The 62765-nt window shown below is 44.8% G+C and overlaps 1 protein-coding gene across 1 annotated transcript; it reads left to right on the top strand.

The window, feature by feature from the left end:
- The first annotated feature begins 17115 nt into the window (after positions 1-17115).
- LOC130359365 (uncharacterized) lies at positions 17116-24094 on the top strand. Its single transcript, XM_056562850.1, has 2 exons — positions 17116-17546; positions 23057-24094. Exons 1-2 carry the CDS (start codon positions 17116-17118, stop codon positions 24027-24029), a joined length of 1404 nt encoding a protein of 467 aa, XP_056418825.1. The 3' UTR covers positions 24030-24094.
- The last annotated feature ends 38671 nt before the right edge of the window (positions 24095-62765 follow it).

Below are 62765 nucleotides of genomic sequence, written 5' to 3'. Positions count from 1 at the left end.
GGAATGCTTTTAGTTATCATTCTGATTCCGAGATTGATTTTTCGTGACATATTCTACTTTAACATAGTGGTAAAATTTTGTGGTATCTTGCATCCTTTCTTGGTGAAAAATCCCCAAATTTTATGAAAAATTTGAAAATTTTGCATTTTTCCAACTTTGAAGCTCTCTGCTTGTAAGGAAAATGGATATTCCAAATATTTTTTTTTAATTCACATATACAATATGTCTACTTTATGTTTGCATCATAAAATTGACGTGTTTTTACTTTTGGAAGACACCAGAGGGCTTCAAAGTTCAGCAGCAATTTTCCAAATTTTCACAACATTTTGAAACTCGCTTTTTTTCAGGGACCAGTTCAGGTTTGATGTGGATTTGAAGGGTCTTCATATTAGAAATACCCCATAAATTACCCCATTATAAAAACTGCACCCCCCCCCCCCAAAGTATTCAGTCAGCGTTTTAACCCTTTAGGTGTTTCACAGGAATAGCAGCAAAGTGAAGGAGAAAATTCACAATCTTCATTTTTTACACTCGCATGTTCTTGTAGACCGAATTTTTGAATTTTTGCAAGGGGTAAAAAGGAGAAAATTTTTACTTGTATTTGAAACCCAATTTTTCTCGAGTAAGCGCATACCTCATATGTCTATGTTAATTGTTCGGCTGGCGCAGTAGAGGGCTCAGAAGGGAAGGAGCGGCAAGTGGTTTATGGGGGGCATGTCACCTTTAGGAAGCCCCTATGGTGCCAGAACAGCAAAAAAAAAAAAAAAACACATGGCATATCATTTTGGAAACTAGACCCCTTGGGGAACATAACAAGGGGTAAAGTGAACCTTAATACCCCACAGGTGATTCACGACTTTTGCATATGTAAAAAAAAAAAAAAAAATCCCTAAAATGCTTGGTTTTTAAAAAGGGTAATAACAGAAAATACCCCCCCAAATTTGAAGCCCAATTTCTCCCGATTCAGAAAACACCCCATATGAGGGTGAAAAGTGCTCTGCTGGCGCACTACAGGTCTCAGAAGAGAAGGAGTCACATTTGGCTTTTTGAAAGCAAATTTTACTCTGGGGGCATGCCGCATTTAGGAAGCCCCTATGGTGCCAGGACAGCAAAAAAAAAAGCCCACATGGCATACTATTTTGGAAACTAGACCCCTCGGGGAATGTAACAAGGGGTTAAGTGAACCTTAATACCCCACAGGTGTTTCACGACTTTTGCAAAAAATTTTTTTACCTAAAATGCTTCTTTTCCCAAAAAGTTTAAATTTTTAAAAAGGGTAAAAGCAGAAAATACCCCCCAAAATTTGTAACATAATTTCTCCCGAGTACGGCGATACCCCATATGTGGCCCTAAACTGTTGCCTTGAAATACGACAGGGCTCCAAAGTGAGAGAGCGCCATGCGCATTTGAGGCCTAAATTAGGGACTTGCATAGGGGTGGACATAGGGGTATTCTACGCCAGTGATTCCCAAACAGGGTGCCTCCAGCTGTTGTAAAACTCCCAGCATGCCTGGACAGTTAGTGGCTGTCTGGTAATACTGGGAGTAGTTGTTTTGCAACAGCTGGAGGCTCCGTTTTGGAAACCGTGGCGTACCAGACGTTTTTCATTTTTATTGGGGAGGGGGGCTGTGTGGGGGTATGTGTATATGTAGTGTTTTTTACTTTTTATTTTATTGTGTGTTAGTGTAGTGTAGTGTTTTTAGGGTACAGTCGCACGGACGGGGGTTCACAGTAGTTTCTCGCTGACAGTTTGAGCTGCGGCAGAAAATTTGCTGCAGCTCAAACTTGCAGCCGGATACTTACTGTAAACCTCCGCCCATGTGAGTGTACCCTGTACATTCACGTTGGGGGGGGGGGGGGACATCCAGCTGTTGCAAAACTACAACTCCCAGCATTTACGGTCTATCAGTGCATGCTGGGAGTTGTAGTTTTGCAACAGTTGGAGGCACACTGGTTGTGAAACACCGAGTTTGGTAACAAACTCAGTGTTTTGCAACCAGTGTGCCTTCAGCTGTTGCAAAAGCTACAACCCCCAGCATGTACGGACAGCGGAAGGGCATGCTGGGTCTTGTAGTTATGCAACAGCTGGAGGCATACTACTTTGGCTGGGGATGCTGGGAATTGTAGTTATGCAACAGCTGGAGACACACTGGTTTGCTACTTAACTCAGTGTGCCTTCAGCTGTTGCAAAACTACAACTCTCAGCAGTCACCGACAGCCAACGGGCATGCTGGGAGTTGTAGTTATGCAACCAGCAGATGCACCACTACAACTCCCAGCATGCACTTTAGCTGTTTGTACAAGCTGGGAGTTGTAGTTATACAACAGCTGAAGGTACACTTTTCCATAGAAAAAATGTGCCTCCAGCTGTTGCAAAACTATAAGTCCCAACATGCCCATAAGGGCATGCTGGGAGTTGTGGTGGTCTGCCTCCTGCTGTTGCATAACTACAGCTCCCAGCATGCCCTTTTTGCATGCTGGGAGCTGTTGTTAAGCAACAGCAGGAGGCTGTCACTCATCTCCTGCTGCTGCTCCGGGCAAAGGTCAGTCCCGCCGCCGACGCCGCTGCTCCTGGGGCCCCGATCCCAACATTGACGCCGGGGATCGGGGTCCCCAGCTCCTGGGGTCTTCTTCCCACACCCGCTCACATCCTCCGGAAGAGGGGCGGAGCGGGTTGCGGGAGTGACACCCGCAGCATGCGCCCTGATTGGTCGGCCGGGAAACCGGCCGACGAATCAGGGCGATCGTGAGGTGGCACCAGTGCCACCTCACCCCTGCTGGCTATGGCTGTTCGGGGCCGTCCGAGACGGCCCCGAACAGCCTGTAATTCCAGGTCACCGGGTCACTGGAGACCCGATTGACCCGGAATCTGCCGCAGATCGCTGGACTGAATTGTCCAGCGATCTGCGGCCATCGCCGACGTGGGGGGTCATCATGACCCCCCTGGGCCATATGCCGCGATGCCTGCTGAACAATTTCAGCAGGCATCGGGCAGAGGCTCCCCTCCAGCTAGCGGCAGGGGGCCGGGATTTGACAGGACGTAGTCAAACGTCCTGAGTCCTTAAGGACTCGGAAAAGGGGCCGTTTGAGTATGTCCTGCATCGTTAAGGGGTTAATGGCATTGTGTGCATTGGAGTCCAATCTGGAGAGTCGATGGCGGCAAGCTGCCACAACATTATAAACAATGGCATTTACAATGGTTACAACAGTTTCTATTCTCTGGGCTAAAAAATGTTGTACCATCAGGGATAGAAGTAAACCGAATGTGAGTTTTGGCTAGTTGAACTTTCATTTGGTGCACCAATAAAGAGCCAGATAGTGGTTGTATTTAAAAAAAAAATATTTTCATGAGTTTTACAAATATAACAACAGAAAATATTACAGGATGACCATGTCAGGCTGAAGGAAATACAAATAACATACAAACAAAAGTACAATACATAGAAAAACTTGGCTGACAGCTTCATCGGATTTTGAGGCTGGAACCACAGATCTAAGTCCCAATACCCTATCTTACACCTGACATCAACCCCATTTCCCCCTTTCATGTATCATATTGCATCATCTGTAATACAGTCACTTTAACTGCAGAGCAAGAAAGGTCTTCTCAGATTCTTAGTGTCTTTAGCCTGTCACCTCCTGCATAACCAGCTGTCACAAGCCACCCTCATTAAGCACTGCAACTTACCCTCCCTGTGATAACCCCCAAAGAAGTAAGACAGAGAATACAAGATACTGTCATTAAGAAGCAAGTTGTAAAACTCCCAGGGATTTATGGAGAACCCCTAAACAGTATAATTCTGTAAGTTGTAATGGGCTGACTTTGTCCACTATTTTCCTTTATGAATAAAGGGTTTCAATAAAAGTCTGTGGGTAGAGTCTGCAGTTATTTATGTACTGGAGCTCTTTACCAAATTGGGACAATTTTGAGAATGTACTGTATAATAAAAAATTGGAATATGATCTACTCAATGCAAATCTCGTGTTATCCTCTACTATGCTTTCTGGGTTGAATGGAGGGAATCAAGGGGGATGAATGAGCACTATTAGCTGTTCAGCGTATTCTAGGTCAAGCACAGAAATTATTTGGATTCAGTGGCGTAGGTAAAGCCCCATGGGTTCTGGTGCAAAAAAAAAAAAAAGCAAAGCTTGCCCCCCCCCCCAACCTTGTGCAACTTCACAGCCATTGGTTCTACCAATGGTGTGCCTGCTCTCTGTAGTTCAGTGTAGTCAGGAGCTTCTGATTGTCAGCTTTCTGCCTATAATGACTGGGCAGTTGCATCTTAGGCTAGGTCCATACTAGGTTAATCTGCTGCCTCTATCTACTGTGGGGGAACTCTGCTGCCTATACCTACTGTGGGTGAACTCTGCTGCCTTTACCTACTGTGGGGAAACTCTGCTCCCTATACCTACTGTGGGGGAACTTTGCAGCCTATACCTAATGTGGGGGAACTCGGCTGCCTATATCTAATGTGGGGGAACTCTGCTGCTTATACTTACTGTGGGGGACCTCTGCTGCCTATACCTAATGTGGGGGAACTCTGCTGCCTATACTTAATTGGGGGGGGGACTCTGCTGCATATAACTAATGTGGCGGGAACTCTACTGTCTATACCTAGTGTGGGGGACTATTTACTATGTTCCTGACTAGCTAATATGGGGAAAAACTACCAAACTGATAGGGGGGGCTACCTACTACCTACATAGGGGGTTTTCATACAGGGGGCAGCTATCTGGGGGATTTACAGGGGGCATGACTACCTACCTGGGGGACATTAACTACCTGTGAGCATGACCTACTAGGGAACACTACCTCCTGGGAACACTACCTACCTGGGGGCATTTCCTACCTGTAACTTCAATTGTAACAGAAAATACTCTGATAGTGCCCCTCCTGAGACTAGACTCTGCATTCGCCACTGGGTGGAGGGGGCGGGGGTGCTGGCTACCTAAATTTATAGCTGGATGCCTAACTACTTACCTACATACCTGGCTATCTAACTACCTAAATACCTGGCTGCCTAAATACCTACCTACATATCTTTAAACAGGAGAATACAGCAGCAAACTGCTAGCACAAAGATACAGATAAAACATGAAATGCTATATTGCTACAATGCAAAATATGAAAAAAATGGAGGTACTTAGCTCACCATTTGGCCAAATAGTTTGGACCATCCCACCATGATAAGGTGACCTCATTGGGACGGACCCTATACTGTGAATGTGCCTCTGTGCAATCAGTTACCAGGCTTGTAAGGTCTAGAACATCCAGCACCTTATAAGATGGGTGGGGTGCTGGATGTTCCAGACCATACAAGACTGGTAACTGATTGCACAGAGGCACATTCACAGTATAGGGTCCATCCCAATGAGGTCACCTTATCGTGGTGGGATGGTCAGAACTATTTTGCCAAATGGTGAGCTAAGTATCTCCATTTTTTTCATATTTTGCATTGTGGCAATATAGCATTTAATGTTTTATCTGGATCTTTGTGCTAGCAGTGTGCTGCTGTATTCTCCTGTTTATGTATATTTAGCCTAGCAGCGTGTACCTGTTATGCCAGGTCCATGCAGTAGTTTGGTATCAGCATGTGCTGGCCAACTTATCCTTTTTTGTGTACCTACATATCTTGCTACCTACTGACATACCTGGCTACCTTATTACCTAACTATGTACATACCTGGCCTTCATACATGGCTGCCTAGCTACATAGCTAGCCACCTACCTAAGTGGCTGGCTACTTACCTGGTTACTCACCTATTTGTGGCTTCCTGATCTACCTATCTAGTTACCTACCTACCTGGCTACTTACCTCCTTGCCTTTTTACTGTCCAGGACTCCAAGGAGGGCATTATTACAGTTTGTGGGCTTATAGATGGGAAGATTGTGCACTGAAAAAATGGGGAGTGCACTGAAAAAATGCAGAGTCTAACATGTTTGTTCTGCAGATGTTAACCTGTTAAGGACCAAGGGCGTACAGGTACACCATTGCTCCCTGGTACTTAAGGACTAAGGGCGTACCTATACCTGTACGCCGGGCGGGGACCGGACCAGGGTGACTAGTGATATCGATCAGCAGGCACCCCCCCGCAAATGCCCAGGGGGCTCATCAGACTCCCCCATGTCGGCGATCGGCGCAAATCGCAAGTGAAATCACACTTGCGATTTGCGGTTATTCTGGGTCATACGGGTCTATGGTGACCCGGAAAATAAGGGGGATCGCGGTTGTCCAAGACACCCACAATCCCCCTGAAGGGATAGGAGTGAGGTGGCAGGGGTACCACCCCTCCTATCCCTGCTATTGGTCGTCAAGACTTTCCGTTTCCCAGTCCTGCCCACCCACAATAGGCGGGGCAGAACGGGGAAACCGAAGCGGACCGGTGCTGATGTCCACTTACCCTGCGGGCGAGGCTGCGAGCGAAGATCGGTGTCGGAGATCGGCGGGAGGCTATGTCGTGCGGCTTGCTCCCTGGATCCTACGGAAGCCGGTGGGTTGCCTAGCAACATGGTGGGCTACAGTTTGAGACCACTATACAGTGGTCTCTACACTGTAGCCCTCCAGATGTTGCAAAACTACAACTCCCAGCATGCCCAGACAGCTGTTTGGGCATGCTGGGGTTTCTAGTTTTGCAACATCTGGAGGGCCACAGTTTGGAGATCACTGTGCAGTGGTCTCTAAACTATAGCCCTCCAGATGTTGCAAAACTGCAAATCCCAGCATGCCCAGACAGCAAACAGCTGTCTAGGCATGCTGGGAGTTGTAGTTGTGTACCTCCAGCTGTTGCATAACTACTTCTCCCAGCATGCCCTTTGGCGATCAGTACATGCTGGGAGTTGTAGTTTTGCAACAGCTGGAGGCACACTGGTTGGAAAATACTGAGTTAGGTAACAGAACCTATCTGAAGGTTTTCCAACCAGTGTGCCTCCAGCTGTTGCAAAAGTAAAACTCCCAGCATGTACGGTCTGTTAGTACATGCTGGGAGTTGTAGTTTTGAAACAGCTGGAGGTTTGCCCCCCCCCCATGTGAATGTACAGGGTACATTCACACGGGCAGGTTTACTGTGAGTTTCCTGCTTCAAGTATGAGCTGCGGCAAATTTTTCGCCGCAGCGCAAACTCCTAGTGGTAAACTCACTGTAAACCTCCGCCAGTGCGAATGTACCCTAAAAACACTACACTAGACTAACACATAATAAAGGGTAAAACACGACATATATACCCCCTTACACTGTCCCCCCAATAAAAATGATAAACCTAATGTATGGCAGTGTTTCCAAAACGGAGCCTCCAGCTGTTGCAAAAGAACAACTCCCAGCATTTCCGGACAGCCACTGACTGTCCAGGTATGCTCGGAGTTTAGCAACAGCTGGAGGTACCCTGTTTGGGAATCACTGGCGTAGAATACCCCTATGTCCACCCCTATGCAATCCCTAATTTAGTCCTCAAATGCGCATGGCGCTCTCTCACTTCGGAGCCCTGTCGTATTTCAAGGAAACAGTTTAGTGCCACATATGGGGTATTTCCGTACTCGGGAGAAATTGCACTACAAATTTTGAGGGGCTTTTACCCCTTATGAAAAGGAAAAGTTGGGGGCTACACCAGCTTGTTAGTCTAAAAAAATATATTTTTTTACACTAACATGCTGGTGTTGCCCTTTACTTTTTATTTTCACAGGAGGTAATAGGAAAAAAAGACCCCCAAAATTTGTAACGCAATTTCTCCTGAGTATGGAAATACCTCATATGTGGGTGTAAAATGCTCTGCGGACGCACAACAAGGCTCAGGAGTGAGCGCACTATGTACATTTGAGACCTAAATTGGTGGTTTGCACAGGGGTGGCTGATTTTACAGCGGTTTTGACATAAACGCAAAAAAATAAATACCCACATGTGACCCCATTTTGGAAACTACACCCCTCACGGAATGTAACTAGGGGTATAGTGAGCCTTAACACCCCACAGGTGTTTGACAAATTTTCATTAAAGTTGGATGGGAAAATTAATTGATACATTTTTCACTAAAATGCTGGTGTTACCCTAAATTTTTCATTTTCATAAAGGAATATAGGGGAAAAAAATTTGTAGCCCCATTTCTTCTGAGTAAGAACATACCCCACATGTGGATGTAAAGTGCTCTGCTGGTGCACTACAATGCTCAGAAGAGAAGGAGCGCCATTGGGATTTTGAAGAGAAAATTTGACCGGAATTGAAGGCCACGTGTGTTAATAAAGCCCCCATAGTGCCAGAACAATGGACCCCTCCCATATGTGACTACACCCCTCACCTAATGTAATAAGGGGTACAGTGAGCATTTACGCCCCACAGGTGTCTGACAGATTTTTGGAACAGTGGTCCGTGAAAATGAAAAATTAAATTTTTCATTTGCACAGCCCACTGTTTCAAAGATCTGTCAAACACCAGTGTGGTGTAAATACTCACTGCACCCCTTATTAAATTCTGTGAGGGGTGTAGTCACATATGGGAGGGGTCCATTGTTCTGGCACCACGGGGGGCTTTGTAAATGCACTTGGCCCCTGACTTCCATTCCAAACAAATTCCCTTTTCAAAAGCTCAATGGCGCTCCTCCTCTTCTGAGCATTGTAGTGCGCCAGCAGAGCACTTGACGTCCACACATGGGGTATTTTCATACTCAGAAGAAATGGGGTTACAAATTTTGGGGGTAATTTTCTCCTATTACCCCTTGTAAAAATGCAAAATTTGGGGAAAAACCAGCATGTTAGTGAAATTTTTTATTTATTTACACATCCAACTTTAACAAAAAGTTGTGAACTACCTGTGCAGTGTTTTGGCTCACTGTAGCCCTTGTTACGTTCCTTGAGGGGTGCAGTTTCCAAAATAGTATGCCATGTGTTTTTTTTTTGCTGTTCTGGCACCATAGGGGCTTCCTAAATGCGACATGCCCCCCAAAAACCATTTCAGCAAAATTTGCTTTCCAAAAGCCAAATGTGACTCCTTCTCTTCTGAGCATTGTAGTTCGCCCGCAGAGCATTTTCTGTCCTAATATGGGGTATTTCCATACTCCTAAAATATGGGGTTACAAATTTTGGGGGGCATTTTCTCCCATTACCCTTTATAAAAATGGTAAATTTGGGGGAAAAAATGCACTTTAGTGAAACTTTTTTTTTTTTTCATTTACACATCCGACTTTAACGAAAAGTCATCAAACACCTGAGAGGTGTTAATGCTCACTGGACCGCTTATTGCGTGCCTTGAGGGGTGTAGTTTCCAAAATAGTATGCCATGTGGGGTTTTTTCTACTGTTCTGGCACCATAGGGGCTTCCTAAATGTGACATGCCCCCCAAAAACCATTTCAGAAAAACTCACTCTCCAAAATCCCAGTGTCGCTCCTTCCCTTCTGAGCCCTCTACTGCGCCCGCCGAACACTTGACATACACATATGAGGTATTTCCTCATTTACTCGAGAGAAATTGGGTTACAAATTTTGAGAGGATTTTTCCACTTTTACCTCTTGTAAAAATTCAAAAACTGGGTCTACAAGAACATGCGAGTGCAAAAAATTTAGATTTTGAATTTTCTCCTTTATTTTACAGTTATTCCTGTGAAACACCTAAAGGGTTAACACAATTTTCTGAATGAATGCCATTTTGAACACTTTGAGGGGTGCAGTTTTTATAATGGGGTCATTTGTTGGGTATTCAAATCCCCTTCAAACCTGAACTGGTCCATGAAAAATTGGAAAATTGCTGCTGAACTTTGAAGCCCTCTGATGACAGACATGGTGCACATCTACAGTCTTGCACAATGATCCAATTGCTTCTCAGCATAATTTCAAAAACTAACAGGTTGTTAGTATATACGTTTTGATCAAAAAGTACAAAGCCCACTCGCCACGTCAAGGCCACCTATTTAGAGTGGGTCCCTAATGTCCCTAGCATAAAATGGCGTAGCACTGGGCGGCGACCACCACCGCCGCGACACCAGTGCCCACAGGGGGAACGACCCACTGGCAGAGCGGCCCCAGCGCCACTCAAACCAGTCCATGCGTCGCACCTCCCCGCAGACACGGCGCCATGGCAGCAACGGACGCCGCACAGCACCACACCAGTGTGAACAGGATGTTATAGCTCACTTACCATGCACTCCCAGTCAAACTGGGAGGCTGCCAGGAAAGAAAAGGCCCATGTGTAGCTAACTACTACTTATATAGGGTTGGGCTGAGGGGGTGGGGAAGAGTGCAGTCAAAATGTTCAAGCAAGAAAAAAAAAAAAAGAGGGGACAGAAAACACAATGTGTACTCAAGTAGAAAACAGACATGGTGCACATCTACAGTCTTGCACAATGATCCAATTGCTTCTCAGCATAATTTCAAAAACTAACAGGTTGTTAGTGGGTCGTTCCCCCCCTGTGGGCACTGGTGTCGCGGCGGTGGTGGTCGCTGCCCGGTGCTGCGCCATTTTATGCTAGGGACGTTAGGGACCCACTCTAAATAGGTGGCCTTGACGTGGCAAGTGGGCTTGTACTTTTTGATCAAAAATGTATACTAACAACCTGTTAGTTTTTGATATTATGCTGAGAAGCAATCAGATCATTATACAAGATTGTAGATGTGCACCATGTCTGTTTTTCTACTCAAATTCACACTGTATTTTCTATCCCCTCCTTTTTTTATTTATTTTTTTAACATGTGTTGCACTCTTCCCCACCCCCTCAGCCCAACCCTATATAAGTAGTAGTTAACTACACATGGGCCATTTCTTTCCTAGCAGCCTCCCAGTCTGACTGGGAGAGCATGGTAAGTGAGCTATTATACCTTGTTCACACTGGTGTGGTGCTGTGCGGCGTCCGCTGCTGCCGTGGCGCCATGTCTGCGGGGAGGTGCGGCCCATAGACTGGTTTGAGTGGCATTGGGGCCGCTCTGCCAGTGGGTCGTTCCCCCCCTGTGGGCACTGGTGTCGCGGCGGTGGTGGTCGCCGCCCGGTGCTGCGCCATTTTATGCTAGGGACGTTAGGGACCCACTCTAAATAGGTGGCCTTGACGTGGCGAGTGGGCTTGTACTTTTTGATCAAAAATGTATACTAACAACCTGTTAGTTTTTGATATTATGCTGAGAAGCAATCAGATCATTATACAAGATTGTAGATGTGCACCATGTCTGTTTTTCTACCCAAATTTATAATTTATTTGGAATTTCTCTTTTTCTTACAAGCAGAGAGCTTCAAAGTTAGAAAAATGCTAAATTTTCAATTTTTTCATCAAATTTTTTTCACCATGAAATGATGCAAGTATCGACAAAAATTTACCACTAACAAAGTAGAATATGTCACGAAAAAACAATCTCGGAATCAGAATGAAAGGTAAAAGCATCCCAGAGTTATTAATGCTAAAAGTGACAGTGGCGCGATGTGCAAAAAACGCTCTGGTCCTACAGTGGAAATTAGCCTGGTCCTCAAGGGGTTAAGTGATCGATATGGCGGTCTTATCCGCATGGAGAAGAAAAGGAAAGAGAACATCGCCGATTAGAAAATACGTAATTATGAGTCCCTAGATGTAACTGTAATCACTTCTATGTTATACAGATCCTGTGTACAGCTGATATGTACCACCATATGGTCCTGTATACAATCACGTATATGGTATACAGATCGCTGCACAGCTGGTATCTACTGCTATATGGGTGCTGTATATAATCACTTATATAGTATATAGATCCTGTATAGTATAGTTATTGTGTGGTGGTATATATTTCCTCCTTGTATACTGGTATTTTTGGTCATGAAAAATTATTTTACCTACGTTAAAGTGTTATATATATTTATATATATATATATACACAAAAAAACGCAGCACACAAAAAGTGCATATGCATAATCAGAGCATGTATAAAATACAATCTATACATCCAAGTTAATAAGGTGTATAAAAATGTTTGTGCAAATACATATTAATGTGCATATTTTAAATTTTTTTCATTTCATGTGTATATAAAGTGCACGTGTGATTAAAAACAAACATTTGGCAGATAATTAGGCACAGAACACTCACCACACCACTGTCACTGTGAATCTCGCTGTATACTAGCGCGGGGTATTCGACACTGCGCAGACACTGGAAAAAGCCCGCGACTATGCATCAGTGGAGCCGGATCTGCATCATCTAACACTCAAACGGAATCAACCAACCAGCAGATGGCATCATGTTACCATGGCAATCACAAGCCGCAAAGCGTAAAGCCTCCGGCACCATATCATTATCAAGCAGCGCAGAATGCAGGGAGAAATAGAGACAGGATTGTCAAACCATGGCAGTATACGAGGCCAATGGCTCCATATCAGGAGCATTGTGGCGCATATAGGAATCACACCTGCTCCCCTATTTACTGACAACCTGTCTCAACATGGTATATAGTATATTCATATGGTTGCTCTGGAGGATTTATAAAAATAAAGCCATGGTGATGTCACATAAGCATACAACCACATAGATGCAGATTTTTTTTTAAATTAAATTGGTATATAAAACAGTAACAGTATAAAACAGTAAATCCTTATGTTGGATGGTGTTGTGTTGTGTATTGTGTGGTGGTATATCTTTCCTCCTTGTATACTGGTATTATTGGTCATGAAAAATTATTTTACCTACGTTAAAGTGTTTCATATATATATATATATATATATATATATATATATATATATATATCTATCTTGTGTGAAGGGGGATTTGGGTGCAATAGCGGTGTGGCAGAAGTGTGACCACCGGCGGAGCCTCGCAGGGGCCCTTGCTTTTTTTGGTCCAATGGCCCTGAGTGTTGTCAGTCCGTCCCTGCACTCTACCACAATATGCATCAGCATGCCAACAGATACTTGTAACAGACAGTCTAACTTATACAACTGAATTCCGAGTGCACTCATATCATCTGTGTGACCAGTGTGCTGTGATGCCTGAACTCAGAAACAGGTTTGTCCCTTAAAGGTGTATTCCTATCTCAGCTTGTAATCCCCATAGGACAGGATATATCAAGCTGATCAGTCAGAGTCTGACCACTGGGACCCCCTCCAATTCTGAAAACAGGAACATAATTTTCCCAAAATAAATGGAGTGCTTCCACCACTTCATTCAAATGGATGGCAAAAGGGAAGGTAAATCAGTAAAGTCGAGAAAAGAGGAAAAGAGAAAGAGAAGTACACAAGAAAGAGGAGCAAGAAATAAAGGAATGATAGAGGAGGAGGACAAAATAAAGTGTGGGAAGGGTTTAAGAAACTAATATGAAGCCTGTTGTCCATGGTCTTCCCTCCCATATGACAAAATTTACATGCCTGGCAAGCTTGTGTGGTGACAGTGTGATGTGGACAGATGGAACTACCCTAGGGGCAGATGGCATTAACCCCTTGTGTTCGTGACTCCAGGGCATGGTTTATTCTCTACACCACCCGAAGGTATACCGCTGGATCCTGGGCTAGGCAAGGGGGCAATTAACGACTCTGACGCCAAGTTACGGAACAATGGCTTTGCTAGGGTTGGTGTCACCCGGTGCGGTAGAAAATGGTGTCACCCCCATACCTACCTCCTCCCCCCAGTAAGTTTTTAGCCTGTTGTGACAGACACCACTGGTGTAGTGCATTGTGAGAAATTCCAGTATAATAATCAGATATACCAGTTGCCACAGAGTGGGAAAGTGTTAAAGAAGTTTTCACCATTTAAATATATAGCTCCCAGAATTACTTAAAGGGGTACTCCACTGGAAAACATTTACTTTTATATCAACTGGTGCCAGAAAGTTAAACAGATTTTTAAATTACTTCTATTTAAAATCTTAATCCTTACAGTACTTATAAGCTGCTGTATTCTCCACAGGAAGTTGTGTAGTTCTTTCCAGTCTGTCCACTGCTCTCTCTGTCCATGTTAGGAACTGTCCAGAGCAGGATAGGTTTGCAATGGGGATTTGCTCCTACTATGGACAGTTCTTGACATGGACAGAGGTGTCAGCACAGAGCACTGTGGTCAGACATAAAATAAATTAAAAAAGAAAAGAACTTACTGTGAATCACTTATTCAGCAGCTAATAAGTACTGGAAGGATTAAGGTTTTTAAGTAGAAGTAATTTATAAATCTCAGAAGAAAGAAAAAAAAGGGTGCAAGTGCAGCTCACAATTAGTGTATAAACACTGCCTGAGGTCAACAGGGCATGCAACTATACCACAGTTGCAAAAATAATAAAATATGTGAAAAAGAAATATATTGCCCGGACCTTCCAAGGTAGTGTAATTTAATTATATGAACAATAGAAAACTGGGTCGTACTCCAATAATAATTCAATGGTTATTTATTTAAAATGTATATTTCAATGGTTCGTACTCCAATAAAGGAGGAATAATGCACTATACATTTTAAATAAATAACCATTGAATTATTATTGGAGTACGACCCAGTTTTCTATTGTTCATATAATTAAATTACACTACCTTGGAAGGTCCGGGCAATATATTTCTTTTTCACATAATTTATAAATCTGTTTAACTTTGTAGCACCAGTAGATTAAAAAAAATGTTTTCCAGTAGAGTACCGTATATCCCGGCGTATAAGATGACTTTTTAACCCCGAATTTTCTTCTGAAAAGTCGGGGGTCGTCTTATACGCCGGGTATTGAGGTCCGGGATAGGAAAACTTCTGATTATCTCCCCAGGCCGGCTCCCGTGTGTGGCTGCAGGCGGGGGCCGGCCAAAGCAAGTAAAAACTAATACTGTATACTAAAAACCAGGGGGCCTCCAGCTGTTGTGAAACTACAACTCCCAGCACGGCAAAGGCTGTCCGGGCATGCTGGTAGTTGTAGTTTCACAACAGCTGGAGGCACCCTGGTTTTTAGTATACAATATTAGTTTTTACCTGCTCTGGCTGGCCCCCGCCTGCAGCCACACACGGGAGCCGGCCCGGGCAGATATTCATAGGTATTCCTATCCCGGACATCACTGTGTCCCGAAAAATCTTTTCGGGACATAAGGATGTCCGCCGGTCACTTATCATTCCCCGGCGTCCTCCTGCCATCCTCCTTCGGTCCTCCTGCGGTCCGGTCCTCCGTCTCTATGGTTGTACGCACGGGACGTCAGTGACTTCCTGTGCGTACAACCATAGAGGCAGAGGAGCGCAGGACCAGGAGGACCGCAGGAGGATGCGCGCCGACCGGGGACTGGTGAGTGACCGGCCGTGCTACCTTAAGTGATCCGGTCACCGCTCCCCGGTCCCGGCACCTACTGCTATGGTCCATAGGCCATAGCAGTAGATGGTGACCCGGGCCGGAGGAGCGGTGATCGGAACACTGAGGGGGCAGTACAGACATACAGCCTCCAGCCATACACTGTATGTGGCTGGAAGCTGTATGTCTGTTGGGGGAGCTGCCTACAAATGTGGGGGGAGCTGCCTACTATTGTGGGGGAACTGCTGACCTAATGTGGGGGGAGCTGCCTACAAATGTGGGGGGAGCTGCCTACAAATATGGAGGGAGCTGCCTACAAATGTGGGGGAAATGCTGACCTAATGTGGGGAAATGCTGACCTAATGTGGGGAAATGCTGACCTAATGTGGGGGAATTGTCTACTAATGTGGGGGGAGCTGCCTACAAATGTGGGGGGAGCTGCCTACAAATGTGGGGGGAGCTGCCTACAAATGTGGGGAAATGCTGACCTAATGTGGGGGAATTGCCTACTAATGTGGGGGAGCTGCCTACTAATGTGGGGGAACTGCTACTAATGTGGGGAAGCTGCCTACTTATGTGGGGGAGCTGCCTACTAATGTGGAGGAGCTGCCTACTAATGTGGGGGAGCTGCCTACTAATGTGGGGTAACTCCCGACCTAATTTGGGGGAGCTGCCTACTATTGAGGGGGAACTGCAGACCTAATGTGGGGGAGCTGCCGACCTAATGTGGGGGAGCTGCTGACCTAATGTGAGGTAACTTCCGACCTAATGTTGGGGAAACTGCCTACAATTGTGGGGGAACTGCCAACATAATGTGGGGGAGCTGCCAACCTAATGTGAGGGAGCTGGCAACCTAATATGGGGGAGCTGGCAACCTAATGTGGGAGAGCTGGCAACCTAATGTGGGAGAGCTGGCAACCTAATGTGGGAGAGCTGGCAACCTAATGTGGGGGAGCTAGCAACCTAATGTGGGGGAGCTGGCAACTTATTGTGGGGGGAACTATACTTCCTACCTAATGTGGGGGAACATGCTGCCTACCTAATGTGGGGGAACATGATGCCTACCTAATGTAGGGGGAAATACAAGGTACCGTACATCGCGGTAGGAGGGGTAGTCTTATATGGCGAGTATATCCCAAACTCTATATTTTAACTGTAAAAGTTGGGGGTCGTCTTATACGCCCAGTCGTCTTATACGCCGGCATATACGGTACCCCTTTATGCAGTGGTAAGGTTATGCTGGGAGTTGTAGTTTCACTCACCATAACTGTAGAACTTACAAGTGACTACAGCTCTGATAGGACATAGTGAGGAGAATACACAATGATATCAGTGACTACAGGTGACGTCTTCTCTATAGTGAGGGGAATACACAATGATTAGACATGTGCACATCAAACATTTTCGTTTCTTTTTGTTTCTTTTTACACCTATATTCATATTTTTTCGGTTCGGCAGCCATTTTCGGATTACATTTTCGGACAGATTCGTTATTATCTAAAATGGCGGACAAAAATTTCGAACGCATTCGTTATCGGATTCATTCGTCAACAGAAACATTCGTTTTCATAGGCATTCGTTATAATGGACTTTCGTTATAGGATTCGTTATCGTTTGTTCGGTATTCTGATATATTCGTCATCTCTTTTGTTATCGGGTGCTTTTGTTTTTCGGATACATTCGTTATTCGGCTGCAGTCGTTATACATTCGTTATTCGGATACATTTGTTATTCGGCTACATGCATTATTCGGATACATTCGTTATTCGGATACATTCGTTATTGCATAACGAATACATCCGCAATTTTGCCAATAAAGTTTATTGAAATTACCAAAAAAATCGAATTCGTTCCAGCAACTTCCACTTCCACTTGGGCTGAGCTGCATGCAGTATTGTGTTGGTTGTTGTGAGCAGTGATACTGTGACACTGAGTGAATAAAAATGTCTGGAGGAGAGCATGAAAGTGTGGCTGGGAGAGAGGAAGGTGAAAGTATGAAAGTGAGTGAGAGTGCAGGTGTCAGTGTGAATGTTGGTGGAGAGAGGAGGAGGAGGCGCCCTTATCAGGGCGACTTTAGCAGTGGCACTGGCAGTGGCACCACTAGTAGACAACATGGACTTGGGTGGTCAGTGTCCCCATCACCAAGTTCGGAAAGTGGAGGGGAGGAGTCGGCACCTGTTGCCAAAAAGAATCGGGGCCCCAGGTTCACCACAGATGAAAATCTAGCTCTGGTGGCGGCTGTCACCAGACATAAAGCCACACTGTTCACCACCACCGTGGGCAGTGAGGAGAAATTTGCGGGCGGGAAGCGGGTCAGAGACGCTGTGGTCCATGTTGGAGCAAAGGACCGATCAGTCGAATGTATCCGCAAAAGGTGAGTACTATATGTAAATGTTATGTATATATATATATATATATATATATATATATATGTTACGCCTAGCGCTCCGGGTCCCCACTCCTCCCCGGAGCGCTTACGGCGTCTCTCTCTCCGCAGCGCCCCGGTCGGTCCCGCTGACCGGGAGCGCTGCACTGTCATGGCCGTCGGGGATGCGATTCGCACAGCGGGACGCGCCCGCTCGCGAATCGCATCCCAGGTCACTTACCCGTCCCGGTCCCCTGCTGTCATGTGCTGGCGCGCGCGGCTCCGCTCTCTAGGGCGCGCGCGCGCCAGCTCCCTGAGACTTAAAGGGCCAGTGCACCAATGATTGGTGCCTGGCCCAATTAGCTTAATTGGCTTCCACCTGCTCCCAGACTATTTCTGATCACTGCCCCTGCACTCCCTTGCCGGATCTTGTTGCCTTAGAGCCTAGTGAAAGCGTTACTGTGTTTGTCCATACTGTGTACTTGACCTCCTGCTTTTGCCTTATTGACTACGATTCTTGCTGCCTGCCCCGACCTTCTGCTACGTCCGACCTTGCTTCTGTCTACTCCCTTGTACCGCGCCTATCTTCAGCAGTCAGAGAGGTTGAGCCGTTGCTAGTGGATACGACCTGGTCACTACCGCCGCAGCAAGACCATCCCGCTTTGCGGCGGGCTCTGGTGAACACCAGTAGTGACTTAGAACCGGTCCACTAGCACGGTCCACGCCAATCCCTCTCTGGCACAGAGGATCCACCTCCTGCCAGCCGGCATCGTGACAGTAGATCCGGCCATGGATCCCGCTGAAGTTCCTCTGCCAGTTGTCGCCGACCTCACTACACTGGTCGCCCAGCAAGCCCGACAGATCGCCCAACAAGATCACCAGCTGTCGTACTTGAACACCATGACACAGCAACTCCAGTCGCAGCTACAGCAGCTTCAGTCACAGCTACAGCAATTTCAGTCTCAGCTACAGCAGCAACAACCATCTCCTCCGCCAGCTCCTGCACCTCTTCCGCAGCGAGTGGCCACTCCTAGCCTCCGCTTGTCCCTGCCGGACAAATTTGATGGGGACTCTAAGTTTTGCCGTGGCTTTCTTTCACAATGTTCCCTGCACTTGGAGATGATGTCGGACCAGTTTCCTACTGAAAGGTCTAAGGTGGCTTTCGTAGTCAGCCTTCTGTCTGGGAAAGCTCTGTCTTGGGCCACACCGCTCTGGGACCGCAATGACCCCGTCACTGCCTCTGTACACTCCTTCTTCTCGGAAATTCGAAGTGTCTTTGAGGAACCTGCCCGAGCCTCTTCTGCTGAGACTGCCCTGCTGAACCTGGTCCAGGGTAATTCTTCCGTTGGCGAGTACGCCATACAATTCCTTACTCTTGCTTCTGAACTATCCTGGAATAATGAGGCCCTCTGCGCGACCTTTAAAAAAGGCCTATCCAGCAACATTAAAGATGTTCTGGCTGCACGAGAAACTCCTGCTAACCTGCATGAACTCATTCATCTAGCCACTCGCATTGACATGCGTTTTTCTGAGAGGCATCAAGAGCTCCGCCAGGAAAAAGACTTAGATCTCTGGACACCTCTCCCACAGTCTCCATTGCAATCTACGCCTAGGCCTCCCGCCGAGGAGGCCATGCAAGTGGATCGGTCTCGCCTGACCCAGGAAGAGAGGAATCGCCGTAGGGAAGAGAATCTTTGTCTGTACTGTGCCAGTACCGAACATTTCTTGGTGGATTGCCCTATCCGTCCTCCACGTCTGGGAAACGCACGCTCGCACCCAGCTCTCGTGGGTGTGGCGTCTCTTGATGCTAAGTCGGCTTCTCCACGTCTCACGGTGCCCGTACGGATTTCTCCTTCAGCCAACTCTTCCCTCTCAGCCGTGGCCTGCTTGGACTCCGGTGCCTCTGGGAATTTTATTCTGGATTCCTTGGTGAATAAATTCCGCATCCCGGTGACCCGTCTCGTCAAGCCACTCTACATTTCCGCGGTCAACGGAGTCAGGTTGGATTGCACCGTGCGTTACCGCACGGAGCCCCTCCTAATGTGCATCGGACCTCATCACGAAAAAATTGAGTTTTTGGTCCTCTCCAATTGCACTTCCGAAATTCTCCTTGGACTACCTTGGCTTCAACACCATTCCCCAACCCTGGATTGGTCCACAGGGGAGATCAAGAGCTGGGGTACCTCTTGTTTCAAGGACTGCCTTAAACCGGTTCCCAGTACTCCCTGCCGTGACCCTGTGGTTCCCCCTGTAACCGGTCTCCCTAAGGTCTTTATGGACTCTGCCTGCCATAAGAAGTGCCTCTCCCCCCCTCCCAGTCCAGTCAGGCAAGCCTCGGTGCCTCCTCATGGCCCCCGTCCTGGTGTCACACTGCCCCGTGCCAGGCCTCGCCCTCTGCCCTCCCTCCCCATTCCCACTCCTGCTGTACTGCCTTCCGTTGAGGAAACCCTCCATTCTTTCCCGGTGTCCTCATCCCAGGGGAGGCAGTTACCGGACAAAGAGAAGGGGAGACCTAAGGGGGGGGGGTACTGTTACGCCTAGCGCTCCGGGTCCCCGCTCCTCCCCGGAGCGCTTACGGCGTCTCTCTCTCCGCAGCGCCCCGGTCGGTCCCGCTGACCGGGAGCGCTGCACTGTCATGGCCGTCGGGGATGCGATTCGCACAGCGGGACGCGCCCCCGCTCGCGAATCGCATCCCAGGTCACTTACCCGTCCCGGTCCCCTGCTGTCATGTGCTGGCGCGCGCGGCTCCGCTCTCTAGGGCGCGCGCGCGCCAGCTCCCTGAGACTTAAAGGGCCAGTGCACCAATGATTGGTGCCTGGCCCAATTAGCTTAATTGGCTTCCACCTGCTCCCAGACTATTTCTGATCACTGCCCCTGCACTCCCTTGCCGGATCTTGTTGCCTTAGAGCCTAGTGAAAGCGTTACTGTGTTTGTCCATACTGTGTACTTGACCTCCTGCTTTTGCCTTATTGACTACGATTCTTGCTGCCTGCCCCGACCTTCTGCTACGTCCGACCTTGCTTCTGTCTACTCCCTTGTACCGCGCCTATCTTCAGCAGTCAGAGAGGTTGAGCCGTTGCTAGTGGATACGACCTGGTCACTACCGCCGCAGCAAGACCATCCCGCTTTGCGGCGGGCTCTGGTGAACACCAGTAGTGACTTAGAACCGGTCCACTAGCACGGTCCACGCCAATCCCTCTCTGGCACAGAGGATCCACCTCCTGCCAGCCGGCATCGTGACAATATATATATATAAATAATAAATATGTGTGTGTGTTTCCCAACCAGGGTGCCTCCAGATGTCCCAGCATGCCCGTAGACAGCCGTGGGCATGCTGGGAGTTGTAGTTTTTCAACAGCTGGATTTATTACATATATATAATTATATTTAAATATTTTATTCCACCTAATGTGAAAAGGGTGATAACTTAGGTAGCATAGCATAATATCTATGCTCTGTTGCTCCATCCAGGATCTCAAGCATGTAGCAGAGGAGTTAAAGGGGTACTCTGGTGAAAACCTTTTTTATTTAAAATCAACTGGTGCAAGGAAATTAAACAGAAACTAAACAGAAAAGTGCCAGGCAGAAAGTACCCACCTACTGAGTGGTGAGCGTGCATCATACCTCAGGAGCCGCAAATGCAGAATTAATGTCCAGTTGCAGCAAGGGGTTAAACCCGTCCTTCACTGAGGGTTTAACCCCTTGCTGCAATTGGGCATTCATTCTGGGTACCAGATGCCATGATCATTCAATATAGATCATGACATCTGCAGCAGTTAGGCAATTTAAATTTCATATATGATCACATGAACTGTGTCCTACTGTCCTTTATGGTTTAAAGGTGTAGTATACCATAGAGAGAAAACATATTAGTTTGTATAACCATGCCCTGGAGAGTTAAGTTAATATTTTTCCTTACTGCCTTTCACTAGAGTACCCCTTTAATGTAAGAGTAGTCTATGGGGAATTTATATATTATTACACTGTGTGTGGCACTTGTAATGATGTATATTCTACTAAATAAGTAATTAATCACAGATGGAAAAATTAAAACCACACAGAGGTACAGACAGTATAATTAAGTGCATTATTGAAAATAATGGAATACCCCTTTAACCCCTTAAGGACACATGACGTACTGGAACGTCATGTGTCCGCTCCCGATCTATAATGCGGGGCCACGGCGGGTCTAACAACGGCCGGGACCTGTGGCTAATAGGGCGCGGCATTGATCGCGGTGCCGCATGCTATTAACCCTTTAGACATGGCATTCAAAGTTGAAAGCCTCGTCTAAAGTGAAACTGAAAGCATGCCGGTTAGCTCAGTGGGTTGTTCGGGATAGCCGCGGCGAAATCGCGGCATCCCGTACAGCTTACAGGACAGCGGGAGGGTCCCTACCTGCCCCCTCGCTGTCCGATCGCCGAATGACTGCTCAGTGCCTGAGATCCAGGCATGAGCAGTCAAGCGGCAGAATCATCGATTACTGGTTTCTTATGAGAAACCAGTGATCAATGTGAAAGATCAGTGTGTGCAGTGTTATAGGTCCCTATGGGAGCTATAACACTGCAAAAAAAGTGAAAAAAAGTGAATTAATATCATTTAACCCCTTCCCTATTAAAAGTTTGAATCACCCCCCTTTTCCCATAAAAAAAAATAAAAAATACAGTGTAAATAAAAATAAACATATATGGTATCGCCGTGTGTGGAAATGTCCAAATTATAAAAATATATCGTTAATTAAACCGCACGGTCAATGGCTTGCGCGCAAAAAAATTCAAAAGTCCAAAATAGTGCATTTTTGGTCACTTTTTATATCATGAAAAAATGAATAAAAAGCGATCAATAAGTCCTATCAATGCAAAAATGGTACCGTTAAAAACTTCAGATCACGGCGCAAAAAATGAGCCCTCATACCGCCCAATACACGGAAAAATAAAAAAAAGTTATAGGGGTCAGAAATGACAATTTTAAACGTATTAATTTTCCTGCATGAAGTTATGATTTTTTCCAGAAGTACGACAAAATCAAACCTATATAAGTAGGGTATCATTTTAACCGTATGGACCAACAGAATAAATATCAGGTGTAATTTTTACCGAAAAATTTACTACGTATAAACGGAAGCCCCCAAAAGTTACAAAACTGCGTTTTTTTTTTCAATTTTGTCACAATGATTTTTTTTTCTGTTTCACCGTAGATTTTTGGGCAAAATGACTGACGTAATTACAAAGTAGAATTGGTGGCGCAAAAAACAAGCCATCATATGGATTTTTAGGTGCAAAATTGAAAGAGTTATGATTTTTTAAAGGCAAGGAGCAAAAAACAAAAATGCAAAAATGGAAAAACCCCTAGTCCTTAAGGGGTTAACATACCAGTCATTTTGGTAACACTGGCTATATCTGTTGCTTATATGCAATTGTGCATATAAGTAAAATCAAACAGTTGTAACATTTGTCAACAAAACTTTTTATTGATTTTAAATGTATGATAAACTCTTTAATAAACTATATCTCATGCAGATATTATGACTGTAAAGCAACCGTCCTGCGTAAAATAAAAAAACCAAGGAATTCAGGAAGTGGGAGCAGGAGTTCCGGAACCATCTCCTGCCAGAGGGTTGGAGTGAGACAGTATATATATACTGTCTATATATACAGCCAAGCCATCAGGTACCACCGCATCTGCTCCAACCCTGATGACAGAGACACACATCTACAAACGCTAGCTGAGAAATTTAAACAAAAAGGTTACAAACCAAGGACCATCCATAAGAAAATCCACTCTGCTCTTCAAACACCACGTGAACACCTGCTGCAATACAGAGAGAAACAAACCTCATCACGCATACCACTGGTAGCCACATACAATCCCACCCTTGAGGAAATACGCAAAATCATCAAGGACCTGCAGCCAATACTAGCAGAAGATGAGGTGTTAAAGCAAATCTTTCCTGAACCACCCATCTTGGCCTTCAGACAACCACCCAACTTAAAACAAAAGCTGGTCAATAGGAAACTACCCACAGAAACATCAGATACAGACAATGGGACCAAACCCTGCGCCAAACCGCGCTGTAAACTCTGTCAACACATCTGCACAAATTCTGAGGCCTCCCACAACAACAAGACATACAACATCAAGGGACAATACTCCTGCACCACAGAGAATGTAGTCTACATGATACAATGCACCAAGTGTGACCTGGGATGTTACATTGGTGAGACCAGTCAGCCACTCAATAAAAGGATGGACCTCCACAGATCGTCCATCAACAACCATAGAGAAAAGGACTATTGCACCCCAGTTGGACACCACTTCACTCAAACAGGTCACTCCCTACAGGACCTCAAAATCAAGATCCTGAAAGGAAACTTCAAGAACACCCAGGAAAGAAAGACATTTGAAGCCAAAATGATAGTTCTTTATGACTCCAAGAACAGAGGACTTAATGTGGATTTAAGCTTCTTATCCCATTATCAAAATTTCCTATAACCTTTGCTAAACTCTCTACCCTCTCCCTGCTCTAACACCATTACACCCCTGCTCCCCCTCCCCTGTCTAGTCTTATCTTCAGTCTATGGCTCTATAGTAAAATTGTCTGTCCAGCGTAATCACTATTCTCACCTCTGCTCTCCAGCCCCCCCCCCTCCTCATCCTTATCTGTATCTATCGTCCGATGATTTAGCTTTTATCGTCCTATTGCTATACAATTTATGGCCCAACTTAATGTCCATTCTCCACTAATGTTGTTTTAACCCCTGCATATTTTGTGAGATAGAACCTGTGTTTTCTCCTTGTGAGCTCAGAAATGCTTATGACTTGATAAAGGGAGGAATCCCGAAAGCTTGTCTCTACAAAATCTTGTTAGTCCAATAAAAAAGGTATTACAAGATACTGCAACTACCGATGATTTTGCTTTTTATATATATATATATATATATATATATATATATATATAAATAAAAAAATAAATATATATATATATATGTGTGTGTGTGTGTATATATTGGTATATATATATATATATATATATATATATATATATATATATATATATATATAGATATATAGATAGATAGATACTGTATAAATAAAATATTCATATATATGTATATATATATATATATATATATATATATCTATAGATACATACATATACAGTTTATACACACACACATATATATATATATATATATATAAAAATATATACACTCTAAATATATATATATATATTTTTTTTTTTGTGTGTGTGTGTGTGTGTGTACACACATGCATACATAAATAGATATCAAACAATCAAGAGAATGCAGCACCTCCAGACCCACAAGACTCCAAAATGCTGAAATAGTGATGAGTTTATTTCCTCAGAGGTTAATAATATAATATTTCAGTATCTTCTTCTTTACCTGTGATGAAATAAACTCATCACTTTTTCACCATATTGTAGTTTATTTATTTAAGCTTTAACAACTTATGATGGCAGCTAATCAAAGTAATGAGACACACTGTAATGTAAACTTTCTTACTGCTTCAGTCAAAACATTACTAATTCATTATTATTATTTTTTTTTTTCAGATCAACCAGGTCCATCTGCAGGGAGGATGGTCCGCCATCAAAAGTTGCCCCAATCACCTGTCCTGTCCTCAGCACCGGCTGAGATAGATGTGGAGGAGGAGGTGTCCCCAGGTGAACAACACCAACCACTCTCCCCAACCCTAGCTCCTGGCTCTGTCCCAAGGGAATCTTACATGCAGCTTGCTAAAGAAATCCAAAGGCTGGCCAAGGAGAACAGGAACATGTCGCGCAAATTGCGCCGGATGAATCGCACCATGCTTGAACTCCACCGATCACAAAAACAAGAGTTCCAAGCCCTGTTGGCCAAACAAATGGGAGAATTTCAGGCCATGTTGTCCCACCATAGCCAACAACATATGCAGGCGATGCATGATTTGAGGGTGGACGTTATGTCTGCTATTGCCAGCTCTCAGAGGTTGCCTGACCCCATAAGCAGCAGCAGCAATACCCCCAAAAAAAACTGAAATATACCGGACTAAATTAGTTCGCCTTGTTGATATGTTTCAGTTGTTGTTCTGTTTAAGATATGTTATTATTACTACAGTAGCATTCAAGGCCTTGGCCATTCAAGAAAAAAAAACATTTTTTTTCTTTATCCTGTGTGGTGTCTAAATTATTACTAACATTACATTATTTTTATTTCCACTTTTTTTTTTTTGTGTTGTCCACATCTTGGGGGAGATTTATCAAAACCTGTCCAGAGGAGAAGTTGCCCATAGCAACCAATCAGCTCGCTTCTTTCATTTTTTAACAAGGCCTGTGCTAAATGAAAGAATCGATCTGACTGGTTGCTATGGGCAACTTTTCCTCTGGGCAGGTTTTGATAAATCTGCCCCCTTGTCCACAGTGCTCTCTGCTGACACCTTTGTCCGTTTTAGGAACTGTCCAGAGCAGCAGGAACTTTGCTATAAAAATGTTATTCTAATCTGGACAGTTCCTGGCTGACATGTACAGAGGTGTCAGCAGAGAGAGCCCTGTGGACAGACTGGAGAGAAATAAAAAAAATAGAAAATACACTGACTTATATTTTCTATTGGCACGTACATTATTCTGCGCAAATTTGATGTACTGCATATTATGCTGCAGATTTCAATATCTGCAAAAAATAATGTACGTGTGAATAGACCATTAGGCCTCTGGAATATTTGCTCCATTCATTTACTAGGGGTCCCTCTAGTGGCAGAGGCACTGTAAAGCACAACTGTTAAAAAGAAAATTGATGGAATTTTAAGTTACTCACCAGTGATTTGCTGAAAGAAACTCCTTTTTTTCACCCACTTCAAGGTCCAGCAATAGGATTCCTAAATCCTGAAAGAAAGATGGAAAGGTATAAATTAAACTAAAATTAATAATGGGATATTAGGAGGGAAGGGGATGATTGACAGACCACTCACCTGTTTGAAGGGGCTGTTAAGCTTGTCACTTGCTTCACTTTTAAACAACTGGTAGTAACGGGAAAACATTCCAACTTGTTAACGAAACTTAAACTCAACGGTAACTGCAGTGTTCAACTTTAACTGAAGAGGTAACTTCAACTTTTTAACTTGTTTCAAAGTTTAGGGCTGGGTACCCTAACTTTGGCAAATTGACTTTTAAAAAAGTCATCTGCTCCATGAGCTGAGGGGCCAGTTGAGAACGCTGTCGGCATAGAATGTTCCCGGTGACAGAAAATACCCGCTCACTTTGCACAGAGGTTGGGGGGCAGGATAGGAGCTCCTGGGCCACCGTGCTTAGAGCAGGCCAAATAGCCCTCCTTTCGTCCCAATATTTCATGGCATCGGCAGTGGGAAAATATTTGGTTCAGACACATAAATTTTGACCATGTCTGCCACCTTGTCTCTTGGTATCCGAGAGGGTTGTCTGGTTTGTCCAACCAGGCTTTGCAATGTCTCTGCCCAAAAGTCAGCAGCTCTTGAGGAGGTTGCAGCAGTGTTGCTGATGGTTGCTGAGATTTCTGCAGGCTCATCTTCCTCTGCTTCTTCCTCCTCATCATCCCTCTCTTGTCCCACATCTAATAGTCTCTGTCCGTCACACACCTTGATGATTAATTTGTCCCTCCAGCTTGTTAGGGCATTTGCTTGGAGAGCCATTTTGCCCTTAATCCGGGGGTCACACATGGTGGCTAGCATTAGCTCAGGGCAAGTGTCTGTCAGCTCTTTAATCCTACGCTGTAGTTGGACCTGGAGTCTCCTTACCAGTGTGGCAACATCACCAACTATATAGCCTCCAGTCAACTTCTCTCTGTTATTCAGGAAGGCATCCATTTTGGTTAACAGATGAGTAAAGAGAGGGATGACTTGCGCCAAACTTGCCTTCTCCTGGCTTAAGTTTTCCGTGACCGCACGAAAGGGGCTAAGTACAGCCACCACCTGAGCAACTAAGGTCCACTCCTCCCTGCCAAATACTCTGGTGATGCCAATATAATTTTCATGGGACATTGCATGTATGGGTTTCTGCTGCTCTAGGATTCTTTCCAGCATTTCTAGTGTGGAATTCCACCAGGTGCTAACATCCTGTTTCAGTCTGTGTTGAGGAACACCTGCCTTACTCTGCTCCCGCCTGAGTAAGTGGCTGTCTTTAATAGTGTTGCTCGCGAATATTCGCAATTCGAATATTATTCGCGAATATCGCATATTCGCGAATTCGCGAATTTCGCGAATATAGCGCTATATATTCGTAATTACGAATATTCGTTTTTTTTTTTTTTTTTTTTTTCTTCACAGTACACATCACAGTGATCATCTCTCTCTGCTTCCAGCTTATGTGGTGTAAAGAAGGCTGTAATACTACTGTGTAAGACTGACGTGCGGAAATTCGCATATGCGAAAATTAGCACATACTAATTTTCGCATATGCTAATTTTCGCATATGCGAATTTTCGCATGCGTTAATTTTGTATATGCAACTTTTCACATATGTTAATTTTCGCATACGCGAATATTCGCATATGCGAAAATAAAACGAGGGTATAACGAATATGCGAATATTCGCGAATATATGACGAATATTCGTCCATATATTCGCGAATATTCGCGAATTCGAATATGGCCTATGCCGCTCAACACTAGTCTTTAACACTCCGGTGAAAATGCCCTGCAATTTTTCTGCATGAATCCAGAACTCCTGTGAGCTTTGTGTTGCTCTCTGAGGTGTCTTCCAAACCGGCCTTCACCACAAGATGGAGGACATGTGCAGAGCATCGCACACCCACAAAGTTGCCATCACGCAATGCCTTTATCATGTTGGCTGCACCGTCAGTCACCACGAAACCCATCTTCGGATGTGTATCTCCGTGTTCCCCAAGCCATTCTTCCACCATTTTTTAAAGTGCTCTGGTAATGTTTTGTGAGCTATGCTGCTCATCCAATACCTCCGCATGGAGGAGGAATGAGTGGTGGCCCTGATTTGTATTCTCAACACCAGCCCCTGTGCTTCTTGGACCTGATTTGGTTTGGGCAAGTTCAGTGACAATGGGCTGCCACCAGTGTGCAGTCAATGATAGGAAAGCATGCTGGCCACTGAGAGCACTCCACAGGTCAGTGGTTAGATGTACAGACTGTCCAGCAGCTTTGCCCAGCTCCTCTTTTAGCAGATCCACACACGATTTATACAAAGCAGGTACTATACTTCTGCTGAATGTGGTACGTGATGGTACAATATATTGGGGTGCAAGTGCCTTTAGAAGGCGTTTGAAAGGTTCCCCTTCCACCATGTTAAATGGAGCCCCCCCCAACGGCTATGAGCTCACCTATAAGGCGGGTAATCTTGCGGGACTGTTGGCGGGAAATTCCCCTGGGATGAAAACCAGTAAACTGTTCTATGGTGGACTGGTTTCCTTTACTGGGATGAACAACAGCTTCAGCCACTTGCCCCTTTTCCAGGTTATCTGAGGCTGAACTCATAGTAGCACTGGAACTAGCACTACTACTTCTCTTTTTTTTTACTTGGTGGAGCTACCAAACCACTTTCTTCTCTCATCAACACTGCCTTGTGGTGTGTCCTCAGATGGTTATTCATTCCTGCATTGGTGAGATGCCCCAAGACTTTGCCACGACTTACTTACTTGCCACATAGCTTACATTTGGCCAAGCGACCATCCCCAACTGTTATAAAATGCTCCCATACCTTAGATTTGCGGTTACCACTGACACTGGGTTGTGCTGATGGGGAAGGTTTTTCTGGAAGGGGAGTGCTCTTGGAAGCAGTAGCTAAAGTCCTTATATTGGTGACAGTGGCAGTCTTTGCATGGGAGGGTGTATCCACAACTATGGAGCCAGAGGAGGATGGTGGTGATGGAGATTCTTGATAGTCATCATCAATGTCATGTACGAATAGTAGTGGCGAAAAAGGTTTATCTGGTGCAATAATGGACCATGGTACCTCCTCTTCTACAATGCCAATGTTCACATCTGCAAGGGCTGGACTGACATGCATGATGTTGTCTATTTCTGTGTCAGAGCCTTCTTGATGGACATTTAGGGCCACCTCAGCATCAGTAATGGCTGTCTCATTTTCTGCTAGAGTCTCCGTCTCCACATGGCAGATGTCTCTGTTTGGTTGCCTAGAAGTATGGCCACTGGAAGACTTGGCAGCAGGCCTTGCTGATGTCCTCTTGTAAAAAATGGCAGCTGTTACCTTTGGCTTCTTGGTAACATCTTGTCCTCTAGCTGTCTCTGTGTCACTGGGGAAGTCTTCCTCAGGGGAGCTGTCCATCTCTACAAGCACTGTGAGTCACTGTTAACACCAGTAAAACTTTCACAGGAATAAAGAAAAGTTCCTCAATGTCTGTGAAAAACACAGGATGTAGAAGGACACCCCAATTGGCTGACTAGTGTCATGTGATAACAAACTCTGTAAAGGGACCAATCAAATAAATGGAGAAAATGATTTCTTAGTTGAATGCATTCCGTAATTAACGAATGCATTCATAAGTAACGAATGCATTCGTATGTAACGAATGCATTCATAAGTAACGAATGCATTCGTAAGTACATAACGAATGCATTCGTGAGCAACGAATGCATACGTTATTTACAGACTATATTGTTTGTTAACAAGAGTCAACATTCGTAATTATCGAATGCATATGTTAAACGGCATTCGGATCTTAACGAATATCGTCAGATTGGCATTCGTTAATACGGCGTTTTCGGAAAGACCCGATATTTTATGTTCGGCACCTTACGAATATCATCATATTAGCATTTGTTAATGGGGTGTTTTCGGAAACATTCGATATTTCATGTTCGTTTTTCGGGATCGTCCGAAAATTACGAAAATCACACTTTTCGTTATTTTAGTGATTCGTTCCGAAACGAAATGCACATGTCTAACAATGATATCAGTGACTACAGGTGACGTCTTCTCTATAGTCTTTCCTTATCTAATTCAGATGGTACATACCACCTGGTCCAGCTAAAACTTCTCTCTGTAGAATGTGACGCCCAGATGACTCCTCACTATGTCAGCGCATTCTCATCCTCTATATGAAAACAAGTATTATTATAAACCTGCCAGACACTGTATCCTCTAAATATAATTCAACTATACACTACACTCTTTGATTATAAAACTTCCATACACCGTGCCCACTGAATATAATACTACCACACATCTGTACATTCTGAATATAATACCAACACATACTGTACCCTTTGAATATAAATCTGCCACATACTGTACCTCTGACTATAATACCGCCGCACACTGTACCCTCTGAATATACTACCACATACTGTACCTTCTGAATATAATACTACCACATACTGTACCCTCTGAATATTAATCTGCCACATACTGTACCTTTGAATATAAATCTGGTGGTGTTGCTAGTGATGGGGTGCTAGTACTGGGGGGGGGGGTGTTGCTGGAGGATGATGAGGGTGCTACTGGCCATCCCCCCTGGCAGTATCATCCCCATCATCCATCGGCAGGATCATCCTCCTGGCAGGAGCACCCCCATCATCCACATCAGGATCTGCTGATGGAGGTGCTGCTGCTGGGGGGTTTGCTGGTGGATGATGACGGTGCTACTGCCAGGGGGGGAGCATTAGGTAGGCAGCAGTTCCCCCACTTAAGGTAGGTAGCAGTTCCCCCACTTAAGGTAGGTAGCAGTTCCCCCACATTAGGTAGGTAGCAGTTTCCCCACATTAGGTAGCATAGATTCCCCACATTTGGTACCAGTTACCCCACATTAGGTAGTCATTTCCCCACATTAGGTAGCACAGATTCCCCACATTAGGTAGCATAGATTCCACACATTAGGTAGCAGTTTGCCCACATTAAGTAACGCAGATTCCCCACATTAGGTAGCAGTTTCCCACATTATGTAGCAGCTTTCGCACATTAGGTAGCAGTTTTCCAACATTAGGTAGCAGTTTCCCCACATTAGGTAGCAGTTTCCCCCCATTAGGCCGCAGGTTCCCTTGCATGTTCCCCACAATAGGTCAAAGTCTCCCCCCTTTAGATCGCTGGTTCAAACAACCCCACCTCCCCCCACACAAAAAAAAACACACACACACACACACAACACAGAGACACACACAGATAGATAGAGAGAGAGAGACACACACACACAGTCAGAGAGACACACACACAGTCAGAGAGACACACACTCACAGACAGAGACACACACAGACAGAGTCACACACAGTCACACACACACAGAGTCACACACAGTCACACACACACAGAGTCACACACAGACAGAGTCACACACAGACAGAGAGCCACACACAGACAGAGATAGCGACAGACACACACACAAACATACACACACAGAGACACACACACACACAGTCACACACAGACAGAGTCACACACAGTCACACACACAGAGAGTCACACAGTTACACACACAGAGAGTCACACACACACACACAGAGTCACACACACACAGACAGAGACACACAAACAGAGATAGTGTGAGACAGACACACACTCACTCACCCTGCGGAGGCACGTTGGGCCAGCGCAACAGAAGACGTGGGGGCGCAGGCCGGTTCACTGTGTACTAGTACGGAGACAGCGCAAGTGAGGACGGGGTGGGGGGGGGTTGCTGCTAGTACGGAGACAGCGCAACTGAGGACCGGGGGCATACCTGGTGTCACCCCATCAGGATGGTGTCACCCTGTGCGGGCCGCACCCCCCGCACCCCGGTCGCAACGCCACTGCCTGGGGGGTAGTGGATTTTTGGATCCATGGCTTTGTGGTAGACTTTAGGCCTCTTTAGGACACCAGACACTCTTCAGACTTTATCTCACTGCAACTCAGCACTAGAGAGTGATGAAGCTTCACCCAGGGCTTATATGGGGGAGACTCGGAGGGGTCCCATAAGTCACCCTTTAGGTCACATGGTCACTGGTACCTTCCCTGGTTACAATCACATGACAACCGTACTTAAAGGTATAACAGTGATAGAGCAGGGACTGGCGTGTTGACTAACGTTGGTTGCCTTAATACTGGGGTTGGAGACACATAGAAGAATGCTGGCTGATTTAGAGAAAACATGGGGAAATCCATAGATGGTGGATCCCCTCACCAGGAACACACTCCCTTGCAGGTTGGACATCCAGGGGAGGCGGCGATGGAAGTACTGGCAAACCTTTTTTGATACGATTTCAGTGAACAACCTATGGCTCATACCCAGGTTTCTGCACTGCGTACACATCGGACTCAGGATAGGGTATGGCCGTCACCGTATAGGGTTCTGTCTCCCAGATGGAATCTAATTTGCTAGTTCTCGAGAACTTCCGTAGACAAACTTTATCACCCATCTGGAGTGGTTTGGCAGAGGCATGGTGGCTGTAGTCTTCTTGTTGTCTTTGTTGGGCCTCACCTATTTTCTTACTGACAATCTCCTTGGCCTTTTGAATCCTTCTCTGATGGTCAGAAAGTTGCTTCTGGGACGCTTGTGGATTGTTGATCGGGGCCTGCAACCCAAATGTCCGGTCTTTCGGCAGTTGCCCATGTCATCCCATCATCAAGAAGAAGGGGGTGTATCCGATGGAGCAGTGCACTGTATTGTTGTAAATTTCCAACAACTTGGATAGTAACCGGGCCATCCTTCTTGCCTTGACACAGAGGCTGCTCTCAGCATATGGATGAAGACTTGGTTTTTACGTTCACTGAGCCTGTTCCCCTGAGGGTGATAGGCAGTGGTCTGGAGCTTCTTGCAGTCATGGAATAACATAGTTCTTGAAAGAGTTGGGCCTGGAAGGCCGTTCTGCGGTAAGTTAAGACAGACTATGGACACCCAAGAGTCTGCATTGTTACGTAATGCCCTCCAGCTGCACATGCTTGGTTCGTTAGCGCATGGTTCCGTAAGCGCATGGTTCCGTTACCTTCTGCTTCCGGCAGGGCTGGGACTCGCATCGCGGGACGCGCCCGCATGCGAGCCCAGTCCGTCACTCACCTGGTGCTTCTCCTGCTCCCGCCTCTGCCTCTCTGCTCTGGCGCGCGTGTCCCCCTCCCCTAAGGCGCGCGTGCCAGAGCTTTAAGATATAAAGGGCTAGTGCGCTCATTAGTGTAATTCATTGATAAATTCTTCCACCCTCCTCACTTTCTCGATGGATCTTTGTTGCCTTGTGCCTGATAGAAAGCATTCTTGAGTATTGTCTTGCCGTGTATCTGATCCTTTGCTCTGTGACTTGACCTTGCTCCTCTGCCGCCTGCCTACTGACCTCCTGCTACGTCGAGCCGTGCCAGGGGTAGCGACCTTGGTGCCGCCTGCCGCAGCAATTCCATCTCGCCTTGCAGCGGGCTCTGGTGAAAACCAGCGGCACCTTAGACTCTGCTCCCTGGTACGGCCCGAGTCATCTGCCACACAGGTCCAACGGATCCACATCCCCCGGAGTTTCTGTCTTCTTAAACATGAGTGTTACAGTAAGATCCGGCCATGGATCCCGCTGAGATACCCCTGCCTGAAGTCACGGATTTTCCCACCGTTGTGGTACGTCTCAGCAACTGCTATGATACAACAGTTTTTGGCCTTGCAACAGCAGCCGCAACCTGTCCCACTCCCTCCTCCAGCTCCTGCAGTGTCTTCTGGCTCCAAGCTACATCTACCATTACCCTCTAAATATGACGGTGATTCAAAGTTATGCAGAGGTTTCGTTACACAGTGCTCTATGCATTTGGAGCTCATGTCTGAACTGTTTCCGACGGAACGTGCTAAGATGGCCTTTGTTATTAGCCTACTGTCCAGAAAAGCCCTGGCCTACAACCCTTTCTGACCGCGGTGATCCGGTAGCTTCCAACTTGACAGCTTTTCTGGCAGAATTTTACTGTGTCTTTGAGGAACACGCTTGTGCCTCTTCTGCTGAGACGACTTTGCTGAACCTATGTCAAGGGAATTCTTCCTTTGGTGACTATGCGGTTCAATTCCGCACTCTTGCCTCAGAACTAGCATGGAATGATGAGGCCTTGTGTGCCACATTCAAAAAAGGACTGTCTAGCAGGACTAAAGATGCCCTGGCTACACGTGATTCTCCTTCTTCTCTGACTGAACTTATCCACCTGGCCACATGTATTGATATGCGTTTTGCTGAGAGGCAGGAAGAACTGTGCTTAGAGAGGGAATCTGCTCGAACACGGAGATATCCTAATCTGGCACCCGTGTTTCAACGTCCACCTCTACAGTTTCCTGCTATGCTAGGCTATGCAAGTGGATCGTTCCTGTCTTACGCAACAGGAGAGATCACGACGACGGAGTGAGAATTTGTGTTTGTATTGTTGGTCCACAGTATCCGGGAAAACACTCGCACCTAGGGCACGTAGAAGAGGCGTTCCTAGGTCTGAATACCACCTCTCCTCCCTTGACCATTTCTGTTCAAGTCTTTGCTTCTGCCAAGTCTTCCTTTAGCGCTACAGCATTTTTGGATTCTGGACCTGCAGGTGACTTTATTGATACTTCTTTCATCCGCAAATATCATCTTCCTGTTACTCGGCTTGCCAAGCCTTTGTTCATCTCCTCTGTTAATGGCCAAAATTCTACTGTAAGGTGCTATTCCATACTGAGCCTCTCGTCATGCAAGTGGGTGTCTTGCATAAAGAAAAGATTGAATTCTATGTACTGCCTCACTGTACTTCAGAGATTCTTCTTGGCCTTCCTTGGTTCCGACGTCACTCTCCGCAACTAGATTGGAGAACTGGAGAAATTATTCACTGGGGATAGTTCTGTCAAAATCTTTGTCTCAGTCCAGTCCAGCCTAAAATTGTTTCTCGTCCTCCTCCCTTGCTTGGTCTGCCTCCACCTTACCAAGATTTCTCTGACGTATTCTGAAAGAAACAGGCTGAGTCTCTGCCTCCATATCGTCCTTATGACAGCCCTATAGATCTTCTGCCTGGTACCACTCCTCCTCGTGGAAGGATATTAGAGATGTGCACAAGAGAAATTTTCATTTTGTTTTTTTGTTTTGGGTCAAATTTTCGGTTCGGTAATTTTTTCAGGTTTGATTTTTCGGATACATTTGGTATTCGTTTTTTCGGGTTTGATTTTTTTCGGATACACTCGGTATTCATTTTTTTGCGGGTTTGATTTTTTCGGGTACATTAGGTATTCAGAGTATCGTATTCATTTTTCATTTAACTTAGTTTCATTTCGTAACTTTTTAGTTTTTTCTCTTTTTTGCCCTTTTGCTGGGGTACCATGAAAAAGAAACATGCTGTGGGGAATTGTGAGAAACAAATTTAATTTTTGTGATAACGAAAATCTATTTTATTTATAAGCAAGGGACCATTATCGGGAGCGGGTGCAGGAAAAGAAGGGAGCCGCAGAGATCGGAACATTGGAAGACAGGTAAGATGATGTTTAACCCCTTAAGGACCAAGGACGTACCGGTACGTCCTTGGTCCTGCTCTCCTGATATAACGCGGGGTTACGTAACCCCGCATCATATCACGGCGGGCCCGGCGTCATAGTGAAGCCGGGACCCGCCTCTAATAGCGCCGATCGCGGCGCCGCGAGCTATTAACCCTTTAGCCGCGCGCTCAGAGCTGAGTCGCGCGGCTAAAACCGAAAGCGAAAGTTGCCGGTTAACTCAGTGGGCTGTTCGGGATAGCCGCGGCGAAATCGCGGCATCCCGAACAGCTTACAGGACAGCGGGAGGGCCCCTACCTGCCTCCTCGCTGTCCGATCGCCGAATGACTGCTCAGTGCCTGAGATCCAGGCATGAGCAGTCATGCAGCAGAATCGTCGATCACTGGTTTCCTATGGGACCTATAACACTGCAAAAAAAAAAAGTGAAAAAAAAGTGAATAAAGATCATTTAACTCCTAACCTATTAAAAATTTTGAATCACCCCCTTTTCCCATAAAAAAAAAAAAACACAGTGTAAATAAAAATAAAAATAAACATATATGGTATCACCGCGTGCGGAAATGTCCGAATTATAAAAATATATAATTAATTAAACCGCTCGGTCAATGGCGTGCGCGCAAAAAAATTCCAAAGTCCAAAATAGTGCATTTTTGGTCACTTTTTATATCATTTAAAAATGAATAAAAAGCAATCAATAAGTCCTATCAATGCAAAAATGGTACCGTTAAAAACTTCAGATCATGGCGCAAAAAATTAGCCCTCATACCGCCCCATACACGGAAAAAAAAAAGTTATAGGGGTCAGAAGATGACAATTTTAAACGTATAAATTTTCCTGCATGTAGTTATGATTTTTTCCAGAAGTCCGACAAAATCAAACCTATATAAGTAGGGTATCATTTTAATTGTATGGACCTACAAAATAAAGATAAGGTGTCATTTTTACCGAAAAATGTACTACGTAGAAAAGGAAGCCCCCAAAGGTTACAAAGGTTTTTTCCATTTCACCGTAGCATTTTGGGCAAAATGACTGCTGTCATTACAAAGTAGAATTGGTGGCGCAAAAAATAAGCCATCATATGGATTTTTAGGTGCAAAATTGAAAGAGTAATGATTTTTTAAAGGCAAGGAGCAAAAAACGAAAATGCAAAAACGGAAAAAACCCCGGTCCTTAAGGGGTTAATTTTATGTGATTCATTAATACACGATGTAATGTTGAATGAATGAATAAATGAATGGTGCATGAATGATTGATATGTTTGATCGATGTGTTTGATTGACGGGTGATTTATGTATAATGTGTCATGTTGGTTATTTTTATTGTATTTATCATGTAAATATTCATAGTAAAATATGTGATTTTAAGATATACTTATTGTTAATACATACATTTTTATGTAATGTGTATTTTTTTGAACATGTAAAACATGTTAGATAGATACGTGTTTTAGACTTGCGCTAACACAGTGTTTCTGAAACTTTCTGTTACCAACAAACCAGGGTGCCTCCAGCTGTTGCAAAGCTACAGCACCCACCATGTCCTGACAACCAAAGGCTGTCTGGGCATGCTGGGAGTTGCAGTTTTGCAACAGCTGGAGGCACCCTGGTTCGTTGGCAAACAAGTTACCTATTTCTAGTTTTTCTTTTTTAAATTTCCCTCTCCTTTTACTGAACTGGGTTAGTTGGTTAATGAAATGCATACTTAATTGCCGTGGGAAAAACTTTTATTGACAAAACCACATAATTTGATAATTGCCCTTTGGGGTTTTATCAATAAAAAATTTTCCCACGGCAATTTACTATGCAAATCATTAACTTACTGAGTAGGGAGAGGGAAATTTTTTAAACGAAAAAACAGAAATAGGTTAGCGCATTGTTTGCAATTGCCAACAAATCAGGGTGCCTCCAGCTGTTGCAAAACTACAACTCCCAGCATGCCGGACAGCCTTTGTCTGTCAGGGCATGCTGGGTGTTGTCGTTTTTCAACAGCTGGAGGCACCCTGGTTCGTGGGTAAACAGAAACACAGGTTAGCGCAAGTGTAAAACACGTAACTATCTATATCTAACATATTTTAAATTTTCAAAAAAATACACATTACATAAAAATGTATGTATTAACAATAAGTATATATTAAAATCACATATTTTACTATAAATATCTACATGAAGAATACAATAAAAATAACCAACATGACACGTTATACATAAATCACACGTCAACACAGCAATCATTCATGCAGCATTCATTTATTCATTCATTCAACATTACATCATGTATTCATAAATCACATAAAATTATACATTATCTTATCTGTACTTCAATGTTCTGATCTCCGCGGGTCTCTTCTTTTCCGTGCACCCGCTCCCCATAATGGTCCCTTGCTTCTAAATAAAAACAAATTTAGTTTTAACAGAAATAAAATTTGTTTTTCACAATTTCGTAGGCATGTACAATTCGTTTTGTTACGAATTCTGATTAATTCGGATGTAAATATTTCGTACATTCTGATTGATCAGAATATGAATATGAACAATTGAATATGAACAATTCGGACGAAAACGAATTACGTCCAAAACGAATTGCACATGTCTACTCTGGATACAATGGGGCGTCCAGGTGGGGTACAAGGGTTTTTATGTAATTTGGGGAGAAAATACCATTGTGCTGCTTTTGGGTGAGTAGGGAGTAGTCTGGTGGAAATTTTTTCTGAACTAACGCCTGAGTCTGAATATTTTCTAAGAATGAAAAGTAATTTATTGAGTATTTTTATTTTTAGTGTAGGGTACAAAACCTACAGCAGGCAACTCGTTACTTCATTATACCAGTTATCATCCTTCACATACCAAATCTGCAGTCAGTCAGTACAGCCAGTTCTTGCAACTCCGACGAATCAATGATAATGGAACTGATTTCATGAAGCAATCCAGGGATCTTTATGATCGTTTTAAGGCAAAAGTTTATCCCTTTCATATCCTAGATCAAGCCCTGGAAAAAGCTAATTCAAAAAATTGCAACACATTGTTTCAAAGGAAACGCTAGCGTGACAATCTGAGCAACAACAAGTGTTTTTTGTTTTCTTTCCGCTTTAGTCCTATGTCTACACAAATCAAAAATATAATCCTTAAAGGGGTACTCCGCTGCTCAGTGTTTGGAACAAACTGTTCCGAATGCTGGAACCGGCGCCGGGAGCTTGTGATGTCATAGCCCCACCCCATCATGACGTCAAACCCTGCCCCCTCAATGAAAGTCTATGGGAGTCGGCGTGACAGCTGCCACGCCCTTCTCATAGACTTGCATTGAAGGGACGGGCTGTGATGTCATGAGGGGGCGGGGCTATGACATCACACGCTCCCGGCACCTGCTCCAGCATTCAGAACAGTTTGTTCCAAATGCTGAGCAGCGGAGTACCCCTTTAAACATTGGTTCATTATTCAGAATGAACCTGATTTAATAGACATTAATACCACTAAACCTCTCATCACTTTTAAAAAATTTCTGAATTTAGGAGATATTTTTTACCCATAGAAAGTTCTCTAATAAAAATACAACTTGGCTTAAAAATACTGCGCCGAAAGGCAATTTCAAATGTGGATCCTGATCTTGGTGTTCCTACATGCACACAGGTAAATACCTGAATTTTGGAGGAACGAATATTCCATGTTTTGCACTTGTGGACGGTTTTACAATGGTTGTACCATACGAGCTTTGCACACTTGTTTCAGAGAGCACATGTATTTTTTGAAAACAGGGAAAGGAGCTCCCAGATTTATATCTCATCTTAAAGAAATCCATAATAATGATTATATTTGCTTAAAAGTATGTGGCATTGAAAAAGTTAATGCAAAGGATGGCATGAACAGAGGAAAACTACTATAACAGCAAGAGGCGCCATGGGTTTTAAGAACTGAAGCTTTGAATAATCTGGGTCTAAATGACAGATCTGATTAAAGCATGTTTATTTAATAACTTGTTTTGCACCCTTTTACTGTTTTTAATCTTTTCTATGATGTCACAGGATCCGGCAAGTTAAATCCTCCCGCACACAGGTGAGACAACGTAACCTGATGAAACTCCATGCCGGAGTGAAACAGCTGTAGTTACGAAAGGTGCAGCTCGTCGGATCCTTGTCCTGTAAAACTGCTTTTTAATGCACGAATATTAAAGAAATTGCTGTTTCCACCATACTGGTGAGTGCCTCCTTACCATCTTTTGCATCTCTATGAAGTGTCTCACCGACTCTTGATTATTGTAGGAGTTTTTATCCCTCTGCCATATAGTGACGTGGTCTTACAGCACACTCTGGCCATACTATCTGGGTTTCCTGTCACCCTAGTCCTTATGTGCAGCAGTTTTAATCAGTGTTTGGATGTGTCTTTGGATAAGTTTCGGGGCACGCGTGTCACTTCTCCCTCTTGTCCCATGGGGTTGGTCAAGGTTCTTAGGGAGGTTGGACTTCTGGATTTCTGGTGCTAATACATTCTTCCACAGGTCAATATTCTTGTTCTTCTGCTATGGAGCTCTTCTTAGGGTAGACTTGGCAGTGGGTGTACAGATGTGCTATGTATGGGGAGGGAGGTTGAATATCTTTCTAACAAAGGTGGATCCAGGGGGGGGAGGGGGCAATTCCCCCCCCCCCCCGAGATTATTGCCCCTCCCGTACTATAGGATGGTGGAGCCAGAGCTGTCAGCTGTTCCGCTCCACCAATCCCTCACCTTTATTACACGCTGCTCCATTCTTGCAGTGAGAGCCGCTGGGATGCCATCCACGGCAGGCCAGCGCAATGACATCACATCATCGCGCCGGCACACGGAGATCACGTCCCCGCAGCTCTCACACTGTAAGAACGGAGCAGCATGTGAGAAAGGTGACCACTGGAGAGAGCTGCTCGGGCGCGGTATGGACGGTACAGGGGAATTATGAAGACTTATAAGTGAGGGGCATTATATGTGAGGGGCATAGAAAAGGGCAAATTATAAGTGAGGGGCACATGTCAGGGGGGCATTATATGTGAGAGGCACAGGACATGGGGCATTATATGTGGGGGTCACAGGACAGGGGGTATTATATATGAGGGGCACATGACGGGGGGCAATGACAGCCCCCCCTGTCATGTGCCCCTATAATGCACATATAATGCCCCCCTGACATGTGTCCCCGACTTATAATGCCCCCTGTCATGTGCCCCTCACATATAATGCCCCATGTCCTGTGCCCCTCACATATAATGCCCCCTGAGGGGGCAGGACAGGGGGCATTATATGTGAGGGACACAGGACATGGGGCATTATATATGAGGGGCACATGACAGGGGGACATTCTATGTGAGGGGCACATGTCAGGGGGCATTATATGTGGGGGCACATGACAAGGGGGCATTATATGTGGGGGCACATGAGAGGGGGGCATTATATGTGGGAGCACATGACAGGGGCCCCCCTGTCATGTGCCCATATAATATACATATAATGCCCCCCTGTCCTGTGCCACTTACATATAATGCCCCATGTCCTGTGTCCCTCACATATAATGCCCCCTGAGGAGGCAGGACAGGGAGCATTATATGTGAGGGGAACATGACAGGGGCATTATATGTGAGGGGCACAGGACAGGGGCATTATATGTGAGGGGCACAGAACAGGGTGCATTATATGCAAGGGGCACAGGACAGAGGGCATTATTAATATATGGGGGGGGAACAGGACGGGTTATAATTATTATATGTGGGGGCACAGGACAGAGGGTATTATTATTATGTGGGGGGAACAGGACGGGTTATAATTATTACATCCGGGGGCACAGGATGGGGCATTATTACTATATGTGAAGGGCACAGAGTGTTTTGCATTTCAGAGGTATTGGCCGGCATTTATCATTGTAGGTGTAAGTGAAACATTTTTCTACACCTTTTTTTGTGTGTGCTGGTAATATGTAGGAGCACCAGATTTATTAAAAGGTAGCATAGCATTTGATAAATTTTGTGCAGGTCACATTTTCTAAAATGTCACTCTTTATATACACCAAAAAGCTAAGCTAAGTCTGGGCTGGTGTAGTTTTAGAGACTTTTTGGTGGCTTTGTGCCTTTTTTGTGCCATTTCACAAAAAGGCGCAGTTCATAAAACCTTTCCATATCATGTCTTTTGTCAAAATCAGTGAATTGCAACTCAAGTGCAAATAAGGCACAAATAAACCCTGCTTGCGCCTTTTTTGCGCCATTTTTAGACACAAAAAACAAAAGAATTTTTGTGGTAGTATGGTTTTTATGGGCAACAATACATTGCGATATTGTATTCAGAGGGTGCATGGCAAGGTTATATTCAGAGAGCACAGTATGTGGTATTATATTCAGAGGGTACAGTGTGTTGTAGTATTATTTTCAGAGATTACGGTGTGTGGTGGTTTTATATACAGAGGGTACGGTGTGGTGGTATTATATTCAGAGGGTACAGTGTGTCAGAATTATATTCAGAGGCTGTGTGCCAGTATTATATTCAAACGATAGTGTTCAGCAGTATTATAATAATTATTGTTTTCATATAGAGGATCAGAATCCACTGACATAGGAACCATCTGGGCGTAAAGTTCTGCTGAGTGAACATTTAGCTGGATGAAGTCCTGGCGGTATGCACATCTGAATTAGATAAGGAAACACTATAGAGAAGATGTCACCTGTAATAATTGATATCATTCTGTATTCTCCTCAATATAGAGAAGACGTCACCTGTAGTCACTGATATCATTGTGTATTCTCCTCACTATAGAGAAGAGGTCACCTGTAGTCATTGATATCATTGTGTATTCTCCTCAATATAGAGAAGACTTCACCTGTAGTCACTGATATTATTGTGTATTCTCCTCACTATAGAGAAGACATCACCAGTAGTCACTGATATTGTGTATTCTCCTCACTATAGAAAAGACGTCACCTGTAGTCACTGATAGCATTGTGTATTCTCCTCACTATAGAGAAGACGTCACCTGTAGTCACTGATATCATTGTGTATTCTCCTCACTATAGAGAAGACGTCACCTGTAGTCACTGATATCATTGTGTATTCTCCTCACTATAGAGAAGACGTCACCTGTAGTCATTGATATCACTGTGTATTCTCCTCAATATAAAGAAAACTTCACCTGTAGTCACTGATATTATTGTGTATTCTCCTCACTATAGAGAAGACATCACCAGTAGTCACTGATATTGTGTATTCTCCTCACTATAGAAAAGACGTCACCTGTAGTCACTGATAGCATTGTGTATTCTCCTCACTATAGAGAAGACGTCACCTGTAGTCAATGATATCATTGTGTATTCTCCTCACTATAGAGAAGACGTCACCTGAAGTCATTGATTTCATTGTGTATTCTCCTCACTATAGAGAAGACGCCACCTGTTGTTACTGATATCATTGTGTATTCTCCTCACTATAGAGAAGACGTCACCTGTAGTCAATGATATCGTTGTGTATTCTCCTCACTATAGAGTAGACGTCACCTGAAGTCATTGATATCATTGTGTATTCTCCTCACTATAGAGAAGACGTCACCATACTTAAAGTCATACTGGAAAGCTGTAGTTTTAAAAGGTAAAAACTTCTTTAGCACTTTACTATTCTGTGGCAATTGGTATATTTGATTATTATATTGGAAATGCTTTTCTGCAACATGCTACACCGTGGGCGTCACACCATGCAAAAAAAATCAGGGCCTATATCCCTTAATGTTTTGTTTTTGCAAATATTCATCCAGTTGCTGTTTAAACGTCTGTACAGACTCTAATAAAACCACATCTGCAGGCAGAGGATTCCACATTCTTATTGTTCTTAGTGTAAAAAAACATTTCCTTTGCCTTAGACAAAATCTCCTTTCTTCCAGTCTAAGGGGGAGATCTATCAAAACCTGTGTAGAGGAAAAGTTTCTGAGTTGCCCATAGCAACCAATCAGATCGCTTTTTTTCATTTGTAAAAAGACCTTGGTTGCTATGGGCAACTGGTGAACTTTTCCTCTGGACAGGTTCTGATAAATCTCCCACTAAATGTGTGACCACGTGTCCTATGTGTAGTCCTGTTAATGTAAACATTCTAATATATTATATGTAAACTGCTTAAAATATCTTACGATCTTTGTAATATTGATATATCTGTTTAAACATATCCTATCTGTCAGCAGGGAAAATCTCTGTGCGGACAGCTGTCTCCTAGATGGCTAAGCATTCCGTGAGGTGTCTGCAGAAAGAATGAACGTGTTCATTCTTTCTGCGGATACTGAAAACGGAATTTCGCATTGGAATTCCGCATTGGAAATTCTGATGTGTGAACATGGCCTATGGTCCTTGTCAGTTCCCATAACAGCAAGGTTAGGACTGTATGATACATTTAATATTGTAAGTACCTTAAGCAACACCTTATTTTCTGTCCGCAAACACAAAATACTCTAATAGTGCCCCTCCCAAGACCAGACTTTTAGCAAGCAGAGGCAGATCCAGAGTCTAAAGGATCACTTACCTATCTGCTGCGTATTTACCCATTGACTTCAATGGGAAATAAAATATGCAGAAGCAAATACGCAGCAAAATACGTCAGGTGGGAACGTACCCTTAAAGTATATAACTTACAAAAGATTGGACTAGCGCCTCAAAAGTTAACTCACATACAAAAAATGATAGGTCTAATCATGCTTTATGATGCAGCAATATGAGGTGTTGCGCTCCGGCATCAAGATCAATGGAGGGGCTAATATGTCACACGGCTGCTCAGCCAATCACTGGCCAAGATGGCACATGGTACCATTTTTGTTGTGATAGGACTTTTTGAGCACTATTTTTTTTTCTCATTTATGAAGTGACCAGAACTCAGCAAATCTGGACTCTGGTATTTTAACATTTATGCCATTGACCGTGTGGTTTCATTAACACTATATTTTAATAGTGTGAATTCGGGTAGAAAACAGACATGGTGCACATCTACAATCTTGTATAATGATCTGATTGCTTCTCAGCATAATATCAAAAACTAACAGGTTGTTAGTATACATTTTTGATCAAAAAGTACAAGCCCACTCGCCACGTCAAGGCCACCTATTTAGAGTGGGTCCCTAACGTCCCTAGCATACAATGGCGTAGCACTGTGCGGCGACCACCACCGCCGCAACACCAGTGCCCACGGGGGGGGGAAACGACCCACTGGCAGAGCGGCCCCAATGCCACTCAAACCAGCGTCCGTTGCTGCCGTGGCGCCGTGTCTGCGGGGAGGAGCGACCCATAGACTGGTTTGAGTGGCATTGGGGCCGCTCTGCCAGTGGGTCGTTTCCCCCCCGTGGGCACTGGTGTCGCGGCGGTGGTGGTTGCCGCCCAGTGCTACGCCATTTTATGCTAGGGACGTTAGGGACCCAGTTTAAATAGGTGGCCTTGACGTGGCGAGTGGGCTTGTACTTTTTGATCAAAAATGTATACTAACAACCTGTCAGTTTTTGATATTATGCTGAGAAGCAATCAGATCATTATAAAAGATTGTAGATGTGCACCATGTCTGTTTTCTACCCGAATTCACACTGTGTTTTCTATCCCCTCCTTTTTTTTGTTTGAACACCCCCTCAGCTCAACCCTATATCAGTAGTAGTTAGCTACACAAGGGCCATTTCTTTCCTAGCAGCCTCCCAGTCTGACTGGGAGAGCATGGTAAGTGAGCTATTACACCTTGTTCACACTGGTGTGGTGCTGTGCGGCGTCCGTTGCTGCCGTGGCGCCGTGTCTGCGGGGAGGTGCGACCCATAGACTGGTTTGAGTGGCATTGGGGCCGCTCTGCCAGTGGGTAGTTTCCCCCCCATGGGCACTGGTGTCGCGGCGGTGGTGGTCGCCGCCGAGTGCTACGCCATTTTATGTACAATTTATACAAGATTGTAGATGTGCACCATGTCTGTTTTCTACCCGAATTCACACTATATTTTAATAGGTTGACATTTCTGCAAGTGGTGATTCCACATATGTTTGTGTTTCTTTTCATTTACATTATTGTATTTGAAAAATGGGTAGGGGGGTGGAGGGGTGGCAATGTCACCCCAGTAGTAAGGAGATTACATGAGGAGTGCGTATTGTGACGAGACCAATCTAGCCACATTGCATTGGAGAAGCCTGGTTGCCCGCCTGCTGCCTTTGGACTATGGCCCTGGGAGATTGGGCCCTTTAAAAACAGTATTCAGCCATACCAGAGTGTATGTCACTCATTCTGGCCCTTTAAATACAGTGGGATCATTGGGTACTTGCCCTGTGTGAACTGTGATACCCCAGATAGCTATGCCATGGAGCCCATTCATATAATGAAAGACTATGGGAAAGACTTTAGCTCCATGGCAATTGAACTGTATGTGTGTGGTCTGAGCACCATTTGATAATGTACGCTCAGACCTAAGCTTTCTGGGGATATGCTGCATGTATATGTTTTATGTAGTAATTGTGTAGTTTTATGTCTTTTTGCAACCATGTGCTCAATGGAGTCTGCCTCTATCCCTGGATATAATTGGATTATTTTCCCATTGTCTGCCGGACAGAGGGCTCTGTGGAATCAGTTTGAGCCAGATAGCCATGTGCCAGCCAGGGCCCAAAAGATACTTTACTAACTTTTGAACCCCTGGTCTGATTCATGCCATTTTTTAATATGTTGTTCCCCTGAATGGATTGATTTTGAATATGTAATTTTTATGTGAATGTAATGTATGGTTTTAGAGTTATGAAAGTTGGGTAAAAAGTATGTTTTAACTGTATGTGTAATTGAGTTTCCTCTCAGGATAAGGGGAGGGAATATGTGGGATGTAACTGATGTGTGATTGGTTATTTTATACCTCCCTGTGGGCAGTCCTGTATTTGAAAAGACTGTAATAAAAACCAGGCTGGGTGTGCCAGCACCTCAGACCACTGCTTGACCCTCAACACAGAGCCTTGTGTCGTTCTTGGGGGGATTCACTGTATGCTGTTAGAGACTGATTGCCAGGAGTGTAAGCTGCTTGGGAGCTTTTCCTGTTCGTCTGTTAGCAGCTATTCCTGAGGTTCCAGTTTGGAGTGCTATTTTGTATCCAGTTCGGGAGTTTGGTGTTCTGCAGTAGCTGTGCCTGTGTTTCTGAAAAGGGGATTATCGCTTAAACGGTTTTTAACCCCTTGTGTGCAGAAACGGTCCGTTACAGGCATGTTACAGTGTGTCACCCCAGTAGTTAGGGGATTACATGAGGAGGTTTGTTACAGTGTGTCACCGCAGTAGTAAGGAGATTACATGAGGAAGAGGTTTGTTATAGTGTGCCACGCCAGTAGTAAGGAGATTACATGAGGAAGAGGTTTGTTATAGTGTGCCACGCCAGTAGTAAAGAGATTACATGAGAAGGGGTATTTACAGTGTGTCACCCCAGTAGTAAGGTGATTACATGAGGAGGAGGTTTGTTACAGGGTGTCACCCCAGTAGTGAGGTGATTACATGAGGAGGAGGTTTGTTACAGGGTGTCACCCCAGTAGTAAGGTGATTACATGAGGAGGGGGTTTGTTGCAGTGTGTCACATCCTGTAGTAAGGTGATTACATGAGGAGGTTTGTTACAGTGTGTTACCCCAGTAGTAAGGTGGGGTGTGTTAATGGGCGGAGCCAATGGGTGGGGTCAAGGGACAGCTAAATTCTTTTTGCCTAGGGTGGCAAAAATCTGAAGCTTTACTCTACTGCCACACTGGAATCTGTGTTCTCCTTATCGGATTCTGCTGGAATTATTTCCTGGCTCCAAAAAGAGCTTCTGTATTCCTATCATGAGAAATTTCCCTTGTCAGTTCGCAGCAAATGAGAGGCTTAAAGGGGTACTCCGGTGGAACATTTGTTTTTCAGTCAACTGATGCCAGAAAGTTAAACAGATTTGTAAATTACTTCTATTAAAAAATCTTAATCCTTCCAGTACTTATCAGTTGCTGTATACTACAGAGAAATTTCTTTTCTTTTTGAATTTCTTTTCTGTCTGACCACAGTGCTTTCTGCTGACACTCTTTTTTATTATAAAAGTACAAAACTTATACAAAAACACAAAACAAGCTTAACCAGCTATAACATAAATAAATACACTGGTACAAAAACGCAAAAACAAAACCCTGCCTAACCGGCCAGCCTAGCTTTACAAAAACCTAAAATATGGCAACCAACCTAACTGAACCAAACAACACACTCACACGCATAACAAAAATGAACATAAAAATAGCACAACTTGGCTTATCAAAATATGAACATAAAATTTAGCACTACCTGGCTACAACACAAAACCATCCATACTCGGGAAACACAATGAGAAAACAGAACAGAAAATATAACCAGCACACCACTACAAAGAAAAAAAAAAAACAACAACTTGGCTTAGCAAATATAAACATAAACATAAAATTTAGCACTACCTGGCTACAAAAAAATAAATAAAAATTAAATTAAATAAAACACTAGACCAAATAAACTGAAATAAACAAAATAAACCACGTAATAACATAACTGGTCCGACTGCCATAACTACTGTAATGCTATAATATAAAAAAACTATATATAAACAATATACATACAAAATCAAATGAACATAATAATATAGTATTTAACTAAAAATAAATATATACACTACAGAAAATCTACAAAAACAATAGAAAACCCTACCAAATTATATACACTACAGAAAACCTACAAAAACAATAGAAAACCCTACCAAAATCTCTACACTAAAACTGTACCCTCTCCCACACCACCCCCTCCTGCACATGGGTCAGAGTCCATATCGTTCGTACACAAAGTCCTGTCCCTAACTGACCCATTTCAGGCCCCCAAAAGAAAAGCAAAACACCACCACCCACAAATACACACTCCCCACCTAGCATTCCTCCCAACCAACTTACACACAAACTTATACATACTAACATATACACACTGAACCAAAACCACCTTAGGCCCAAGTTTGGTCACCTGTAGGCCCTTCTTACCATATCAGCTTAACACATAACAAAAAGCTAGGGTGCACATGCATTAGCCCACCACCAGGAAGAAGGATGGCAGACTTGATACATAAAAAAAAAAAAAAAAAAATTACACTCTTTCCCTAACTCCCCCCTACAATTTTCCCTAATTCTATCCCTCCATTAAAACTGACCCTACTCTCACCCTATCACTATCCCTATAACACTGCCCCTAACCAAAATAAAGGTACTCTACCTAAAAAGTCTAGTACCTAGGGCACATCAAAAGAAAAACCTTTCCACAGGAGAGAAGCCCTACTGGTACCAAGACTGCCATACTCCAATGACCTGATCTTCCCGAGGTCACCGGTGATATTCCTAGAGACCTCCACCTCGGAGAGGATTTTCTGTTGGGTCGACACTAAACACCGTGCGTTCCACGTGTAGTACCTAACCACTAAACTAACTAAGAATAAAGTGCCCCGATCTCGGCCACCCAGGTTCCTAAATGCCCCATAAGCCCACTCCGGGTAGGTAAGGCCGGCAAGTTGACTCCTGCTGATGGAAGCGCCCACTCGGTTGTAGGCCCCTATATTAAAGGGACAATGAAGAAGGAAGTGGTCCATGCTTTCCAGCGTGTCCCCACACTCTTCTCGGGGACATCCCCGATCATCAGAGTTCCTACACTTCAAATTGTCCCTTACACATAGCTTCCCCTTAAAGCAGCGCCAGGCCAAGTCCCAAAACTTCTGGGGGATCCTTTTCATGTTTAAAAGATACAACCCCACCCTCAGATCCCGACCTGGGCAGTCCCTGAGCGCCAGAGGCTTCTGGAAGTGGGTCAACAGAACCTGTTTGTCAAGGAACTGCCTTGACTGGGTCCTGATCTCCCACACTCCCAGACCCCACCGACGAATCGCCTTCAGAGTCGGGGTAGCATAAGCCGGAAGATATCCATGGGGCGTACGGAGGTCCTTCACTCGCCCTCCTCTCTCCCATTCCTGGAAGAAAGGCCAAAACCATTCCCTGCAGGAGAGTACCCACAGAGGAGCCCTCTCTTTCCAGAGGTTAGCGATGTTAGCTTTCAAGAAGGTGCTCGTTAAGAACACCACTGGGTTACCATAGATAAACCCCCTAGTCTCCTTGTGCGGTACGTAACCTCTCTTTTGACTAGGTTCATCTTGTTCCCCCATAACAGTTGGAAAAACAGGCTGTAGACCCTAATGTAGTAAGCCTCTACAAGATACATACACTGCCCAGATAGATAAACAAGGGGAGCAGGTAGGATTTGATCAGGTGTACCCTTTCCCTGAGGGTCATAGACCAACCCTTCCACTGGTCCACCTTCTGAGCGGCATCCTGGAGCTTACCATCCCCGTTTTTGGTGGGATAATCATCCTGGCCGAATGTGATGCCTAAGACTTTTGCTGATTCTTGGGGCCCTGGAAGGGTGTCCGGGAGATCAAACGTGAGATCTCCCCCTCCCAGCCCCAGATTTTTACACTTATCCCGGTTGATCTTAGACCCAGATGCCTCCGAGTAGCGGTCCACCTCCGACATCACTACATCGACCTCCTCTCTCGAGGAGACGAAAATAGTGACATCGTCAGCGTACGCCACAACTCTCTGGGTGACATCCAGCTCCGCCAGACTCACTCCGACTCCCGACAATGGTCCGCGACTTACCCTCCAAAGGAAGGGATCGATCGCGAACACATATAAGAGCGGGCTCAAAGGACAACCCTGACGGACTCCGGACCCCACCTCAAAAGAGCGGCCAGACCAACCATTCACCAGCGGTAAACTCTCTGCCCCTGCATACAAGATCTTAAGCCAATTAATAAAAGTACACGATAAGCCATATCTCAGGAGGACGGACCAGAGGTAATCGTGGTTCACCCGATCAAATGCTTTGGCCTGATCCAAGGATAGCAAGTACCCCTTCCAAAGACCCGCACTACTCCGCTCCACTGCCTCCCTGACACTAAGGACAGCACTTAAGGTGCTTCGGCCTGGAACAGAGCAGTGCTGAGCCCCCAAAAGGAGCCGGGGTGCAAACTTCACCAGCCGATTAAACAGTATCTTGGCCAGAAGCTTCCTGTCCGTATTGAGAAGAGCTATGGGTCTCCAATTCTCAATATGGCTGGGATCTTTACCCTTTGACAGAAGAAACAAGGATGAGATGACCATAAAATCAGGAGTTTGTCTGGCGCAGAAAGGAACCGTCAGGATGCAGGATAAAATCAAGGGATTTATTGAATGCAACGCGTTTCGCTGCGCATGTGCAGCTTCTTCAGGCATGACAAAATAAGGCTAGTGGCAGGTGGTATATATATACCCCCAACAATTAACCATTTACAAACTTTTGAATGTTACCGCATGATAATATATGCATAAGTATACATACAGAATAAAAAAATATACAGAGGGCATATAAATAACATGAATGCAGATAAATATAAAAATTATGGATGATATAAAAGCAATGTGTTCACAATAAACGTTTAAAACGCAACTAGTGTGAATAGACGTTTCATATAGCTCAGAAGATCACACCCATCGGGGAAGATAATTCCCCGGTGGGTGCATTCACAAGGGAGTCAAAAGGGAAACATAAATAGACAGAATAAAAAGCAATACTATCTGAATAGGAAACTATGGATCCAAGAAGATTTAAATGGCAAAGGAAAGGACGGTCATAAGTATACATAGAACTTCACAAGCCTAAAGACAGGAGGATCCAAAAAAAGGGTGTGAAAACACAGGGAAATATACCACGGAGGTAAAAAAAAACGCAGCATATGAACACTCCTCTAAGATAACAACATAAAAAAATCAAAAACCTTGAATTCGGGGCAAGGACTGCGAAAAGTGTTATCACAGAAGCTCCGAAATAAAAGGTGGATAATGGTGAAATCACAAATGAAAAGAGTGTACATGGCTATAAGGACTACAGGAAGTGTACATGAGAACAGAAAAAAGAAAGCGCAACCGCTCTAGGATGAACAGCAGAGAGGGAACAAAGGACTAGATAGAATAATATGGATAGGATGTACAGGAATTAATATACTATGTAATATTATTAATGCGGATGGTAGTTATTTTACTGTGTCGATACATTCATTAAAACCTTGAGGGTGCAAAGTATGTAATTTATGAATCCAAAAGGATTCGCGATTATTTAGTCTCTGTAATCTGTTGGGTGAATGTATAGGAATAGTTTCAAGAATAATAAATTTTAATGATTCAGTATTTTTATGATGGTGGAAGGAAAAATGTTGTGACAAACTATGTGATATAAACCATGTTTTATGTTCCATCTGTGCTTGTTCATCCTAGAGCGTATTGTCTGTGTTGTACGGCCGACGTATTGACGGTTGCAACCACATGAGATAAGATAAATGGCAAATGTAGTATCACAATTCAATGTATCTTTTAGTTTAAATGTTTGTTGTGTAAAATGAGAAGAGAAGGTGTCGGTTTGGACAACCCAATTGCAACAAAGACAACGGCTTTTCTTGCAAGGAGAACAAAGGGGTTTTGATGTTATAGTTTTGTGTATTACTGAATGGTCCGAAAATCTACTAGGAGCTAATAGATTGTTAAGATTTTTGGAACATCTATAGGTGATATTTGGTATTGAAGGGATAAGTTGATTCAGAACATTATTGTTTTGGATAATGGGCCAGTTCTTGATTAATATTTTTCTAATGTTAGATGCTTCAGTATTATAATTAGTGACAAAATTATGTCTAAAACGATTATCTGGCTGGTTAGGACTAGATTTTTTTAAAATTGGGGTGACTAGGTCAGATTGTTTTTTATTTTTTACTTTGGTATATGCTTTAGTTAGGAGGGATTTTGGGTACCCTCCCTGAATGAAACGTTCCTGTAGAATGTCAGCTTGGGCAGTAAAGTCATTATCAAATGTACAGTTTCTGCGGATTTGCAGATACTGGCCGTATGGAACACCCCTTAACCAGCTGGGGTAGTGAGCACTATCGAACTGTAAAAAAAAACTATTAACGTCGACTGATTTAAAAAAAAGTCTTAGTGGAGATTGTGCCACTATCTGTCTTATGGATCTCGAGATTCAAAAACTGAATGGATGTTTCTGCATAATGCATAGTAAATTTTATGCCCCATGTGTTGGTGTTGAGCTCATTTACAAACAGTTCAGCTTGATGTTTAGTTCCTACCCAAATAAAGAAAAGATCGTCTATATAACAGCGAAAGAAAAAGACAAACTTAAAATACAGGGACTGTGCCATAAACAGGGACTCGAATCGCCCCATGAATAAATTAGCATAACTGGGGGCGAATCTAGTCTCCATGGCACAGCCCCTGTTCTGACGATAAATTGAGTGGTTAAACTCAAAAACATTATTAAGAAGAATAAATTTGATAGACTCTAATAAAAGACAGAAGACAGAAGAATCAGGGCTGACCTCCTCATTGAATTCGGCAGAGTGCCCGAGGAGAGACACTCATTGAATACCTCAGTCAAGAGGGGAGCTAAAGACTCCTTAAAGGTCCTGTACCACTCGGATGTTAAGCCATCCGGACCTGGCGACTTCTTAGGGACAAGCCCCTCGATCGCCAGTCTCACTTCTTCTTCCCTAATTTCTTCTGCCAAAACATCAAGAGAGGGGTCTACCCCTGGCTCAGGAATGGTTTCAGTCAGGAAAACCGACATCCTGTCTCGATCTAGATCCTTCTTTCCCAAGAGGTGTGAGTAGAAGGATCTGACGACCTCCAAGATCCCTGATCTGGACCGATTCAGAGATCCCGTACTATCAATCAGTCCTGAAATTACTTTACTACTCACTGACATCTTACAGTTTCTGTAAGGGTCGGGCAAGCAGTACTTCCCGAAATCCCTCTCAAATACCAAAGATGCATGCCTATCGTACTGACACCTCATCAGCAAGGATTTCACTCTGGAGATCTCCTCTCGGCTACCTTCAGTCGAGACGAGAAGCTCGAGTTTCCTCCTCAGACCCTGATACAAGCGGTACCTGTTCAGGGACCTGAGGCTCGAGAGCTGGCGGAAGAACCCCGCAACCCGCTTCTTGAATATCTCCCACCACTCCAGCTTATTACTACAAAGATCCAGTAAAGGTACCTGACTCTGAAGAAAATCCTCAAAGGACTGTCTTACCTCCGCTTCCTCCAGGAGGGACGAATTCAGCTTCCAATAACCTTTTCCCATCCGGGGGGTCTCTGAGACATTCAGGGAAAACAAAATCATACAGTGATTGGAGAACTCCACCTCAACCACGGACACTGCGGAAGAGATGGCTTCCTCCTTTAAATAAAACCTTTATCTATCCTAGACCTACGACTACATTGATGATAGGTGAAACCCGCGTGATCCGAGGGGCTCTGGATGTGGGCGTCCTCTAGGCGAGCTTCTCTAGCTATGCTAATCAGTGCCACACTATCGCAAGTCAACGGACCATTGGAGCCTCTCCTATCTTGGGACCTCGTAACATTATTGAAGTCCCCTCCAAAGATCACCTGCCGACTCGTAAAAAGAAATTGCTTAATCCTCATAAAGAGATCTTTACGGCCCCGCTTAGTTTGCGGGGCATAGATGTTAATGAGCCGGAGCTCTTGTCCATTCATGAAGACATCTAAGATCAGGCAACTCCCCATTTCTAATTCAATAACCTGTCGGCATTCAACAGGAGCGGTAAAAAGGACCGCCACCCCACTATACAGCTCAGCCGCAAGAGACCAGTGGGAGGGACTGCGCCTCCACTCTCTTCTGGCTTTTACCAGAGAGGCTAGATCTGACAACCTGGTCTCTTGTAAAAAGAAAATGTCGGCTTCAACACGGCCGAGAAAATCAAAGGCTGCAAATCTAGCCGTATCAGACTTTATGCTGGCACAATTAATAGATGCCAGCGTCAATGGAGTGAGTGCCGCCATACAGGGTGATAAAATTAGACGGCCACACCCTTTTACCTCTGTTTCCCTTTCTTTTTAGCCCCCTCATCCCCCGAAGAGGAAGAGAGGGCAGGACCACTTTTAGATCTTTTTTTTGACTCTGAAAGATCCATATGGTCCCCTTCTCCGTCCGGCCCCGGTCTAGCCCTACCTTCTGAGGAAGGTGCCTCAACAGGACAGGGCCCAGTTCCCCCTAGAGGCTCTTTCTCCCTAGGCAACTCGCCCTCACCTTCCCCCTCCAAGGAAGGGGAGGAGATGGTATCGAGGATGAGGTACCGGTTTGACAGGTCAATCAGAGGGGGGGCAGCCAGGCTTTCGCTTTGGACCTGGTCCGTAGTACCAGATGCTTCAGATGGCTCTATCCTCTTCTTTCTCCCTTTCCTTTTGCCCTTATCTTTCTTTTTGGGCCTCACCCCACTCTCCTCATCCACACTTTCATAGTGGGAGGAATCGCACGGGTTAACAGGCAGAAGTCTCGCTGTTACTACCGTAGCAGTAGACAACTTCTGAAAGCCCCCAAGGACCATCTGTGAATGGTCCTGGTCAGCGATCACTGTGATTGGTCAACAGGGACCAATCACAGTGTCTCAGCTGACTGGGGGGGGGGGGGTTAAAGTTCATTTCCCCTGCTCTGCCTGCCCCTAAACTCCAAAAGTGGGTCTACAAGAACATGTTAGTGTAACAAAATGGAGATGTAGAATTTTCTCCTTCACTTTGCTGCTATTCCTGTGAAACACGTAAAGGGTTAACAAACATTCTGAATACCATTTTGTATACTTTGTGGGGTGCAGTTTTTATAATGGGGTGAATTATGGTGTATTTCTAATATGAAGACCCCTCAAATCCACTTAAAAACTGAACTGGTCCCTGAAAATTTCCGATTTTGAAAATTGTGTGGAAAATTGCTGCTGAAATTTGAAGCCCTCTGATGTCTTCCAAAAGTAAAAACATGTCAACTTTATGATGGAAACAAAGTAGACATATCATATGTATGAATCAATATATAATTTATTTGGTATGAGTTTCCTCACAAGCAGAGAGCTTCAAAGTTAGAAAAACGCTACATTATCAAATTTTTCACCAAGAAGAGTATCGACGAAAATTTACCACTATGAAAAGTGGTAAATAAAGTAGAATATGTCACATGAAAACAATCTCAGAATCAAATTCATAAGTATTAGCATCCCAGAGTTATTAAAGCTTAAAGTGACAGTGGTCAGATGTGCAAAAAATGTTCTGGTCCTTAAATGGGCACTGTCGGATACAAAAATTTCGGATCTGTTGTAAAGCATGCAAAACCAATAGATTTGGAAATTGCTTTCATTAGAACATTTTCAGTATTTCATACTGAAAAAAGCCAGTCAAACAACTGTCCCCCCCCCCCCCCCGCCTGCTTGGACACATACTAGTCCTGCTGTGTCCATGAGTCATCACGTATGGACACAATTCCTTGATTGACAGCTGTGAGCGCAGGGCTCACAGCTGGAGGAAAAATCCTCCCACTGTCAGCTTGTGTCCAGCTACTGTCAGTGAGGACAAGCTGGGAGTTGTAGTTTTGCTAAGGCTGGGGGAGATGTGAGGAGCCATCATACTGAGGGAGGGGGCGGAGACCTGCACAGTGAGGCCACACACCCTCCCTTTGACAGGAATTCAGACTAGTGAGCTAAATTAAAAGTGTAATAAAAAAAATAAAAAGGTGCTAGACACATAAAAATTAGATTTTTAGTTGGATCTGATGGGTATGCTTTAAGGCCAAAATGACCTCGGTCCTTAAGGGGTTAAGACCGTTGTCTGACAAGGAGTGGTACACTGTCTGTGCCTTGTACACAGAGGGGGAGATTTATCAAAACCTGTCCAGAGGGAAAGTTGCCCAGTTGCCCATAGCAACCAATTGTATAATAGCAACCGGTTGTGTAATTACCTGTTGCCGGGGTCGGGTCCGCGCTGATTCAGGCCTCCGGTGTGCGTCCCATGCGTCGTTGCTATGCACTGCACGGCGCAGCGCAATGACGAATGACGTCATTGCGTCTCGCAGCGCTAGCAATGACGCAGGGGACGCACACCAGAGGCCTGAAGCAGCGCGGACCCGACCCCGGCAACAGGTAATTATACAACCGGGGATGGGGGAGGCAACGGGTCAGCGGCGCCGGCAATGGGTGCCTCTGCCCCATCTCTCCCCCTGTCTGTCGGCGCCGCTTCTCTCCCCCTGGCTATCGGCGCCGGCAATGGGGCGCCGGCACCGATAGTCAGGGGGAGAGAACGGGCAGCGGCACCGATAGCCAGGGGGAGAGAAGGGCCGGCAGCAGGGCTCTAGATCCTAGGACAGGTAGGGGCAGAGAAGCCGGCAGCGGTGGCGGTCTCTGCACCTGCAAAGCCACTGCAGTTCATTGATTTAAAGCGCCCGCTTTAAATCATTGAACTTTCGGCTAAAAATTTTAGCCTAAAAAGTACGTGTTATACGCCGATAAATACGGTAGTTATGGGTCTTAGAAAAAAATTAGCTGGGTCATGAAGAGGTTACATAAAAAAAATAAAAATAAAAAAAGGTATGCAAGCGTTAGAATTTTCACATTAACCCCTTAAGGACCAAGCATTTTCTGTTTTTGCACTTTCGTTTTTTCCTCCTAAAAATCATAACCCTTTCAATTTTGCACCACCAATTCTACTTTGTAATGACATCAGTCATTTTACCCAAATATCTACAGCAAAACGGAAAAAAAGTTTAGGAAAAACACCAATTTGTCAAATTTGGGGGTTTCCGTTTCTACACAGTACATTTTTCGGTAAAAACAACATTCTATCTTTATTCTGTAGGTCCATACAATAAAAATGATACCCTACCTATAAAGGTTTGATTTTGTCGTACTTCTGGAAAAAAATCATAACTACATGCATGAAAATTAATACATTTAAAATTGTCTTCTAACCTCTATAACTTTTTTTTGCTTATGGGGCGGTATGAGGGCTCATATTTTGCGCCATGATCTGGTTTCATATTCGGTTGAATCAGACTTTTTGATCACTTTTTATTAATTTTTTTAATGGTATAAAAAGTCACCAAAAATACGCTATTTTGGACTTTGGAATTTTTTGGCGTGTACGCCATTGACTGTGCATGTTAATTAACAAAATATTTTTATAGTTTAGACATTTACGTATGCGGTGATACCACATATGTTTATTTTTTATTATGTTTATATATTTTTATATGGAATTTGGGAAAAGGGGGGTGATTTAAACTTTTAATAAGGAAGGGGTTAATGTGTGTGTTTTTAAACTTTTTTAAAACTTTTTTTTTTACACTTTTAGTTCTCTTAGGGTACTTTTAAGAGGAATCATTTGATTCCTCATAAAGATCAATGGTGTTCCAGAGAACCTCATTGATCTGTGTGCTCTGTGCTGTTGTGTCATGCCCATATCAACTGCTAAAGGGGTTATCCGGGATAGTATCTTTACTATGCCCATCGATTGTTTTTCTGAGCTGCAGTGTGACTATCCGGCCCTGGAAGTGTGGAATCCCAGCACAGGATATCATCCTGTGGGATAAAGATTGCCTTGGACATTCCTGTTGTCTCTGTGTTGGGCACACTACTCCATAGTTTAATTTTTTATGCTGTAATATATTCCTGTATGTTATGCCTTAATAATGTACTGTCTTTTTAAGGGATTGCTGCCGATTTACCAAGTTGACCATGGCACCCCAATGGAATCCCCCAGATTTGGGCCTTACATAGTGTGGGGGGGGGGGGGAGGGGGGAGTTGGTTAGTTAGGAGTTTGGGCTTAGTCTAAGCCTAGTAAGGAGCAGTTCAGAGTACAGTGTGGATAAGTGTGTGAAGAAGTCAGAGGAGGCCTAAGGAAGAAAATCTAACGCTTGCAGCCATGTCAATTAGAGATGAGCGAATAAAAGTTGACGAATCTGAATTAGTTTCGAATCTCATGAAAAGTTTTCACTTGCAACTAATGCGAATATCGCCGTGATTCTATCGCATGGATCGCTTAATTAAACTCCATTTAGTTCAATCCAGGCTCCAGGGCATCTAAAATGGTGGATCCTCATGTGAGGACATGGGGCAAGGAACTCTGGAAAGGTGGGAAGGGAAGGCGGGATGACCTTGAATCATATACAGGATGCCGCCAATCACCCCTGTGATGTCACAGCCCTATATAATTGGTAGCCATATTCTGGATCGTTACTTCATCCTTTCACTGAGATAGGACGGACGTCCTGTGTGTGTGTGTCACACAGAAAAGCTTTTTCCAGCAGCGTTTTACCTCCTAGTCACATCATGTTCTGGTGGACAGAGAGCAGTGCGTTATTGCACAGAAAATATTTTTTACTGCAGCCATTAACCTCCCAGTAACTTTCCATAGAATTGTATTACAGAGAGAGGCAGAGAGCTGTATGTTGCCTCATACATTTCAATAAGCTGGCTCATCTTGATGAACCTTAAGAGGATGGATGGAAAAAAATTCAGCGCAATTCTGGGTCTTTTTTTCCACAACAAATGGTCTGCTGGTTATACTAGTCTGTAGACGGTATAATAACCAACAGTCCTTTCCTAATAATCTTTGAGAGAGTGCAGTTTTGGGTTTAGTACACAATGACTGTGTACTGCTGGTGTTGTGCAAAAAATATTATTTTTCTAAAGCGGACTGTAGTGCATTTTTCTCCAAAGTGCATAACACATACGTACATTTAAGTACTGTACTATTTTGTACCTGTTAATCTGTCAAGGGCCCACATACTGTGAAAGTCCAGACAAAAGTAATCACCGGCTAATGTTTTACTCCAATACGTTTTTTTTAAAAGCGTACTGTAGTGCATCTTTCTGCCCTCATAACTGCATACCACATACCTACATCTAAGTAGTGTACAATTTTGTACCTGTTAATTTGTCAAGGGCCTACATACTGTGAAAGTCCAGGCAAAAGTAATCACTGGCTGGTGTTTTACTCCAATACGTTTTTTTAAAGCGTACTGTAGTGCATTTTTTATGCCCTCATAAGTGCATATCACATAGGTACATCTAAGTAGTGTACTATTTTGTACCTGTTAATCTGTCAAGGGCCAACATGCTGTGAAAGTCCAGGCACAAGTACTCGCCTGCTTCTGTTCTAGACAAATACTGTTTTAAGCGTTGTGAAGCGTATTGTACTCCCCTCATAAAGGCACTTAGTATGTCAGGCAGAAAAGTTCCAGGACTTGCTCAGAGAAGTGGCAGAGGCCTAAATTCATCAGGCGCAGGCAGAGGTCGTAGCAGACATGAGGAGAGTGACAGCAGGAGTCGCAGCAAGAGGCCTGAGCTCCCAGTATTGGCTAGCGTTGTGTCTCCACCAGCAACCCATCTGCCGTCATTGATTGGTTAATACGGTCTTTCACTTTATCACAAGTGACATCTGATACCCCCAGTCAACAGTGGGTGGGTTCCTCAGACACAACCCTCAATTGGCATGGCCCGCGAGCAATCCCTGTCCTCCCATTGTCTCTGTCCTATGCTGTTCCCTTCCCTAAAGAAGTATCTAATGCTGTGGGTTTAGCTCCACTATTCAGTGAGGATGATCTAAGAGAGGACAGTCAGCAGCTACTGCCCAGCCAAGAAGTGGAGGAGACACCCGCCGCTTCCTCCGCTAGGCGGGAAAGTAGTGATGAGGAGAGTGACATGGGAGGCGGTGTTGCCAGCGTTCAGGGTCCTGAAGCAGACACTGTTGAGGAACCTGAGGAGGACATCAGTGGCGTGCAGACCCTTGTTGATGAGGATAAAGCCAATCGTAATTGGGAACCGGGTGCAGAAGGGGCTTCAGGTTGCCCGTGAGGCAGCAGCTGAGCCAGAAAGGGGGTAGCATGGTTGGCAGTCAGCATGGTAGCAGAAGTGGAAATTCTGGAGCCAAACGTGCCCGGGGGAGACCACCTGCTTTGCGGCAGCCTACCTTCCTGGGAGGTAGTGGAACAGGGGTTCTGGGAGATGGCCACAGTAGCAGTCAATTAGTGCGGACTGTTGGTTGTAAAATCAGCTACTCGGCGGTGTGGCAGTTTTTCATCAAGCATCCGGAGGAGGTTAACATAGCCACATGCAGGATATGTTGGCAGAAGGTAAAGTGTGGCCAGGGTCCCAATGTTGGCACCACGGCCCTGCATCAACATATGCTGCACCACCATAAAGTGGCCTGGGAGAACTTTGGCTCCGATGTAGTGGTCCAGCCTGCTGCATCACCCAGTGGCACGCCGCTCCCTCTTTCAGCCAGCCAAGGCTCCACCACCTCAGCCGAATGGAGCTGTGTGTCATACCCTCCTTCTGTCGCTCCAGATGTTCCTGCTCCTCCTACTTTTAGTCATTCATTCCACCAACAATCCATCGGCAATGCCATGTCCAAGAGACAACAGTATGTGCCCACTCATCCAACGGTGCAGAAGCTGAAGTTACTGGTGCTGTGTTACGCCGAGCGCTCCGGGTCCCCGCTCCTCCCCGGAGCGCTCGCTACACTCTCGCTACTGAAGCGCTCCGGTCAGATCCACTGACCCGGTGCGCTGCGATACCGCCTCCAGCCGGGATGCGATTCGCGATGCGGGTGGCGCCCGCTCGCGATGCGCACCCCGGCTCCCCTACCTGACTCGCTCTCCGTCGGTCCTGTCCCGGCGCGCGCGGCCCCGCTCCCTAGGGCGCGCGCGCGCCGGGTCTCTGCGATTTAAAGGGCCACTGCGCCGCTGATTCTGATTAGTGGTTCTGATTAGTGTGTTCACCTGTGCACTCCCTATTTATACCTCACTTCCCCTGCACTCCCTCGCCGGATCTTGTTGCCATTGTGCCAGTGAAAGCGTTTCCTTGTGTGTTCCTAGCCTGTGTTCCAGACCTCCTGCCGTTGCCCCTGACTACGATCCTTGCTGCCTGGCCCGACCTTCTGCTACGTCCGACCTTGCTTCTGTCTACTCCCTTGTACCGCGCCTATCTTCAGCAGTCAGAGAGGTTGAGCCGTTGCTAGTGGATACGACCTGGTCACTACCGCCGCAGCAAGACCATCCCGCTTTGCGGCGGGCTCTGGTGAAAACCAGTAGTGACTTAGAACCGGTCCACTAGCACGGTCCACGCCAATCCCTCTCTGGCACAGAGGATCCACCTCCTGCCAGCCGGCATCGTGACAGTAGATCCGGCCATGGATCCCGCTGAAGTTCCTCTGCCAGTTGTCGCCGACCTCACCACGGTGGTCGCCCAGCAGTCACAACAGATAGCGCAACAAGGCCACCAGCTGTCTCAACTGACCGTGATGCTACAGCAGCTACTACCACAGCTTCAGCAATCATCTCCTCCGCCAGCTCCTGCACCTCCTCCGCAGCGAGTGGCCGCTTCAGGCCTACGACTATCCTTGCCGGATAAATTTGATGGGGACTCTAAATTTTGCCGTGGCTTTCTTTCTCAATGTTCCCTGCACTTGGAGATGATGTCGGACCAGTTTCCTACTGAAAGGTCTAAGGTGGCTTTCGTAGTCAGCCTTCTGTCTGGAAAAGCTCTGTCATGGGCCACACCGCTCTGGGACCGCAATGACCCCGTCACTGCCTCTGTACACTCCTTCTTCTCGGAAATTCGAAGTGTCTTTGAGGAACCTGCCCGAGCCTCTTCTGCTGAGACTGCCCTATTGAACCTGGTCCAGGGTAATTCTTCCGTTGGCGAGTACGCCGTACAATTCCGTACTCTTGCTTCAGAACTATCCTGGAATAATGAGGCCCTCTGCGCGACCTTTAAAAAAGGCCTATCCAGCAACATTAAAGATGTTCTGGCCGCACGAGAAATCCCTGCTAACCTACATGAACTCATTCATCTAGCCACTCGCATTGACATGCGTTTTTCCGAAAGGCGTCAGGAGCTCCGCCAGGATATGGACTTTGTTCGCACGAGGCATTTTTTCTCCCCGGCTCCTCTCTCCTCTGGTCCCCTGCAATCC

Source organism: Hyla sarda, chromosome 1, assembly GCF_029499605.1.
Source record: "Hyla sarda isolate aHylSar1 chromosome 1, aHylSar1.hap1, whole genome shotgun sequence".
NCBI classification, from domain to species: domain Eukaryota; kingdom Metazoa; phylum Chordata; class Amphibia; order Anura; family Hylidae; genus Hyla; species Hyla sarda.
Note: the sequence above shows the minus strand (reverse complement) of the source record. Positions and strands in the feature narration are given on the sequence as shown.

Excerpts from the sequence above, each read along its gene's own strand:
- LOC130359365 (XM_056562850.1), top strand. The coding sequence starts at position 17,116 with ATGTCTGGAGGAGAGCATGAAAGTGTGGCTGGGAGAGAGGAAGGTGAA. Across the intron at positions 17,547-23,056 it reads GTCGAATGTATCCGCAAAAG|ATATTATGACTGTAAAGCAA; the intron begins GTGAGTACTATA and ends TATCTCATGCAG.